This window comes from Ascaphus truei, chromosome 11 (genome assembly GCF_040206685.1).
Source record: "Ascaphus truei isolate aAscTru1 chromosome 11, aAscTru1.hap1, whole genome shotgun sequence".
Classification (NCBI taxonomy): Eukaryota; Metazoa; Chordata; class Amphibia; order Anura; family Ascaphidae; genus Ascaphus; species Ascaphus truei.
The window spans coordinates 60,087,187-60,155,068 of NC_134493.1; the positions used below are offsets into that span (position 1 = coordinate 60,087,187).

Below are 67,882 nucleotides of genomic sequence, written 5' to 3' on the forward strand. Positions count from 1 at the left end.
TAATTGCCCAAACATAGCAAACACCTTGTCATCTGTGGCTGATGTGGGCACGTTATTGTATAAACAGAGTAAGTACAAGGAGACCATGCAGCATCCCAGCAGGTAGAGGAAGTCTGCCACCGCCAAGTTCAGAATGTAGACAGTCGACTGGTTCCTTCTCATGCGAAAGAAGAGAAGCCGAAAGATGATTCCGTTTCCAACCAGACCAACGAGGGAGATGAGGACAGAGAGGAGGCAGATGGTAATCTGTATAGTTATCATCTTCGAGTCCTTCCCTGTAACATTGTGACGTGGTCCAGGCTCCGTGGTGTTCATAGACACGTTGAGGGCCATTATGAGAAGCACTGATACGTTGCAGCAATGTTCTTCCTTTGTAAGGAAAGAAAGGTTTTAGGCTCCTCGTTACTGATCTTAAGGTATAATCATGCCTTATAGTTACGAATAATGCTTTAATTAGGAAATATGCCATTGGAGCTAAGCATTGTACCTATAAACCAACCCATAAGTAGACATATTTATTCAAGATAAAACATACACATCATTGTAATGTCTCATTCAGGAAAGGTCACATGTCGACAATAGCACAGAGATTGCAGTTTTACACAAGTAAATGTTTATTTTAAGTAGGGGGGAGGGGGGTAAAAGTGTGCCCCTTCTTTTCCCCAAATATTGTACCCAGATGCTGCTGAAAATGTGTATTTACAAACCCCTGCCCCCTGCTGTAGGGATTTAAACCCTCATTTTGAAAGGTTGCTTTTTGGCAACCTAGCTATTTTTGGTAATATATTTAGAACATTTAATTCCATCGACATTTCTCCCTTTTGGGTTTCTCCTTTTTTAAGCCTTCAGTTACATAGTAGTTACATAGTTAAGAGGAGGATGAAAAACAACATATGTCAATTGTGTTCAAACTATGCTAAATTTAGACGACAGATACTTATCCTATGATTGTATTTACAGAATGTTGATCTAGAAGAAAGAAAACAAAATAACCAAGTGACACATAAATAAATTCCTTCCTGGCTCCTAAAAATTGGCAATCGGATTACTCCCTGGATCAGCATCCTTCCCATGTTTACTGATTTGGTATATCCCTGTATACCTTTCCTTTTTTTTAAAATAGGTCCAACATTTTTTTAACATATCTATTGTATCTGCCATCACAGTCTCCATGGGTAATAAATTCCACATTTTAACTGCTCTTACTGTAAAGAACCTTTCCTTTGTTGCTGCCGAAATCTCCTTTCCTCCAACCTTAAGGGATGGCCCCGAATCCTTTGTACTGCCGTTGGGATGAATAGTTCTTTTGAAAGCTCCTTGTATTGTCCCCCAATATATTTGTATATAGTTTTCATATCCCCTTGTGTGGAACCGTATCAAAAGCCTTTGCAAAATCTAAGTAGACCACATCAACTGCATTACCCTGGTCTAAATTCCTACTTACCTCCTGAAAGAAACAAATAAGTTTAGTTTAGCATGATATATCCTTCATAAATCCCTGCTGACAGGTATTCCTGAATATTCTGCCGTATTAAACCTTAAAGTAGCTTCCCCACTTTTGAAGTCAGGCTTACAGGTCTCTGTAGTAAATCAAAGATCTCATGGATAACATCTTTAAAATGAAGAATTATCTTAAAATTAAAAGTATTACAGCTACTTACCAAAAGCAAAAGCAGCCAACCGAGCAGGCAGATACAAAGATAACCAAGTTTGCTGAATGCTCCCTAAACACGATGATGCCAGAATCAGACTCAGCAATACCCGACATCCAGTAATAAAATGATAAACAAAGATATGTCAGTGACAGATTCTAACAAACAGACTCCGAATGATCACACGTGTAATTTGGTATGCGAGGGCGGACTTATTGTGACACACTATTATTGTCATTGTCTATGGGAAACATTCTATTGTGTAAAATATGGGAGTGGACCTGCCACTTCTTCCCTTGGCCACTATTAATGCAATACAGTACACAGCTGGAAATGAAAATAAGCACTGCGGGTGCTTACATACTGTACCGAACATTATGCAAGTTAAAAAATAATTTTTCTATAAAGGATAGGGTCAAAGCTTGCTGTTTTCCTGCAAACTTTGAACCACTGCAATTTCTGCTGAGTCTGTGAGAAAGATTGAGGAAATGTTTTTCAAGAAGTCTACCTCTTATGTTTCCTGGATAGACAATGCATACCTGGGTATCACGTTTTTTGACACCCTGTCAGTTCCTCTAATTGTCTTACAAAACAAGGAAGAAGGTCTACAACAAAGATGTGCTTATTTGAGGAATATCTTCGTGTCAGAATTATCCTTCTTTCACCTGACCTATATCTACTGTATAAGGTAATCATGAACTGTGACACAACTCCAAGATCCCCATATAAATAGTAACACTGTGACATAATGTTATATTCTCACAAAACCTACAAATGATGGTGACTCACCAACCCTATAAGCGTTACAAGTGAAGAGAGGCCTATAAACCATAAACCTGTTCAGCAAACCATGTTTACAGGGAATCCAAGCTGTTTTGCCCCGATCAAACCTCCATCGGTGTTTCGGTGCTACTTCCCTCCCCGAAGGGATTTCTCACCGCAGAGCACTACACAGCCATGCTAAGTCCCTTACCTTAAAAAAACCCCAATATTAACTCATAATACTAACACTGCCCCTTACCCTAAAACCTCTTACCCCAACCCCCTAGCCTAAAAACTTGAACTCCTTTCCCTAAAACCCATTACCCTAAACATCCCACCCCAAGCTCTCACCCTCAACCCTTTTCCCTAATCCCCTACCCTAAAACCCCTATCCTTAACCCCCTACCCCAACCGCTAAATTGACCCTTTAATTAACGTACCTTGGAGAAGCAGCGGGTGGCTGACCGTCCTACGACGGAGCATCTGTGGCCGAACGCCGGTGAAGACTTGGTCACATACCATACCTTGCTAACAAATCGTTAACACCTCCAGATCCTGGACTGCCTTTGAAACTGGTCCTTTGCAGCTTAGAGGGCGGAGTATCTCCCTCTGTTTCCATGCAAATGGATTTTTATCCATACTGAATGAATTCCTCTGACCATTACTTTAATAAAAATCTACACCTTGGGGACTTTTATTCAGCATTTTTTTACATACAGTACCTTTATCAAAATTGCGCTATAACCTTTTTTAATGATTTTACCAGACCAGCGCTCACAGCAAATCTCAGCGTGCTAGGCCCTTCCTAGCATGAGTTAGCTAAAATCCATTCGCTGTGCTGCGGGCTGCTGGGTTTTAAAACCATTTTTTCTTTGCGCGGTTACAGGGCAACACTGCTACAGTAATACTGTACATTTCATAGTTAGACACAACATGATTCTCGCCACCTGGTGGGAGACACACATACTGCACCGACACACTTTATTCGAGCAAATACCCGGTATGTACCTGGCAGATACCTGGAATGCGCCGCTCCTCACCTCTGACAAGCCCCGTTGCGTTTGCCTTCCCAGCCTGGGTTCATGCCTGGCTGACGGGCGGCTGATCTGTTAAATGATAATGATTAGGATTTAATAGGCTGCAATGCTTCGCGTGTCTACCAGATGGCATAAATTCATGAATTGTAAGGCAGTACTGTACCTGTTTATTGAATGCACAGTGTTTTTGCCATTACTGGGCTGCAGAGCTGACAATCTACATTTTCCCAATATGGCTCAGGGGCCCCCAGCCAGGCCAAATACCTTTATTAATGGCCTGGGAGCCCCTTCACTGTCACCGTTACCAGTGCTCCTGGTTCAGGGAATACCTGTCAACAAAATCCAAGGTCACTAAATGGGAAGATGACTCAGGGCACTGCGGATTTAAATCAGTTATTTATTAAATCAGAATAACTGTATGTCTCCATTGGAAAACCTTGTGTGAAAACATGTTTGACAAGTTGACAAACTTGATGGCATTCGGTTTGTGCACAATTACAATTTAAATGGAACGGTGACAGTGACATCGCACCCTTGTACCCTCCACTCTCGCCCATTTAATTTGCTAACCACCCAATAAATACGGACTCTTTAGTGGGGTACAAATTGCCAAAGCTTTTTATTTAACAAACCATCACTCCTGGACCTGGTCAGCGAGTATCCCCACCCAGTGACCTGATTCTGCTGACCGCTGCTACTTGAGCCAGTGAGTAGTCCTGGCTTGTAACACCCTAGGTCCCTCTCAGGTAGAGTTGCCACATTAAAATTTTTATAATAGAGCACCTTAGCGGGTGTGAGCCTACTGCCAGCAAAGCCTATTGTACCTCAGACAGCGAGGGGTGAACCCGCCTGGTAAAGGCAACGTGATTAATGAGCACAGCTGAAATAAGACACAAAGGCCCTTAGAAAGCCAAGAGAGCCAGGGTGCAAGGCATACTGCTTGCTGCTATGCTGGCAGAGTGCAGGGTGCAGGGCATACTGCTTGCTGCTGTGCTGGCAGAGTGCAGGTTGCAGGGCATACTGCTTGCTGCTGTGCTGTCAGGGTGCAGGGCATACTGCTTGCTGCTGTGCTGGCAGAGTGTAGGGCATACTCCTTACTGCTGTGCTGGCAGAGTGCAGGGCATACTGCTTGCTGCTGTGCTGGCAGAGTGTAGGGCATACTCCTTGCTGCTGTGCTGGCAGAGTGCAGGGCATACTGCTTGCTGCAGTGCTGGCAGGGTGCAGGGTGCAGGGTATACTGCTTGCTGCAGTGCTGGCAGGGTGCAGGGTGCAGGGCATACTGCTTGCTGCTGTGCTGTCAGGGTGCAGGGCATACTGCTTGCTGCTGTACTGGCAGAGTGCAGGGCATACTGCTTGCTGCTGTGCTGGCAGAGTGCGGGGTGCAGGGCATACTGCTTGCTGCTGTACTGGCAGGGTGCAGGACATACTGCTTGCTGCTGTACTGGCAGAGTGCAGGGCATACTGCTTGCTGCTGTGCTGGCAGAGTGCAGGGTGCAGGGCATATTGCTTGCTGCAGTGCTGGCAGGGTGCAGGGTGCAGGGTATACTGCTTGCTGCTGTGCTGTCAGGGTGCAGGGCATACTGCTTGCTGCTATGCTGGCAGGGTGCAGGGCATACTGCTTGCTGCTGTACTGGCAGAGTGCAGGGCATACTGCTTGCTGCTGTACTGGCAGGGTGCAGGACATACTGCTTGCTGCTGTGCTGGCAGAGTGCAGGGCATACTGTTTGCTGCTGTGCTGGCAGAGTGCAGGGCATACTGCTTGCTGCTGTACTGGCAGGGTGCAGGGCATACTGCTTGCTGCTGTGCTGGCAGAGTGCAGGGCATACTGCTTGCTGCTGTACTGGCAGGGTGCAGGGCATACTGCTTGCTGCTGTACAGGCAGGGTGCAGGACATACTGCTTGCTGCTGTGCTGGCAGAGTGCAGGGCATACTGTTTGCTGCTGTGCTGGCAGAGTGCAGGGCATACTGCTTGCTGCTGTACTGGCAGGGTGCAGGGCATACTGCTTGCTGCTGTACTGGCAGAGTGCAGGGTGCAGGACATACTGCTTGCTGCTGTACTGGCAGAGTGCAGGGCATACTGCTTGCTGCTGTACTGGCAGGGTGCAGGGCATACTGCTTGCTGCTGTGCTGGCAGAGTGCAGGGTGCAGGACATACTGCTTGCTGCTGTACTGGCAGAGTGCAGGGCATACTGCTTGCTGCTGTACTGGCAGGGTGCAGGGCATACTGCTTGCTGCTGTGCTGGCAGAGTGCAGGGCATACTGCTTGCTGCTATGCTGGCAGGGTGCAGGGCATACTGCTTGCTGCTATGCTGGCAGGGTGCAGGGCATACTGCTTGCTGCTATGCTGGCAGGGTGCAGGGCATACTGCTTGCTGCTGTGCTGGCAGAGTGCAGGGCATACTGCTTGCTGCTGTACTGGCAGAGTGCAGGGCATACTGCTTGCTGCTGTACTGGCAGGGTGCAGGGCATACTGCTTGCTGCTGTACTGGCAGAGTGCAGGGCATACTGCTTACTGCTGTGCTGGCAGAGTGCAGGGTGCAGGGCATACTGCTTGCTGCTGTGCTGGCAGAGTGCAGGGCATACTGCTTCCTGCTGTACTGGCAGAGTTCAGGGCATACTGCTTGCTGCTGTACTGGCAGGGTGCAGGGCATACTGCTTGCTGCTGTGCTGGCAGAGCGCAGGGCATACTGCTTGCTGCTGTACTTTCAGGGTGCAAGACATACTGCTTGCTGCTGTACTTTCAGGGTGCAGGACATACTGCTTGCTGCTGTGCTGGCAGAGTGCAGGGCATACTGCTTGCTGCTGTACTGGCAGAGTGCAGGGCAAACTGCTTGCTGCTGTGCTGGCAGAGTGCAGGGCATACTGCTTGCTGCTGTACTGGCAGGGTGCAGGGCATACTGCTTGCTGCTTTACTGGCAGGGGGCAGGGCATACTGCTTGCTGCTATGCTGGCAGAGTGCAGGGCATACTGCTTGCTGCTGTACTTTCAGGGTGCAGGACATACTGCTTGCTGCTGTGCTGGCAGAGTGCAGGGCAAACTGCTTGCTGCTGTACTGGCAGAGTGCAGGGCATACTGCTTGCTGCTGTACTGGCAGAGTGCAGGGCAAACTGCTTGCTGCTGTGCTGGCAGAGTGCAGGGCATGCTGCTTGCTGCTGTACTTTCAGGGTGCAGGACATACTGCTTGCTGCTGTGCTGGCAGAGTGCAGGGCATACTGCTTGCTGCTGTACTGGGCACTGCGGATTTAAATCAGTTATTTATTAAATCAGAATAACTGTATGTCTCCATTGGAAAACCTTGTGTGAAAACATGTTTGACAAGTTGACAAACTTGATGGCATTCGGTTTGTGCACAATTACAATTTAAATGGAACGGTGACAGTGACATCGCACCCTTGTACCCTCCACTCTCGCCCATTTAATTTGCTAACCACCCAATAAATACGGACTCTTTAGTGGGGTACAAATTGCCAAAGCTTTTTATTTAACAAACCATCACTCCTGGACCTGGTCAGCGAGTATCCCCACCCAGTGACCTGATTCTGCTGACCGCTGCTACTTGAGCCAGTGAGTAGTCCTGGCTTGTAACACCCTAGGTCCCTCTCAGGTAGAGTTGCCACATTAAAATTTTTATAATAGAGCACCTTAGCGGGTGTGAGCCTACTGCCAGCAAAGCCTATTGTACCTCAGACAGCGAGGGGTGAACCCGCCTGGTAAAGGCAACGTGATTAATGAGCACAGCTGAAATAAGACACAAAGGCCCTTAGAAAGCCAAGAGAGCCAGGGTGCAAGGCATACTGCTTGCTGCTATGCTGGCAGAGTGCAGGGTGCAGGGCATACTGCTTGCTGCTGTGCTGGCAGAGTGCAGGTTGCAGGGCATACTGCTTGCTGCTGTGCTGTCAGGGTGCAGGGCATACTGCTTGCTGCTGTGCTGGCAGAGTGTAGGGCATACTCCTTACTGCTGTGCTGGCAGAGTGCAGGGCATACTGCTTGCTGCTGTGCTGGCAGAGTGTAGGGCATACTCCTTGCTGCTGTGCTGGCAGAGTGCAGGGCATACTGCTTGCTGCAGTGCTGGCAGGGTGCAGGGTGCAGGGTATACTGCTTGCTGCAGTGCTGGCAGGGTGCAGGGTGCAGGGCATACTGCTTGCTGCTGTGCTGTCAGGGTGCAGGGCATACTGCTTGCTGCTGTACTGGCAGAGTGCAGGGCATACTGCTTGCTGCTGTGCTGGCAGAGTGCAGGGTGCAGGGCATACTGCTTGCTGCTGTACTGGCAGGGTGCAGGACATACTGCTTGCTGCTGTACTGGCAGAGTGCAGGGCATACTGCTTGCTGGCAGGGTGCAGGGCATACTGCTTGCTGCTATGCTGGCAGGGTGCAGGGCATACTGCTTGCTGCTATGCTGGCAGGGTGCAGTGCATACTGCTTGCTGCTGTGCTGGCAGAGTGCAGGGCATACTGCTTGCTGCTGTACTGGCAGGGCGCAGGGCATACTGCTTGCTGCTGTACTGGCAGAGTGCAGGGCATACTGCTTGCTGCTGTACTGGCAGGGTGCAGGGCATACTGCTTGCTGCTGTACTGGCAGAGTGCAGGGCATACTGCTTACTGCTGTGCTGGCAGAGTGCAGGGTGCAGGGCATACTGCTTGCTGCTGTGCTGGCAGAGTGCAGGGCATACTGCTTCCTGCTGTACTGGCAGAGTTCAGGGCATACTGCTTGCTTCTGTACTGGCAGGGTGCAGGGCATACTGCTTGCTGCTGTGCTGGCAGAGCGCAGGGCATACTGCTTGCTGCTGTACTTTCAGGGTGCAAGACATACTGCTTGCTGCTGTACTTTCAGGGTGCAGGACATACTGCTTGCTGCTGTGCTGGCAGAGTGCAGGGCATACTGCTTGCTGCTGTACTGGCAGAGTGCAGGGCAAACTGCTTGCTGCTGTGCTGGCAGAGTGCAGGGCATACTGCTTGCTGCTGTACTTTCAGGGTGCAGGACATACTGCTTGCTGCTGTGCTGGCAGAGTGCAGGGCATACTGCTTGCTGCTGTACTGGCAGAGTGCAGGGCAAACTGCTTGCTGCTGTGCTGGCAGAGTGCAGGGCAAACTGCTTGCTGCTGTACTTTCAGGGTGCAGGACATACTGCTTGCTGCTGTGCTGGCAGAGTGCAGGGCATACTGCTTGCTGCTGTGCTGGCAGGGCGCAGGACATACTGCTTGCTGCTGTACTGGCAGAGTGCAGGGCATACTGCTTGCTGCTGTGCTGGCAGAGTGCAGGGCATACTGCTTGCTGCTGTACTGGCAGGGTGCAGGGCATACTGCTTGCTGCTGTGCTGGCAGAGTGCAGGGCATACTGCTTGCTGCTGTGCTGGCAGGGTGCAGGGCATACTGCTTGCTGCTGTGCTGACAGGGTGCAGGGCATACTGCTTGCTGCTGTACTGGCAGGGTGCAGGGCATACTGCTTGCTGCTGTGCTGGCAGAGTGCAGGGTGCAGGGCATACTGCTTGCTGCTGTACTGGCAGAGTGTAGGGCATACTGCTTGCTGCTGTACTGGCAGGGTGCAGGGCATACTGCTTGCTGCTGTACTGGCAGAGTGCAGGGTGCAGGACATACTGCTTGCTGCTGTACTGGCAGAGTGCAGGACATACTGCTTGCTGCTGTACTGGCAGAGTGCAGGGCATACTGCTTGCTGCTGTACTGGCAGAGTGCAGGGCATACTGCTTGCTGCTGTACTGGCAGGGTGCAGGGCATACTGCTTGCTGCTGTGCTGGCAGGGTGCAGGGCATACTGCTTGCTGCTGTACTGGCAGGGTGCAGGGCATACTGCTTGCTGCTGTACTGGCAGAGCGCAGGGCATACTGCTTGCTGCTGTACTGGCAGAGTGCAGGGCATATTGCTGTACTGGCAGAGTGCAGGGCATACTGCTTGCTGCTGTGCTGTCAGAGTGCAGGACATACTGCTTGCTGCTGTACTGGCAGAGCGCAGGGCATACTGCTTGCTGCTGTACTGGCAGGGTGCAGGGCATACTGCTTGCTGCTGTGTTGGCAGGGTGCAGGGTGCAGGGCATACTGATTGCTGCTCTGCTGGCAGGGTGCAGGGCATACTGCTTGCTGCTGTGTTGGCAGGGTGCAGGGTGCAGGGCATACTGCTTGCTGCTGTGCTGGCAGAGTGCAGTGCATACTGCTTGCTGCTGTACTGGCAGAGTGCAGGGCATACTGCTTGCTGCTGTGCTGGCAGAGTGCAGGGCATACTGCTTGCTGCTGTACTGGCAGGGTGCAGGGCATACTGCTTGCTGCTGTACTGGCAGGGTGCAGGGCATACTGCTTGCTGCTGTGTTGGCAGGGTGCAGGGCATACTGCTTGCTGCTGTGCTGGCAGAGTGCAGGACATACTGCTTGCTGCTGTACTGGCAAAGTGCAGGGCATACTGCTTGCTGCTGTACTGGCAGAGTGCAGGGCATAATGCTTGCTGCTGTACTGGCAGGGTGCAGGGCATACTGCTTGCTGCTGTGCTGGCAGAGTGCAGGGTATACTGCTTGCTGCTGTGCTGGCAGAGTGCAGGGCATACTGCTTGCTGCTGTACTGGCAGGGTGCAGGGCATACTGCTTGCTGCTGTACTGGCAGGGTGCAGGGCATACTGCTTGCTGCTGTGTTGGCAGGGTGCAGGGCATACTGCTTGCTGCTGTGCTGGCAGAGTGCAGGACATACTGCTTGCTGCTGTACTGGCAGAGTGCAGGGCATACTGCTTGCTGCTGTACTGGCAGAGTGCAGGGCATACTGCTTGCTGCTGTGCTGGCAGGGTGCAGGACATACTGCTTGCTGCTGTACTGGCAGAGTGCAGGGCATACTGCTTGCTGCTGTGCTGGCAGAGTGCAGGGCATACTGCTTGCTGCTGTGCTGTCAGGGTGCAGGGCATAATGCTTGCTGCTGTGCTGGCAGGGTGCAGGACATACTGCTTGCTGCTGTGCTGGCAGAGTGCAGGACATACTGCTTGCTGCTATGCTGGCAGGGTGCAGGACATACTGCTTGCTGCTGTGCTGGCAGAGTGCAGGACATACTGCTTGCTGCTATGCTGGCAGAGTGCAGGACATACTGCTTGCTGCTATGCTGGCAGAGTGCAAGGTGCAGGGCATACTGCTTGCTGCTGTACTGGCAGGGTGCAGAGCATACTGCTTGCTGCTATGCTGGCAGGGTGCAGGACATACTGCTTGCTGCTGTGCTGGCAGAGTGCAGGACATACTGCTTGCTGCTATGCTGGCAGAGTGCAGGACATACTGCTTGCTGCTGTGCTGGCAGAGTGCAGGACATACTGCTTGCTGCTATGCTGGCAGAGTGCAGGGTGCAGGGCATACTGCTTGCTGCTGTACTGGCAGGGTGCAGGGCATACTGCTTGCTGCTGTGCTGGCAGAGTGCAGGGCATACTGCTTGCTGCTGTACTGGCAGGGTGCAGGGCATACTGCTTGCTGCTGTGCTGGCAGGGTGCAGGGCATACTGCTTGCTGCTGTGCTGGCAGGGTGCAGGGAATACTGCTTGCTGCTGTGCTGGGAGAGTGCAGGGTGCAGGACATACTGCTTGCTGCTGTACTGGCAGAGTGCAGGGCATACTGCTTGCTGCTGTGCTGGCAGGGTGCAGGGCATACTGCTTGCTGCTGTGCTGGCAGGGTGCAGGGAATACTGCTTGCTGCTGTGCTGGGAGAGTGCAGGGTGCAGGACATACTGCTTGCTGCTGTACTGGCAGAGTGCAGGGCATGCTGCTTGCTGCTGTGCTGGCAGAGTGCAGGGTGCAGGACATACTGCTTGCTGCTGTGCTGTCAGGGTGCAGGGCATACTGCTTGCTGCTGTGCTGTAGGTTAACACAGATACCCAGCAAGCTCAAACTCCCCCACCCACCACAAAGTGAATATATATTTATGTCAACCAGAGAGCTACTGAGCGTGGCAATTGTATATAACAAGAGACAGGGGGTGCCCAATGCTGCATCAAAATTGACAAAACATATAAAGTAAAATACTTCAATAATAATAATTGGTTATTTAGTTAACCCTTTGGCCAAAGGCGTCATAAGCCTGCATACCAACGTCAAGGTATAACCAAAATAATGCAGGTCCTACACTACACTGTGCTGTACTGGCAGGGCGCAGGACATACTGCTTGCTGCTGTGGTGGCAGAGTGCAGGGCATACTGCTTGCTGCTGTGCTGGCAGGGTCACGACCAGACAAGGGAAACCCATGTTGTCTACAGGTAAATAGTCTCATGTTCTGGGCTGTATTTTGGAAGCAGTGTGCTGCTGGCGCCCTGTTTAGCTGCATAAAAGCCTTCGCTTGTTTCACCAACTCCCAGTCTCCTGGACTTACCTCTGATTGCATCGCCTACAGGGGCACTGAACTCCAAAAGGAAAATACATTTAAAGCATACACTTTCTCTCCCCCTCTTCTCTTCTCCCCCCCCCCCCCCCATCATTCTCTCCCATTTCATCTCTCCCCCCTCCAACTCCCCAAGCTAAGCGTCCCCTCCCCTGCAGCGTGGAGCGGAGCCAGTCCGGGCAGCAGACACCGGGAGATGTCATTGACGATTGACTCCGGACGCCTTCCCCTGTCGTCTTCTGCCAGCGCCGCCATCATCCGCCTCCGAAAATACGGGACATTAAAGCATCCCGACAACGGGACGGGGAGCAATCCCGTGTATGGGACGCCTGGTAACCCTACTCTTAGGAGGACTCTTGATATTTACTGTGGGATGTCAAAAGAACCCTAAACCAGACAAAATATTACTTTGTGATTTAAGGGCATGGTACTTTTTAAGTAATTCCTGTTAAAGTGTAAACCTACCTTTTTTACTGGCATTTCGATCTGGTTCCCGTTTTTTTACTCTCCGTGGCCTGTTTGTCCGGGCTCTTCGTCCGCTTCACTTACTTGGAGACGCACGCCGATGGACTCTGGATTGCCAATCCGCAGACTGGCGCAGCGAGTACCAATCTCATTGACAAATGACTTTTATTCATCTATATGCTTCTGAATGCAACTTTATATTTGAGTCTGTAAAGGAGGGGGCTAGGCAGGCGATTGTACCGAGGAGGGAGTGATTTGGTGTGTCTGTTATTCAGATGGGACTTACCAAACGTACCCACCGCTCCTATACCTCCGTCCCCCTCACTTGTTAGCAGTGCGGTAACCCTTTTGGTTCATTACTCAACCAGTCGGCTGAACATGACTTCACTTCGGGGCACTGCCTAACAGACTATAAAATCCCCAACACTGACACTCCCTCTGCACCCGGACTGTGAACAGCCGCGTGCTCTTTAGGCCGCGTCCATGTTTAGTGCTTGCGCGCTGAGGCGCACTTCCGCTCGGCACCACCCCTGCAGGCGCAATGAGAGCGGCTTTAGTAGGGGCTCGCCTACGCTTCCGCAAGCGTGCGTAAGCGTAGGTTTTAGGGAAATGTTAAATCTTCGCGCTTTCTGGAGCGCATTGCCGGTCACGTGAGCGGTTCGCCCAATGAGGGCGAACCAGCTCCGTGACGTCACTGGCCCGCCGACACGCCCTCAGCCTCAGCGCGCCTCCGCACGCCAGGATTAACCATGGCCGAGGCCTTAGTATCATACATATGGACACTCGTTATGTTACCTCTTTGAGGATGTTTTGTTCGGGCTGTGAAGCACTAGCCTGAGACGCCAGTCTAATATATATCTAAGTGGGAGAACGCTCGCCTGTAACAGTGGGGACTTACACACAATCCGGTGACCAGAAAATGAACGTGCATAAATTAAAGGGTCAAAAACCTTATATAAACTGAGTGAAGAAAATCAAAGGACTCGCATAATGAGATGAAATCCAAAATCGGTTTCCAGGTGTCCTCAGTACTGTGTGCAAGTCCAGGTGTCCCCAGTACTGTGTGCAAGTCCAGGTGTCCTCAGTACTGTGTGCAAGTCCAGGTGTCCTCAGTACTGTGTGCAAGTCCAGGTGTCCCCAGTACTGTGTGCAAGTCCAGGTGTCCTCAGTACTGTGTGCAAGTCCAGGTGTCCTCAGTACTGTGTGCAAGTCCAGGTGTCCCCAGTACTGTGTGCAAGTCCAGGTGTCCTCAGCACTGTGTGCAAGTCCAGGTGTCCTCAGCACTGTGTGCAAGTCCAGGTGTCCCCAGTACTGTGTGCAAGTCCAGGTGTCCTCAGTACTGTGTGCAAGTCCAGGTGTCCCCAGTACTGTGTGCAAGTCCAGGTGTCCTCAGCACTGTGTGCAAGTCCAGGTGTCCTCAGCACTGTGTGCAAGTCCAGGTGTCCTCAGCACTGTGTGCAAGTCCAGGTGTCCCCAGTACTGTGTGCAAGTCCAGGTGTCCCCAGCACTGTGTGCAAGTCCAGGTGTCCCCAGCACTGTGTGCAAGTCCAGGTGTCCTCAGCACTGTGTGCAAGTCCAGGTGTCCCCAGTACTGTGTGCAAGTCCAGGTGTCCTCAGTACTGTGTGCAAGTCCAGGTGTCCCCAGTACTGTGTGCAAGTCCAGGTGTCCTCAGCACTGTGTGCAAGTCCAGGTGTCCTCAGCACTGTGTGCAAGTCCAGGTGTCCCCAGTACTGTGTGCAAGTCCAGGTGTCCTCAGTACTGTGTGCAAGTCCAGGTGTCCCCAGTACTGTGTGCAAGTCCAGGTGTCCTCAGCACTGTGTGCAAGTCCAGGTGTCCTCAGCACTGTGTGCAAGTCCAGGTGTCCTCAGCACTGTGTGCAAGTCCAGGTGTCCCCAGTACTGTGTGCAAGTCCAGGTGTCCCCAGCACTGTGTGCAAGTCCAGGTGTCCCCAGCACTGTGTGCAAGTCCAGGTGTCCTCAGTACTGTGTGCAAGTCCAGGTGTCCTCAGTACTGTGTGCAAGTCCAGGTGTCCTCAGTACTGTGTGCAAGTCCAGGTGTCCTCAGCACTGTGTGCAAGTCCATGTGTCCTCAGTACTGTGTGCAAGTCCAGGTGTCCCCAGTACTGTGTGCAAGTCCAGGTGTCCTCAGTACTGTGTGCAAGTCCAGGTGTCCTCAGCACTGTGTGCAAGTCCAGGTGTCCTCAGCACTGTGTGCAAGTCCAGGTGTCCTCAGTACTGTGCAAGTCCAGGTGTACCCAGTACTGTGTGCAAGTTCAGGTGTCCTCAGTACTGTGTGCAAGTCCAGGTATCCTCAGTACTGTGTGAAAGTCCATGTGTCCTCAGCACTGTGTGCAAGTCCAGGTGTCCTCAGTACTGTGTGCAAGTCCAGGTGTCCTCATTACTTTGTGCAAGTCCAGGTGTCCCCAGTACTGTGTGCAAGTCCAGGTGTCCTCAGCACTGTGTGCAAGTCCAGGTGTCCCCAGTACTGTGTGCAAGTCCAGGTGTCCCCAGCACTGTGTGCAAGTCCAGGTGTCCCCAGCACTGTGTGCAAGTCCAGGTGTCCTCAGCACTGTGTGCAAGTCCAGGTGTCCCCAGTACTGTGTGCAAGTCCAGGTGTCCCCAGCACTGTGTGCAAGTCCAGGTGTCCCCAGCACTGTGTGCAAGTCCAGGTGTCCTCAGTACTGTGTGCAAGTCCAGGTGTCCTCAGTACTGTGTGCAAGTCCAGGTGTCCTCAGCACTGTGTGCAAGTCCAGGTGTCCTCAGCACTGTGTGCAAGTCCATGTGTCCTCAGTACTGTGTGCAAGTCCAGGTGTCCCCAGTACTGTGTGCAAGTCCAGGTGTCCTCAGTACTGTGTGCAAGTCCAGGTGTCCTCAGCACTGTGTGCAAGTCCAGGTGTCCTCAGCACTGTGTGCAAGTCCAGGTGTCCTCAGTACTGTGCAAGTCCAGGTGTCCCCAGTACTGTGTGCAAGTCCAGGTGTCCTCAGTACTGTGTGCAAGTCCAGGTATCCTCAGTACTGTGTGAAAGTCCATGTGTCCTCAGCACTGTGTGCAAGTCCAGGTGTCCTCAGTACTGTGTGCAAGTCCAGGTGTCCTCAGTACTGTGTGCAAGTCCAGGTGTCCCCAGTACTGTGTGCAAGTCCAGGTGTCCTCAGCACTGTGTGCAAGTCCAGGTGTCCCCAGTACTGTGTGCAAGTCCAGGTGTCCCCAGCACTGTGTGCAAGTCCAGGTGTCCCCAGCACTGTGTGCAAGTCCAGGTGTCCTCAGTACTGTGTGCAAGTCCAGGTGTCCTCAGCACTGTGTGCAAGTCCAGGTGTCCTCAGCACTGTGTGCAAGTCCAGGTGTCCTCAGTACTGTGCAAGTCCAGGTGTCCCCAGTACTGTGTGCAAGTCCAGGTGTCCTCAGTACTGTGTGCAAGTCCAGGTATCCTCAGTACTGTGTGAAAGTCCATGTGTCCTCAGCACTGTGTGCAAGTCCAGGTGTCCTCAGTACTGTGTGCAAGTCCAGGTGTCCTCAGTACTGTGTGCAAGTCCAGGTGTCCCCAGTACTGTGTGCAAGTCCAGGTGTCCCCAGCACTGTGTGCAAGTCCAGGTGTCCCCAGCACTGTGTGCAAGTCCAGGTGTCCTCAGTACTGTGTGCAAGTCCAGGTGTCCTCAGTACTGTGTGCAAGTCCAGGTGTCCTCAGCACTGTGTGCAAGTCCAGGTGTCCTCAGTACTGTGTGCAAGTCCAGGTGTCCTCAGCACTGTGTGCAAGTCCAGGTGTCCTCAGTACTGTGCAAGTCCAGGTGTCCCCAGTACTGTGTGCAAGTCCAGGTGACCCAAGTACTGTGTGCAAGTCCAGGTGTCCTCAGTACTGTGCAAGTCCAGGTGTCTCCAGTACTGTGTGCAAGTCCAGGTGTCCTCAGTACTGTGTGCAAGTCCAGGTGTCCTCAGTACTGTGTGCAAGTCCAGGTGTCCCCAGTACTGTGTGCAAGTCCCGGTGTCCTCAGCACTGTGTGCAAGTCCAGGTGTCCTCAGTACTGTGTGCAAGTCCAGGTGTCCTCAGTACTGTGTGCAAGTCCAGGTGTCCTCAGCACTGTGTGCAAGTCCAGGTGTCCTCAGTACTGTGTGCAAGTCCAGGTGTCCTCAGTACTGTGTGCAAGTCCAGGTGTCCTCAGTACTGTGTGCAAGTCCAGGTGTCCTCAGCACTGTGTGCAAGTCCAGGTGTCCTCAGCACTGTGTGCAAGTCCAGGTGTCCTCAGTACTGTGTGCAAGTCCAGGTGTCCCCAGTACTGTGTGCAAGTCCCGGTGTCCTCAGCACTGTGTGCAAGTCCAGGTGTCCTCAGCACTGTGTGCAAGTCCCGGTGTCCTCAGTACTGTGTGCAAGTCCAGGTGTCCTCAGCACTGTGTGCAAGTCCAGGTGTCCTCAGTACTGTGTGCAAGTCCAGGTGTCCTCAGTACTGTGTGCAAGTCCAGGTGTCCTCAGTACTGTGTGCAAGTCCAGGTGTCCTCAGTACTGTGTGCAAGTCCAGGTGTCCTCAGCACTGTGTGCAAGTCCAGGTGTCCCCAGTACTGTGTGCAAGTCCAGGTGTCCCCAGCACTGTGTGCAAGTCCAGGTGTCCTCAGTACTGTGCGCAAGTCCAGGTGTCCCCAGTACTGTGTGCAAGTCCCGGTGTCCTCAGTACTGTGTGCAAGTCCAGGTGTCCTCAGTACTGTGTGCAAGTCCAGGTGTCCTCAGTACTGTGTGCAAGTCCAGGTGTCCTCAGTACTGTGTGCAAGTCCAGGTGTCCTCAGCACTGTGTGCAAGTCCAGGTGTCCCCAGTACTGTGTGCAAGTCCAGGTGTCCCCAGTACTGTGTGCAAGTCCAGGTGTCCCCAGTACTGTGTGCAAGTCCAGGTGTCCTCAGTACTGTGTGCAAGTCCAGGTTTCCCCAGTACTGTGTGCAAGTCCAGGTGTCCTCAGCACTGTGTGCAAGTCCAGGTGTCCTCAGCACTGTGTGCAAGTCCAGGTGTCCTCAGCACTGTGTGCAAGTCCAGGTGTCCTCAGCACTGTGTGCAAGTCCAGGTGTCCTCAGCACTGTGTGCAAGTCCAGGTGTCCTCAGCACTGTGTGCAAGTCCAGGTGTCCCCAGTACTGTGTGCAAGTCCAGGTGTCCTCAGTACTGTGTGCAAGTCCAGGTGTCCTCAGTACTGTGTGCAAGTCCAGGTGTCCTCAGTACTGTGTGCAAGTCCAGGTGTACTCAGTACTGTGTGCAAGTCCAGGTGTCCTCAGTACTGTGTGCAAGTCCCGGTGTACTCAGTACTGTGTGCAAGTCCAGGTGTACTCAGTACTGTGTGCAAGTCCAGGTGTACTCAGTACTGTGTGCAAGTCCCGGTGTCCTCAGCACTGTGTGCAAGTCCAGGTGTCCCCAGTACTGTGTGCAAGTCCAGGTGTCCTCAGCACTGTGTGCAAGTCCAGGTGTCCTCAGTACTGTGTGCAAGTCCATGTGTCCTCAGCACTTTGTGCAAGTCCAGGTGTCCTCAGCACTGTGTGCAAGTCCAGGTGTCCTCAGCACTGTGTGCAAGTCCAGGTGTCCTCAGCACTGTGTGCAAGTCCAGGTGTCCTCAGCACTGTGTGCAAGTCCAGGTGTCCTCAGCACTGTGTGCAAGTCCAGGTGTCCTCAGTACTGTGTGCAAGTCCATGTGTCCTCAGTACTGTGTGCAAGTCCAGGTGTCCCCAGTACTGTGTGCAAGTCCAGGTGTCCCCAGTACTGTGTGCAAGTCCAGGTGTCCCCAGTACTGTGTGCAAGTCCAGGTGTCCTCAGTACTGTGTGCAAGTCCAGGTGTACTCAGTACTGTGTGCAAGTCCAGGTGTCCTCAGTACTGTGTGCAAGTCCAGGTGTCCCCAGTACTGTGTGCAAGTCCAGGTGTCCCCAGTACTGTGTGCAAGTCCAGGTGTCCCCAGTACTGTGTGCAAGTCCAGGTGTCCCCAGTACTGTGTGCAAGTCCAGGTGTCCTCAGTACTGTGTGCAAGTCCAGGTGTACTCAGTACTGTGTGCAAGTCCAGGTGTACTCAGTACTGTGTGCAAGTCCAGGTGTCCCCAGTACTGTGTGCAAGTCCAGGTGTCCCCAGTACTGTGTGCAAGTCCAGGTGTCCCCAGTACTGTGTGCAAGTCCAGGTGTACTCAGTACTGTGTGCAAGTCCAGGTGTCCTCAGCACTGTGTGCAAGTCCAGGTGTACTCAGTACTGTGTGCAAGTCCAGGTGTCCTCAGTACTGTGTGCAAGTCCAGGTGTCCTTAGTACTGTGTGCAAGTCCAGGTGTCCTTAGTACTGTGTGCAAGTCCAGGTGTCCTCAGTACTGTGTGCAAGTCCAGGTATACTCAGTACTGTGTGCAAGTCCAGGTGTCCTCAGTACTGTGTGCAAGTCCAGGTGTCCCCAGTACTGTGTGCAAGTCCAGGTGTCCTCAGCAAGAGAACAGCATAACCCAGGGTGGGTAAACATGAAAGATTTATTGGAATTAAGCGTGACGGGGCTGGAGCCGCACACCGGGGTTTCGTGCCAACAGGGTGCTGTATCCAGGCTCCCCTAGGCCCACTGCACCTCACCTGGGAGCGCTTCCTAGGGACCCCTCCCAAATCTCAACATTAACCCCCTTGGCAAAACTTCCCAGTAAACACGCCCCCTGGCTGTGACACACGGAATCACACCCCACACACCTTTACCATAACCTCTTGTATCTTTATACTATATTAGTGAAAGCACTGTATGTTTGCCTGCCTGCCTGCATGCATGCATGCCTGCCTGGATGTCCGGTGTCCCTAGGGGAAATCTCATTGGTCCCTTGGCCCGCCCGCCCCCGCACACCTCTCATTGGCCTGAGGCGGAGTGACGGGCCAAAGGACACACAGGGACACACACACACACACACAGGGAACACAGGGACACCCACACAGGGAACACAGGGACACACACACACAGGGGGACACACACACACACAGACACACACAGACACACACACACACACACACACACACACACACACACACACACACACACACACACACACACACACACACACACACACACACACACACACACACACACACACACACACACACACAGTGACTGACAGACACACACACACACACACACACACACAGGGACACACACACACAGTGACAGACACACACACACACACACACACACACACTGTTACATACATTAGCGGGGCTCACAGTGTTAGCAGCACCCGCGCGCACCTCCTCCTCTCCCCGTGTCTCCCGCGCTTTCACCCCGACCCCCCCCTCCCCCGGCGCCGCTACAGTCAGCGGGACACACACACTATTATTACCCCTTCAGCGCCCCCCCCCCACCCACCCAGTATCAGCGGCCGTGCGAGACCCCCCCTCTATATCTCCCACCTCTCCCCCCCCCACACATATACATGCCCCCCCCCTCCCCGGCGCTACAACTCACCCCTCCCCGGCGGGGGAACAGCCAGTGGCCAGGCAGGCTGCCTCGCGGCGCCGAGTGCCCAAGATGGCGGCGCCCGGGACACAGCGGGGGAGCGGCCACAACACGCTGCCTCCCGCCTCAGATCCACGTGGGACCTGCCGGATGGGTGAGTGAGCGGCCTTCACCTCCCTTCCACCCCTTCACCTCCCCTCTACCCCCCCTTCACCTCCCCTCCACCCCCCCCCCTCCCCTCCAGTGTCAGTGTCTCCCCGATCCCCCCCCCCCGGCGCCGCAACAGTCAGCGGGGGAGCGAGCGAGCGCACGGGACACAGCGGGAGAGCGGCCACAACACACTGCCTCCCGCCTCACATCCACGTGGGACCTGCCGGACGGGTGAGTGAGCGGCCTTCACCTCCCCTCACCCCCCATCAGCTCCCCTCACCCCCTTTCACCTCCCCTCACTCCACTTCTCCCTTCCACCCCCCTTCACCTCCCCATTTACCTCCCCCCCTCCACCTCCCCTCCACCCCCCATTCACCTCCCCTCCACCCCCCCCTTCACCTCCCCTCCACCCCCCCCTCTTCACCTCCCTTCCACCCCCCTTCACCTCCCTTCCACCCCCCCCTTCACCTCCCTTCCACTCCCCCCCCTTCACCTCCCCTCCACCCCCCCTCCACCTCCCCTCCACCCCCCCACCTTCACCTCCCCTCCACCCCCCCCTTCACCTCCCATCAACCCCCCCTTCCCACCCCCTCCACCCCCCCTTCCCACCGCCTCCCCCCCCTTCCCACCGCCTCCCCCCCCTTCCCACCGCCTCCCCCCTTCCCACCGCCTCCCCCCCTTCCCACCGCCTCCCCCCCTTCCCACCGCCTCCCCCCCCTTCCCTCCACCTTCCCACCGCCTCCCCCCTTCCCACCGCCTCCCACCGCCTCCCCCCTTCCCCCCCTTCCCACCGCCTCCCCCCCCCTTCCCACCGCCTCCCAGCCCCCCTTCCCACCGCCTCCCAGCCCCCCTTCCCACCGCCTCCCAGCCCCCCTTCCCACCGCCTCCCCCCACCCCTTCCCACCGCCTCCCCCCCCTTCCCACCGCCTCCCACCCCCCCTTCCCACCGCCTCCCACCCCCCCTTCCCACCGCCTCCCACCCCCCCTTCCCACCGCCTCCCACCGCCCCCCCCCCCTTCCCACCGCCTCCCTCCCCCTTCCCACCACCTCCTTCCGCCCCCCCCCTTCCCACCGCCTCCCCCCCCCTTCCCACCGCCTCCCACCGCCTCCCTCCCCCTTCCCACCGCCTCCCTCCCCCTTCCCACCGCCTCCCTCCCCCCCTTCCCACCGCCTCCCACCCCCCGCCATCCCACCGCCTACCACCCCCCGCCATCCCCCCGCCTTCCCACCTCCTCCCACCCCCCGCCTTCCCACCGCCTCCCACCCCCCGCCTTCCCACCGCCTCCCCTCCGCCTCCCCCCACCCCTTCCCACCGCCTCCCCCCCCTTCCCACCGCCTCCCACCCCCCCTTCCCACCGCCTCCCACCCCACCGCCTCCCACCGCCCCCCCCTTCCCACCGCCTCCCTCCGCCCCCCCCCCTTCCCACCGCCTCCCTCCGCCCCCCCCCCCTTCCCACCGCCTCCCTCCCCCTTCCCACCGCCTCCCTCCCCCCTTCCCACCGCCTCCCCCCCCTTCCCACCGCCTCCCACCCCCCGCCATCCCACCGCCTACCACCCCCCGCCATCCCCCCGCCTCCCACCCCCCGCCTTCCCACCTCCTCCCACCCCCCGCCTTCCCACCGCCTCCCACCCCCCGCCTTCCCTCCGCCTCCCCCTTCCCACCTCCTCCCCCTTCCCACCACCTCACCCCTCCCCCCCTTCCCACCACCTCCCCCCCCTTTCCACCACCTCCCCCCCTTCCCACCACCTCCCCCCCCTTCCCACCACCCCCCCCCCCTTCCCACCACCTCCCCCCCTTCCCACCATCTCCACCTCCCCCCTCCCCCCCTTCCTCCCTCCTCCCCCTTCCCACCACCTTCCCCCTTCCCACCACCTTCCCCCTCCTCCCCCTTCCCACCACATCCCCCCTTCTCTCCCTTTCCACCACTTTCCCCCTCCTCCTCCTTCCCACCACCTCCCCCCTTCCCACCACCTCCCCCCTTCTCCCCCTTCCCACCACCTCCCCCCTTCTCCCCCTTTCCACCACCTCCCCCCTTCTCCCCCTTTCCACCACCTCCCCCCTTCTCCCCCTTTCCACCACCTCCCCCCTCCTCCCCCTTCCCACCACTTCTCCCCTTCCCCCCCCGCTCCCCTTCCCCCCCTTCCCCCCCTCCGCTCCCCTTCACCCCCCCTCCACTCCCCTTTCCCCCCCCCTCCGCTCCTCTTCCCCTCCCCTCCACCTCTTTTTCCCCTTTCCCCTCCCACCCCCTCCCACACTTCCACCTCCTCCTCTAACCCTTCCCCCCCATCTCTAACCCTTCCCCCCCTCCTCTAACCCTTCCCCCCCTTCCTCTAACCCTTCCCCCCCTCCTCTAACCCTTCCCCCCCCTCTAACCCTTCCCCCCCCTCCTCTAACCCTTCCCCCCCCTCCTCTAACCCTTTCCCCCCCCCCCTCTAACCCTTTCCCCCCCCCCTCCTCTAACCCTTCCCCCCTCCTCCACCCCTTGCCCCCCTTCTCCACCCCTTGCCCCCCTCCTCCACCCCCTCCTCCCCTTCCCGCCGCCCTTCGCCTTCATGCCCGCCTTACCGCCTCCCCACCCCCGCCTCTGCCTTTCACCCGCCCTTACTCCGGCCGCCTCTGCCTTTCACCCACCGCCTCACAGCCGCTGCACGCACTCAACAGACACCCGCCACACTCGACACATACCTGCCGCCACACACACCTGCTGCCTCCCGCCCCTACGCACCGACATCACTGACCCACCGCCTCACACCCTAGCAGGACCCCCACTCACAGACAGCACTCACAACCCACGCGCCAGCCGCCGCCTCACACCCTTGCAGGACCCCCACTCACAGACAGTACTCACAACCCACGCACCACCCGCCGCCTCACACCCTAGCAGGACCCCCACTCACAGACAGCACTCACAACCCACGCGCCAGCCGCCGCCTCACACCCTTGCAGGACCCCCACTCACAGACAGCACTCACAACCCACGCACCACCCGCCGCCTCACACCCTAGCAGGACCCCCACTCGCACACAGCACTCACAACCCACGCGCCACCCGCCGCCTCACACCCTAGCAGGACACACGACTCAGATTTTTACATCACTTATGCCACCAAAATATACATTGTACTGTGGTGTGGTTACAATAAACCATTTTTATACAACATCGTATTACATTTTCTTCCATCTTTCTTTTCAATATTATTATCCAACCTTTACAACAAACAGTCACCTATTGTTCCACTATTTATAAATAATACTACCTATTACGCATTTATATCCCGGGCAACGCCGGGTCTCTCAGCTAGTTATTTATATAGTATCTCAATATACAATCAACCTTACCCCCATAAACCTGCAACCCCAAAAGGGGCGAGCTAGAGAACTAACCTAACCCCCACTTTGGAACCGTTCTCTGCAGGGAGCACAGTTTCCCTGCAGTGTCTCACTGGGCTGTGTGTGTGTGTGTGTGTCCACAGCACAGGGACGTGTCTGTGTGTCTGTGTGTCTGTGTGTGTGTGTCACCACAGCACAGGGACGTGTCTGTGTGTGTGTGTGTGTGTGTCTGTCCCCTCAGCACAGGGAGGTGTCCATGTGTGTGTGTGTGTGTGTGTCCTCAGCACAGGGAGGTGTGTGTGTGTGTGTGTGTGTGTGTGTGTGTGTGTGTGTGTGTGTGTGTGTGTGTGTGTGTGTGTGTGTGTGTGTGTGTGTGTGTGTGTGTGTTTTTGTGTGTGTTTGTGTGTGTGTGTGTGTGTGTGTGTCTGTCTGTCCTCTCAGCACAGCAGCACAGGGAGGAAGAGAGAGAGGAGGAGGAGGCAGAGAGGAGGGTTTCACTTTCACATTCTCTCCTTTCACCAACAGCTTCTGGCAGAGCCAAGTCTGGGGGGCAGAGGGTGGGTTAGTGTATGAGAGGGGGGGCAGGTGTGTGAGAGGGGGCAGAGGGTGGGTTAGTGTGTGAGAGGGGGGGCAGGTGTGTGAGAGGGGGCAGAGGGTGGGTTAGTGTGTGAGAGGGGGGCAGAGGGTGGGTTAGTGTGTGAGAGGGGGCAGGGGGTGGGTTAGTGTGTGAAAGGGGGGGCAGAGGATGGGTTAGTGTGTGAGAGGGGGGCAGAGGGTGGGTTAGTGTGTGAGAGGGGGGCAGGTGTGTGAGAGGGGGCAGAGGGTGGGTTAGTGTGTGAGATGGGGGCAAAGGGTGGGTTAGTGTGTGAGAGGGGGGCAGGGGGTGGGTTAGTGTGTGAGAGGGGGCAGGGGTGGGTTAGTGTGTGAAAGGGGGGGCAGAGGATGGGTTAGTGTGTGAGAGGGGGCAGAGGGTGAGTTAGTGTGTGAGAGGGGGGTAGCACTCCGAGAGCTGTAAGGACTTTGTGTGAGGGGCAGTAAGGACTTTGTGTGAGGGGCAGTAAGGACTGTGTGAGGGGCAGTAAGGACTGTGTGAGGGGCAGTAAGGACTCTGTGTGAGGGGCAGTAAGGACTGTGAGGGGCAGTAAGGACTCTGTGTGAGGGGCAGTAAGGACTCTGTGTGAGGGGCAGTAAGGAATTTGTGTGAGGGGCAGTAAGGACTCTGTGTGAGGGGCAGTAGAAGTGACCCGGGGAGAAATACATAGAGAGGGTCGGACACAGAGAGGAGGAGGAGTGCGCAGGGTTAGAGATTAGGAGAGACGGGAAGAGAAGGGAGAGAGATGGTGAGATTCAGAGATAGACGTAAGTAGATGTTTGTGTGACGTCCCCTCTCACTTCTCTCCGCAGGTAACGGGGAACTCGCAGCCTGCACACTGACACAGGAGGCTGGTAACGTATACACATTATACTCATTACTGCTTAATAGGTGGTGTTTGGGGACTCCTCTGCATTTTGGAAGCTCAGACAGCCAAAGCCAAACTGAGACCTGTTGGGAACTCTCTTTCCTATCTCGCTCAATTCTCCCTGTCCTAGCACCCGAGAGAAGAGACAAACAAGTCAAATGATTGCCAAAGCTGTGGGATGGATCACATTTACACTCGGTCTGGGTTTCTCCAGCCTCAGTGTCACTGGAGACAAGGCAATAACACCTCTACACCGGGATCATTTCACTGAGCAAAGCGCGTAATGAAATAAATTGCAATTTATTCCCTTAAAATAGTTAGACCCACAAAATACAGGAAAAAGCACACTTACTTGGGACTGGGGCAACCTAGGTGCAGGGAATCCTTACTTAAGGATTTCCCCCTGATAACAGCTGCAAAACCAGGACAGAAAATATCCAGGCAGCTTTCTGCTGAAGCCCCTTCCTGGCTGCAGACTAAAAACCCTTAGAATCGTGAGAATCTAAAAACTTGAGTTAATCTTGGAGAACCTTAGAATAACCAACTGCCAAATCTGAGGCGTGCAAGGGGTTATAATACCTCTCACTTTCATTCCCCAAATTACTATTGCCCAATCAAGAAGCCTGAGAAATTTCCCTAGCAACCAATCTGAGATAACTAAATAGTGTTTCTTAAACACCCGAGTGTCCCCAGGGGCAGATGAAATAATCCTCTCTGCCTCTGCTCCCCCCTATCCCTCCCCCCCCTCGGTGATTGACCCCTGCCTGTCTGGGGTAGGCCCCTTGGACCCGCCCATGCATCCTTTGATCTGAGGATGTGGGGTCTTCACTTTGCCCTCCCACCCAAATGCTCCTCACACTTCTGGCCCAGCTGGGCCTTTCAAGCCCCGACCTCTGAGCAGACAGAGTGGCACCAACTTGGTAGCCATCTGGTCTCTGGGGTCAGTGACTTGGAAACCCCTCAGCTCATATGCAGTGCATCAAACACATATACCTTTATTAACGGTACACTGTAATAACGTATGCTTTTACACGTTACTTGGCTAAAATAACTAAGCTTTTTCTGGTGCGAGGAATAGAATGAGAGTCTTTACTTTATACTCACATGCCTTATCACTAACACTCTGTAAAAACCTGGCCTGTTATTTTACCAAAACCTCTCGGCTTTGTAACTTAGCTGGAGTATCCCCTGTGCAACCTTGAGATTCCAGCAGTTACAGGAACACTTTTCACCCCTGTGCCTCATTGTTACTGTGCACGAAGCATACATGTACAGTACTTGCACACGTTATAATAAGCTTAGTACGGATTCTAAGAATCCCCTCACAACCTTAGATGATTGGAGCACCTCAGAACCCCTATACCGGTTCTGGGTGACTGGGGCATTTACTGAGTGTCCCCATTATTCGAGGGACCCCTGGACTGTTTCAGGGACATCTCACATCCCTATGCCCCGTTTTACCTTTCTGGTCTGTGCTGAAGCAGGGAAACCCTGTGGTGAGACGCACAAGCGTTTTCAAGGGTAGATATTACAGGGACCATGTGTCTACATGCATCCAGGCACCCGACCTGATTCCTGGGTACATTTTTAGGGGGTGGGGGAGGGCGTCGCACACAGTTTGCCACGGTTGGGATGCATCTTCCTGGTGGGCTCTGGTTGCTGCAGTGCAGCTGATAGGAGGAGGTAGGGTAGAGAAGGGTAGGAGGAGATAAGGGACTGGTAGTGTAGTATGTTTAAAGTAACTGGTAATACATAACAAACACATATAATCCCTCCCGAGGGCGCACTCACATTGTGATGCTGCCAATCAGGGCACGGTAAGGTTTCTTTGCTTAGTCCTTGCAGTTTTGTTTCCTCTGCTTCTGCTTCTGGTGAGCTCTCATCACCTGTGTCCGCCGTGTCCGCCCCGGAAGCGGCCGCTGGGGTTGGCACTTGGCTATCTGCCAAGGCAATGAAGGGGTTAATGCACAATAGCTGCTTTATTGGGGGCAGAGGGGGTGAGTGAAGGGGGTACTTGTTCCAGCGTGCGTTATTAGGCCTACCGAGAAGGTTGCGGGAGGAGTGAACCCCTTCATTACCATAGCGATAGTAACAGCTATGATAATGAAGGGGTTATCCCCCCTGCAACCCAGCCAGTAGGCCTAATAACCCATCCTGGGCCAAGTACCCCCTTCACTCACCCCCTCTGCCCCCAATAAACATTGCAATACCTACTACAACCAATACACAACCCACCCCCTGTACCCCCACATAAAAGCATTTTTTATTATTTTTATGCACAGGATTGATACCAGGGGCCCAAGGGGGTCCCCGCGGGTGTCTGGTGGTCCTCAGGTGGTCCTTGCGGGTGTCCGTGGGCCTCCAGGTGGTCCCCGCGGGTACCCCACAGGATTCTCGGGTGGTTCCTGCGGGTGACCATCCATGGGGACCACCTGGAGGCCCACAGAAACCACCCGAGGACCCCCAGACACCTGCAGGGACCTACCGGGGACCACCGTGGGGCCCCCGGCCACCCGCAGGGACCACTTGGAGGCCCATGGACACCCACGGCGACCACCCAAGGACCGCACCGGCTTCTGGTATCAATCCTGTGCCTAAAAAATGCTTTTATGTGGGGTTACAGGGGGTGGGTGGGTTGTGTATTGGTAGTTAGTACATATTGTAATGTTTATTGGGGGCAGAGGGGATGAGTGAAGGGCCAAATACCCCCTTCACTCACCCCCTGAGCCCCCAATAAACCTGCTGTTGTTCCTTAACCCCTTCATTGCCTTAGCAGTTAATCGCTAAGGTAATGAAGCTGCCTGTAAATGCATTTTTCCTGCATCTGATTCATGCCGGGGTCTCCGGTGCTGATATTAATGTGTATCAGCTCCGGAGACCCCCGGCATCAATCCGAGGCAGGAAAATGCATTTCTTTTCTAAATCCTCTCCCGGCAGCTTCTCACCACCCTTTTCCTGGCGGGAGGATTTTGAGAGGAAATCGCCATTCTCTGAGCCGCGATTAGCCCCGATAACCTATTCGGGGCTACTAGTATTGCACGAATGTGAAAACCTGCCGATAAGTGGCTTCTCGACGCTCGTTTGGTGATATTTTTTTTCCCCCGCCAAAAAAAGATCCAGAAAAGTATTTTATCGGCGATTTAGCGGGGATTACTGAATAGCTGGAGGCGTTTTCTGGCGAATAGGCCTCGATAAGTGACTTATCAGTGCCTATAGGCCCCATAATGTCTGTTGCCTGACTCGTCTTGTTTAATTTAATAACCCAAACTCTGGTTTCATTTACTTTCTGTACTTTTATGAAACTCTTCCTTGTACTTACGGCTCTTCGTCCACTTGAGTCTTGGAGACATTTGTGAAGAATCTTCTGGTGACTGGCGATGGGGTTCTCACTTGGATCTGTTTTTTTCAGGGGATGATGGATATTTTAAACTTTATTGTGACCGGTTTTCAGAACATCTGCACCTGGCTTCTGCACTGGCCATTGTCCCGGCTGAGAATCCAAGTCACCAGGAGAAGTGTTGTTGGAATCTTCTCTCGTGACGGTCGGGATTGCTCTGACTGGCTTGTTAACGTGCTTCAGTCCAAAGACTTCCCGCAGGTGGAGGTGAGTCCCGTCTACATATCAAACAATGGAGACCAGCAGTTCAGAAAAGAAGTCTCCAAGTGCACATCTGCCATCCTGTACCACTCAAAGAGGAGAGGGAGGATAAACATCACCAACGTTACAGACTCTCTATATGACCAAGAGCTGGAACACCTGTCATCAAAACTAGGTGAGTGAATCCCAGAAAAATAACAAACTGCCAGAAGTGGAGGCTGAGTATCCCAAACCGTGTCACCTGCCGTAGGAGGGACAGACTTGATGATCCATATATTCTTGGTGTCAATAATAATAGCTTTATTTCATATAGCGGTTTATTCCCAACGGGACACAAAGCACTTCACAATTACAGTATTTTGTACAAAATAAACCGACTCAAGCAGAAGTGACACATGTAATAACTGGGTGCAGCCGCCATGATTCTCTGTCCCGTCTCCAGGAATGTTACCCTGTAATAACTGGGTGCAGCTGCTGGCGTGGGACTGTGAGAAACTCCACCCTACGCGTTTCATGAATTGCTTCGCTTCATCAGGGATATGTGGTATCACATAGCAATTCATGAAACGCGTGGAGTGGAGTTTCTCACAGTCCCACGCCAGCACAAGTTACCCTGCACAGGAGGGCACAATATTCTCTTGGAGAATGTCCTAACAGACTGCAGTAGAACTGGAACCGGGGCTTCCTATCACCCGATCCGACGTGAGCACAACATGTCAGTCAGCAGGACGCCGGTAGCACCAGCAGGTCAAGAAAAGCAGCCTCCCCCGGCAGAGATTTGCTATTCAGCGCTACTCTCCAGCCCTTTTATCCCCTGCACCCAATTTTCCAACTCTCTGTCCATGAAATGTCTGTGAATTGACTGTATAACTCTGTTCATTTAATGTAACCATGTATTGTTATATCTCTGTGCTCGGGACATACTTAAAAATGAGAGGTAACTCGCAGTGTATTACTTCCTGGTAAAACATTTTTATAAATAAAATATAAATAAATGATATAATTGAGGGTGTGTGTTTTGTAGGGAAGGAGAACGTCATTGTGGTGGCTGATGACCTGGACAGCAGCACTTCTGAGGATCGTATCAGGATTCTTGAGAACCAGCCCAACATTAAGGAACAAGCCTGTGAACTTGTCCTCTTCAGCACCGAGGAGAAAAATATGCCAGGGAGCAGATCAATGAAGGACAAGCAGCGAAGGATGACACAGCTCATTACCCGGAGTGTTTGGCCTTACCGTGTGATTGACGAAGGTACATGACCGTGCTAAATCCAATCATTAAACGCATGTCCCTTCATTGCAACAGCCAGATCACTACAGTGTGCAGGGCAAATCTGGAACCCAACAACCACCTTATCCTAAAGGTTTCAGGCTTGGAATATCTGTCCCAGAAATAACAATCTCCTTGTCTCTCTCTGTGTCCCAATCCTTCTCCTAACCCATGGGTCTTTTAAGACGTTGTGTCCTGTACACACCAGGTCCTGTATCCTATCACTTGATTCCTCTTGCCCTGTATCAATACACCAACCACATCCCATGGAGACTGTGATGGCAGATACAATAGATACTGTATCTTCGTGTGTGTTACAAAATAAGTATACATGGGAAGGACTCTGATCCAGGGAGTGATCTGTTTGCCAATTCTTGTAGTCAGGAAGGAATTTAATTTCCCCTTATGAGATATCATTGGATGATATTTCCCTGGAATTTTTTCTTTGCCTTCCTCTGGATCAATAAGTAAGTATAGATAAAGGATAAAGTATCTATCGTCTAAATCTAGCATAGGTTGAACTTTTTGGACATACAATATGTAATTTTTCAACCTCATCTACTATGTATAGTAACTATGTAATATGTTATTATCTACACTATGTTGTTACTACTACGTAATATATAGTCCTAGAAGTAACTGCTCTCCTTCTCTGAATGTCTTCACAGCTGCACAGGGAGGTCAGACTGGGTTATTGGTAAGTACCAGGCGTGGTGGTGTAAGCGTTACATTGTGTGCGGGAATCATGTCATTAATACCAGTGGGAATTAGCATTTCTGGGGAAGGAGGCGATGGGGAGAATGTAACAGGGTAACTCAAAGAACAAGAGAAATAAATAACGCAACTAGAAACTCATTGTTAAATAAAAAGCTTCGTTTCTTACAATATTTACTTTTACAAATGATATTTTTCAGCATATAATAAATGTATCTCAGTGCTGGTTACTGTCAGAAAAATGCTGTGTCTGTGTTACTCCTGTGCTGTCTCTGTGTTACTCCCGTGCTGTGTCTGTGTTACTCCCGTGCTGTGTCTGTGTTACTCCCGTGCTGTGTCTGTGTTACTCCTGTGCTGCCTCTGTGTTACTCCCGTGCTGTGTCTGTGTTACTCCCGTGCTGTGTCAGTGTTACTCCCGTGCTGTGTCTGTGTTACTCCCGTGCTGTGTCTGTGTTACTCCTGTGCTGTGTCTGTGTTACTCCCGTGCTGTGTCTGTGTTACTCCTGTGCTGCCTCTGTGTTACTCCCGTGCTGTGTCTGTGTTACTCCCGTGCTGTGTCTGTGTTACTCCCGTGCTGTGTCTGTGTTACTCCTGTGCTGTGTCTGTGTTATTCCCGTTCTGTGTCTGTGTTACTCCTGTGCTGTGTCTGTGTTACTCCCGTGCTGTGTCTGTGTTACTCCTGTACTGTCTGTGTTACTCCCGTGCTGTCTCTGTGTTACTCCCGTGTTGTCTCTGTGTTACTCCTGTGCTGTGTCTGTGTTATTCCCGTTCTGTGTCTGTGTTACTACTGTGCTGTGTCTGTGTTACTCCCGTGCTGTGTCTGTGTTACTCCTGTACTGTCTGTGTTACTCCCGTGCTTTCCCTGTGTTACTCCCGTGCTGTGTCTGTGTTACTCCCGTGCTGTCTCTGTGTTACTCCCGGGGTGTCTCTGTGTTACTCCCGGGGTGTGTCTGTGTTACTCCCGTGCTGTGTCTGTGTTACTCCCGTGCTGTGTCTGTGTTACTCCCGTGCTGTCTCTGTGTTACTTCTGTGTTGTCTCTGTGTTACTCCCGTGCTGTCTGTGTTACTCCCATGCTGCCTCTGTGTTACTCCCGTGCTTTCTCTGTGTTACTCCCGTGCTGCCTCTGTGTTACTCCCGTGCTGTGTCTGTGTTACTCCCGTGCTGTGTCTGTGTTACTCCCGTGCTGTCTCTGTGTTAATTCTGTGCTGTCTCTGTGTTACTCCCGTGCTGTCTGTGTTATTCCCGTGCTGCCTCTGTGTTACTCCCGTGCTGTGTCTGTGTTACTCCCGTGCTGTCTCTGTGTTACTCCCGTGCTGTCTCTGTGTTACTCCCGTGCTGTCTCTGTGTTACTCCCGTGCTTTCTCTGTGTTACTCCCGTGCTGTCTCGGTGTTACTCCCGTGCTGTACCTGTATTACTCCCGTGCTGTGTCTGTGTTACTCCCGTGCTGTGTCTGTGTTACTCCCGTGCTGTCTCGGTGTTACTCCCGTGCTGTCCCTGTGTTACTCCCGTGCTGTGTCTGTGTTACTCCCGTGCTGTCTCTGTGTTACTCCCGTGCTGTGTCTGTGTTACTCCCGTGCTGTGTCTGTGTTACTCCCGTGCTGCCTCTGTGTTACTCCCGTGCTGTCTCTGTGTTACTCCCGTGCTGTCTCTTTGTTACTCCCGTGCTGTCTGTGTTATTCCCGTTCTGTCTCTGTGTTACTCCTGTACTGTCTGTGTTACTCCCGTGCTGTCTCTGTGTTACTCCCGTGCTGTCTCTGTGTTACTCCTGTGCTGTCTGTGTTACTTTCGTGCTGTGTCTGTGTTATTCCCGTGCTGTGTCTGTGTTACTCCCGTGCTGTCTCTGTGTTACTCCCGTGCTGTGTCTGTGTTACTCCTGTACTGTCTGTGTTACTCCCGTGCTGTGTCTGTGTTACTCCCGTGCTGTGTCTGTGTTACTCCCGTGCTGTCTCTGTGTTACTCCCGTGCTGTCTCTGTGTTACTCCCGTGCTGTCTCTGTGTTACTCCCGTGCTGTGTCTGTGTTACTCCCGTGCTGTCTCTGTGTTACTCCCGTGCTGTCTCTGTGTTACTCCCGTGCTGTCTCTGTGTTACTCCCGTGCTGTCTCTGTGTTACTCCCGTGATGTCTCTTTGTTACTCCCGTGCTGTCTGTGTTATTCCCGTGCTGTCTCTGTGTTACTCCTGTACTGTCTGTGTTACTCCCGTGCTGTCTCTGTGTTACTCCCGTGCTGTGTCTGTGTTACTCCCGTGCTGTCTCTGTGTTACTCCCGTGCTGTGTCTGTGTTACTCCCGTGCTGTGTTTGTGTTACTCCCGTGCTGTGTTTGTGTTACTCCTGTGCTGTCTGTGTTACTTTCGTGCTGTGTCTGTGTTACTCCTGTGCTGTGTCAGTGTTACTCCCGTGCTGTCTCTGTGTTACTCCCGTGCTGTGTCTGTGTTATACCCGTGCTGTCTCTGTGTTACTCCCGTGCTGTGTCTGTGTTACTCCCGTGCTGTGTCTGTGTTACTCCCGTGCTGTCTCTGTGTTACTCCCGTGCTGTGTCTGTGTTACTCCCGTGCTGTGTCTGTGTTACTCCCGTGCTGTGTCTGTGTTACTCCTGTGCTGTCTCTTTGTTACTCCCGTGCTGTCTGTGTTATTCCCGTGCTGTCTCTGTGTTACTCCCGTGCTGTCTGTGTTACTCCCGTGCTGTCTCTGTGTTACTCCCGTGCTGTGTCTGTGTTACTCCCGTGCTGTGTCTGTGTTACTCCTGTACTGTCTGTGTTACTCCCGTGCTGTCTCTGTGTTACTCCCGTGCTGTCTCTGTGTTACTCCCGTGCTGTCTCTGTGTTACTCCCGTGCTGTCCCTGTGTTACTCTCGTGCTGTGTCTGTGTTACTCCCGTGCTGTCTCTGTGTTACTCCCGTGCTGTGTCTGTGTTACTCCCGTGCTGTGTCTGTGTTACTCCCGTGCTGTGTCTGTGTTACTCCCATGCTGTCTCTGTGTTACTTCTGTGCTGTCTCTGTGTTACTCCCGTGCTGTCTGTGTTACTCCCATGCTGCCTCTGTGTTACTCCCGTGCTTTCTCTGTGTTACTCCCGTGCTGCCTCTGTGTTACTCCCGTGCTGCCTCTGTGTTACTCCCGTGCTGTCTCTGTGTTACTCCCGTGCTGTCTCTGTGTTACTCCCGTGCTGTCTCTGTGTTACTCCCGTGCTGTGTCTGTGTTACTCCCGTGCTGTGTCTGTGTTACTCCTGTGCTGTGTCTGTGTTACTCCCGTGCTGTCTCTGTGTTACTTCTGTGCTGTCTCTGTGTTAGTCCCGTGCTGTCTGTGTTATTCCCGTGCTGCCTCTGTGTTACTCCCGTGCTGTCTGTGTTATTCCCGTGCTGTGTCTGTGTTACTCCCGTGCTGTCTCTGTGTTACTCCCGTGCTGTCTCTGTGTTACTCCCGTGCTGTGTCTGTGTTACTCCCGTGCTGTCTCTGTGTTACTCCCGTGCTGTCTCTGTGTTACTCCCGTGCTGTCCCTGTGTTACTCCCGTGCTTTGTCTGTGTTACTCCCGTGCTGTCTCTGTGTTACTCCCGTGCTGTGTCTGTGTTACTCCCGTGCTGTGTCTGTGTTACTCCCGTGCTGCCTCTGTGTTACTCCCGTGCTGTCTCTGTGTTACTCCCGTGCTGTCTCTGTGTTACTCCCGTGCTGTCTCTTTGTTACTCCCGTGCTGTCTGTGTTATTCCCGTTCTGTCTCTGTGTTACTCCTGTACTGTCTGTGTTACTCCCGTGCTGTCTCTGTGTTACTCCCGTGCTTTGTCTGTGTTACTCCCGTGCTGTCTCTGTGTTACTCCCGTGCTGTGTCTGTGTTACTCCTGTGCTGTCTGTGATAGCAATACAGACCGGCGCCTTAATGTCCAAAAATGAAATGAGTCCAAAGATGTGTTGCAGTGTCCAAATAAACGCTGATCCGGTAGAAGGACTGCAAACTCCACAACAGCACACGTGGTATCATGCAAGGGAGATAAAGAGAAAGATCATAGCGTGACACTGCAAACTATAAAACATATAACTCATACAAACAGGACATACATGACAAACAACACTAACAGAAAGGCTGACAATATAACAGAGATTTATTAAGACAATACTAAAAACAAGAGAAGCTTTGGAGCGGATCTAGGATCCAGTGTGGTAAAACTGGAATCCTACTTACAGCAATCCAGAAGGGTTCAAGCGGTGTGTATATGCTGTTCTTTCATCAGCTTATCCTCGGCGCGTGGTGCTGCTGTAATGGCCGCCGGCGCTTCCTCCGGTTGATCTCGGGCTCAGCGTCCCTGCAGGCCAAACCTCGCGAGATTTCTCGTCAACCGTGACGTCACTCGCTAGGTGGAGCTACTCGCTGCCGCTTTCTCCTGTATCGCACGTCTACACCGTTCGCTCGAGCTGTGACTGGGTGCTGTGACCTGCTATTTAGATGCTCTCTTCCAAATGATCTCTATAAACACCCAACGCGTTTCGTGCGCATGCGCACTTCTTCAGGGCATAATTAGCACAGTCCATGGTTGCCTTTTGTAATGGCAGGTACGGCCCAATTGGTGGAAATAAAATGTCTTTACACTTTCGTTTTTGGCAATAGTGAGTGGCTGATTAACCTGTCAATCATGGTTGTGCTAAGCTATGGCAGCCTTACATATATAACCAACATACATAACATTTAACAAAAATCTTACAAACATGAAACTAATCAAGAATGTTATCCTGACATATAAAGTATAAAATTAGTATAAATGACTCCAAGTAGCTAATTATCCTACATCTTTGCTACAAAGCTTGCACCGGAAACTACATGTATTTAAAATCTAAGATGCAGTGGAAGGTGTCTTATATGAATATAAAAATTTTGTTTAAAATTATTAAAACACTTATTACTTGAATTGGTTGGTGACTCTCTCAAATTCCAAGGTTAATAAAAACTTTAAATAAATACTTATAAATTAAAAACCTGGATATTATGGATATATATAAAACTGTTATTTAAGAAAGACACCTAAATCGAAGTCTATGTTTAGTCCATTTGGAGACAGGGTTTTCAGCTCATAGATCCAGTAGGCTTCACGCCTACTGATCTGTTGTAGCTGATCTCCCCCTCTCCAATGCACTTGTGTGCTTTCTATTGCCTGACATCTCAGCCTGGCAGGGCTTTTATTGTGATGCACGCTGAAATGGTGCGAAACACTGTGTGTGGCTAATCCTCGTCTAATATTATAGATGTGCTCGTAGATTCTTCGTTGATAGCACCTGCCAGTCCTGCCCACATATTGTAGGCCACACGGGCACTGCAATAAATAAATCACGAATGTGGAGTGGCAGTTCATAAATGTTTTTATATTGTAAATTTTATCCGTTACATTAGATTTAAATGTTTTCATGCTGTTGCTGAAAGTACAGGCTGTACAGCTCGCACATGTAAAAAAGCCCTTATTTTTACTAACTCTCATTGTTTTAGTGTTGTCAAGAGGGCAACTAGGGGCTAGACGTGTCTTTAAATTTGCTGCTTTGGTGAAAATAATTTTGGGTTTCTCTGGGAGGCATTTGGATAGTACATCGTCACACAGGAGTAGCGGAGTTCCAAATTTGGAACAACTGTCCATTTGGGGCACACCTTGTGCTCTGGCGCCGTTTCATAGATGATATCATTTTTGTATGGTCAGGTAGCCAGGAACAATTAGATCTATTTTTTGAATTTCTCAACTCTAATGATAGGGATTTAAAGTTTACTTTTAATTACAATAGGGAGCGTATAGAATTTTTGGATCTGAGCATATACATCTTAGATAACCAAATAAAAACCAAAACATATTTCAAGCCAGTACAGGCCAATAATTATCTCAGGGCAGACAGCCAACACAATCCAAGTTGGGTCCGGAATATTCCTAGGGGTCAGCTCACCCGCCTGAAGTGCAACTGCTCCGATCCTGGGGTGTATGCGCTCCAGGCGTTTGAGCTAAAGGACAAATTTAGAGATAGAGGATATCCGGATAAACTTCTTGAGGAAGCGTCTGCACAGGTAGATAAAATTGAACGTAATACACTGTTAGAGTACAAAAACAAGAAACCATTGGAATTTACCAATGGAGTGGCCTTCGTCACTCAGTATAATGAGATGGCGCCAAAAATTAGATCCATTTTTAATAAACATTGGCCGCTACTCCTGTGTGACGATGTACTATCCAAATGCCTCCCAGAGAAACCCAAAATTATTTTCACCAAAGCAGCAAATTTAAAGACACGTCTAGCCCCTAGTTGCCCTCTTGACAACACTAAAACAATGAGAGTTAGTAAAAATAAGGGCTTTTTTACATGTGCGAGCTGTACAGCCTGTAATTTCAGCAACAGCATGAAAACATTTAAATCTAATGTAACGGATAAAATTTACAATATAAAAACATTCATGAACTGCCACTCCACATTCGTGATTTATTTATTGCAGTGCCCGTGTGGCCTACAATATGTGGGCAGGACTGGCAGGTGCTATCAACGAAGAATCTACGAGCACATCTATAATATTAGACGAGGATTAGCCACACACAGTGTTTCGCACCATTTCAGCGTGCATCACAATAAAAGCCCTGCCAGGCTGAGATGTCAGGCAATAGAAAGCACACAAGTGCATTGGAGAGGGGGAGATCAGCTACAACAGATCAGTAGGCGTGAAGCCTACTGGATCTATGAGCTGAAAACCCTGTCTCCAAATGGACTAAACATAGACTTCGATTTAGGTGTCTTTCTTAAATAACAGTTTTATATATATCCATAATATCCAGGTTTTTAATTTATAAGTATTTATTTAAAGTTTTTATTAACCTTGGAATTTGAGAGAGTCACCAACCAATTCAAGTAATAAGTGTTTTAATAATTTTAAACAAAATTTTTATATTCATATAAGACACCTTCCACTGCATCTTAGATTTTAAATACATGTAGTTTCCGGTGCAAGCTTTGTAGCAAAGATGTAAGATAATTAGCTACTTGGAGTCATTTATACTAATTTTATACTTTATATGTCAGGATAACATTCTTGATTAGTTTCATGTTTGTAAGATTTTTGTTAAATGTTATGTATGTTGGTTATATATGTAAGGCTGCCATAGCTTAGCACAACCATGATTGACAGGTTAATCAGCCACTCACTATTGCCAAAAACGAAAGTGTAAAGACATTTTATTTCCACCAATTGGGCCGTACCTGCCATTACAAAAGGCAACCATGGACTGTGCTAATTATGCCCTGAAGAAGTGCGCATGCGCACGAAACGCGTTGGGTGTTTATAGAGATCATTTGGAAGAGAGCATCTAAGGAGCAGGTCACAGCACCCAGTCACAGCTCGAGCGAACGGTGTAGACGTGCGATACAGGAGTAAGCGGCAGCGAGTAGCTCCACCTAGCGAGTGACGTCACGGTTGACGAGAAATCTCGCGAGGTTTGGCCTGCAGGGACGCTGAGCCCGAGATCAACCGGAGGAAGCGCCGGCGGCCATTACAGCAGCACCACGCGCCGAGGATAAGCTGATGAAAGAACAGCATATACACACCGCTTGAACCCTTCTGGATTGCTGTAAGTAGGATTCCAGTTTTACCACACTGGATCCTAGACCCGCTCCAAAGCTTCTCTTGTTTTTAGTATTGTCTTAATAAATCTCTGTTATATTGTCAGCCTTTCTGTTAGTGTTGTTTGTCATGTATGTCCTGTTTGTATGAGTTATATGTTTTATAGTTTGCAGTGTCACGCTATGATCTTTCTCTTTATCTCCCTTGCATGATACCACGTGTGCTGTTGTGGAGTTTGCAGTCCTTCTACCGGATCAGCGTTTATTTGGACACTGCAACACATCTTTGGACTCATTTCATTTTTGGACATTAAGGCGCCGGTCTGTATTGCTATCTCTGTGTTTTTCTAACTGTGTTTGGGTTAGGTTTTCCTGGCAGCCGTCCTATAGATAGATACTATTCACACTGTGTATAAATTGTATATATTTCTATATTGTTTAGCGCTAATTACACCACTCTTTTTTCCTGTGCTGTCTGTGTTACTTTCGTGCTGTGTCTGTGTTATTCCCGTGCTGTGTCTGTGTTACTCCCAAGCTGTCTCTGTGTTACTCCCGTGCTGTGTCTGTGTTACTCCTGTACTGTCTGTGTTACTCCCGTGCTGTGTCTGTGTTACTCCCGTGCTGTGTCTGTGTTACTCCCGTGCTGTGTCTGTGTTACTTCCGTGCTGTCTCTGTGTTACTCCCGTGCTGTCTCTGTGTTACTCCCGTGCTGTCTCTGTGTTACTCCCGTGCTGTCTCTGTGTTACTCCCGTGCTGTCTCTGTGTTACTCCCGTGCTGTCTCTTTGTTACTCCCGTGCTGTCTGTGTTATTCCCGTGCTGTCTCTGTGTTACTCCCGTGCTGTGTCTGTGTTACTCTCGTGCTGTGTCTGTGTTACTCCCGTGCTGTCTCTTTGTTACTCCCGTGCTGTCTGTGTTATTCCCGTGCTGTCTTTGTGTTACTCCCGTACTGTCTGTGTTACTCCCGTGCTGTCTCTGTGTTACTCCCGTGCTGTCTGTGTTACTCCCGTGCTGTCTCTGTGTTACTCCCTTGCTGTGTCTGTGTTACTCCCGTGCTGTGTCTGTGTTACTCCCGTGCTGTGTCTGTGTTACTCCCGTGCTATCTCTGTGTTACTCCCGTGCTGTCTCTGTGTTACTCCCGTGCTTTCTCTGTTTTACTCCCGTGCTGTCTCTGTGTTACTCCCGTGCTGTCTCTGTGTTACTCCCGTGCTGCGTCTGTGTTACTCCCGTGCTGCCTCTGTGTTACTCCCGTGCTTTCTCTGTGTTACTCCCGTGCTGTCTCTGTGTTACTCCCGTGCTTTCTCTGTGTTACTCCCGTGCTTTCTCTGTGTTACTCCCGTGCTGTGTCTGTGTTACTCCCGTGCTGTGTCTGTGTTACTCCCGTGCTGTGTCTGTGTTACTCCCGTGCTGTCTCTGTGTTACTCCGGTGCTGTGTCTGTGTTACTCCCGTGCTGTCTCTGTGTTACTCCCGTGCTGTGTCTGTGTTACTCCCGTGCTGTCTCTGTGTTACTCCCGTGCTGTGTCTGTGTTACTCCTGTGCTGTTTGAGTTACTCCCGTGCTGTGTCTGTGTTACTCCCGTGCTGTGTCTGTGTTACTCGCCCGGCTCTCTGTCTCTCTGTCTCTCTGTCTCTCTGTCTCTCTCTCTCGCATGCCACTCTTAGTTGGGATAACTGTGTGTTTGTCTTGTTTAGAAACAGCCTGTGTTATGGATACTTCATACTTTCAAGAATCTCCTTCGCCGCGGTTACTGCATATATATTTATGTCTCAGGTAAGAAATATGAAGTTCAACTGTGTGACTCGCTGTTTGTGTGACTCCCTGTGTGAGCTGTTCTGTGTGTGTGACTCCCTGTGTGCGCTGTGCTGTGTGACTCCTTGTGTGTGCTGTGCTGTGTGTGACACACTGTCTGCGCTGTGCTATGTGTGTGTGTGACTCCCTGTGTGCGCTGTGCTGTGTGTTTGACACACTGTCTGCGCTGTGCTATGTGTGTGTGTAACTCCCTGTGTGCGCTGTGCTGTGGGTGACTCCCTGTGTGCGCTGTGCTGTGTGTGTGACCCCCTGTGTGCGCTGTGCTATGTGTGTGACTCCCTGTGTGCGCTGTGCTGTGTGTGTGTGACTCCCAGTGTGCGCTGTGCTGTGTGTGTGTAACTCCCTGTGTGCGCTGTACTGTGGGTGACTCCCTGTGTGTGCTGTGCTGTGTGTGACACACTGTCTGCGCTGTGCTATGTGTGTGTGTAACTCCCTGTGTGCGCTGTGCTGTGTGTGACACCCTGTGTGCGCTGTGCTGTGTGTAACTCCCTGTATGCGCTGTGCTGTGTGTAACTCCATGTGTGCGCTGTGCTGTGTGTGACACCCTGTGTGCGCTGTGCTGTGTGTAACTCCCTGTGTGCGCTGTGCTGTGTGTAACTCCCTGTGTGCGCTGTGCTGTGTGTAACTCCATGTGTGCGCTGTGCTGTGTGTAACTCCCTGTGTGCGCTGTGCTGTGTGTAACTCCCTGTGTGCGCTGTGCTGTGTGTAACTCCATGTGTGCGCTGTGCTGTGTGTAACTCCCTGTGTGCGCTGTGCTGTGTGTAACTCCCTGTGTGCGCTGTGCTGTGTGTAACTCCCTGTGTGCGCTGTGCTGTGTGTAACTCCCTGTCTGCGCTGTGCTGTGTGTAACTCCATGTGTGCGCTGTGCTGTGTGTAACTCCATGTGTGCGCTGTGCTGTGTGTAACTCCCTGTGTGCGCTGTGCTGTGTGTAACTCCCTGTGTGCGCTGTGCTGTGTGTAACTCCATGTGTGCGCTGTGCTGTGTGTAACTCCCTGTGTGCGCTGTGCTGTGTGTAACTCCCTGTGTGCGCTGTGCTGTGTGTAACTCCCTGTGTGCGCTGTGCTGTGTGTAACTCCCTGTGTGCGCTGTGCTGTGTGTAACTCCCTGTGTGCGCTGTGCTGTGTGTAACTCCCTGTCTGCGCTGTGCTGTGTGTAACTCCCTGTGTGCGCTGTGCTGTGTGTAACTCCCTGTGTGCGCTGTGCTGTGTGTAACTCCCTGTGTGCGCTGTGTTATCACAGTAGAAAAAAATGGTGGAGCACTGCTGGAAAGAATAAAGGGCTGGAGGCTAATTGCAAAATTAAAAATGCTTTATTTTAGTGCATAAGTAGACAGAGCTACTTTGAACAACCTTGAGGCACCCATAGTTTTTCACCTGACCACGTGATCGGGGGTTTTTTTTTGGCGCGTATCCACTTCCTCATTCACGCATCCATAAAGGGGTGATTCTTTCACACTGTGGTTACTCTTTGACAAAGCGCTTTGATAGCGCGAAACGCGTTAGAGAACCTGTTTTTTTCTGTAGCTCTGTCTACTTATGCACTAAAATAAAGCATTTTTAATTTTGATATTAGCCTCCAGCCCTTTATTCTTTCCAGCAGTGCTCCACCATTTTTTTCTACTGTGATTCACTACAACCGGAAGGACGCACGCTATATTGTTCCAGGACATGCATCAACCGTGAGTTAAATCTCTTTTCTGCTCAAGCCTAGGGATATAGGTGTCTTGCTCCATTAGTGGGTGTGGGGTGGTCTCTCTTCATTGAGTGCTCATTACACACACTCACTGTGGGGTTTCTCAACCTTTATTTGTTATCCCACACTATGGCTATAAGATGAGCATTTAAGCCTACACTGCACAAATACTCTTATTGAAGATACATTTTTTCCTGGACAATATGCTATATGGCAATCTGACTCTGGATATTAGAAGCACCTATTGGGGATTCATTTCCCATTTTCACTGTGCGCTGTGTTATGTGTGTGTGTGTGACTCTCTGTGTGCGCTGTGCTGTGTGTGTGTGACACACTGTCTGCGCTGTGCTATGTGTGTGTGTAACTCCCTGTGTGCGCTGTGCTATGTGTGTGTGTGACTCCCTGTGTGCGCTGTGCTGTGTGTGTGACTCCTTGTGTGCGCTGTGCTGTGTGTGTGTGTGACCCCCTGTGTGCGCTGTGCTGTGTGTGTGTGATTCCCTGTGTGCGCTGTGCTATGTGTGTGACTCCCTGTGTGTGCTGTGCTATGTGTGTGACTCCCTGTGTGCGCTGTGCTGTGTGTGTGACTCCCTGTGTGCGCTGTGCTGTGTGTGTGACTCCCTGTGTGCGCTGTGCTGTGTGTGTGTGACTCCCTGTATGCGCTGTGCTGTGTGTGACTCCCTGTATGCACTGTGCTGTGTGTGTGTGACTCCCTGTATGCGCTGTGCTGTATGTGTGTGCGCGACTCCCTGTGTGCGCTGTGCTATGTGTGTGACTCCCTGTGTTTGCTGTGCTGTGTGTGTGTGACTCCCTGTGTGCGCTGTGCTGTGTGTCTGACTCCCTGTATGCACTGTGCTGTGCTGTGTGTGACTCCCTGTGTGCGCTGTGCTGTGTGTGACTCCCTGTGTGCGCTGTGCTGTGTGTGTGTGACTCCCTGTGTGCGCTGTGCTGTGTGTGTGTGACTCCCTGTGTGCGCTGTGCTGTGTGTGTGACTCCCTGTGTGCGCTGTGCTATGTGTGTGACTCCCTGTGTGTGCCGTGCTCTGTGTGTGTGACTCCCTGTATGCGCTGTGCTGTGTGTGACTTCCTGTGTGCGCTGTGCTGTGTGTGTGTGACTCCCTGTATGCACTGTGCTGTGAGTGTGTGACTCCCTGTGTGCGTTGTGCTGTGTGTGTGACTCCCTGTATGCACTGTGCTGTGTGTGTGTGACTCCCTGTATGCGCTGTGCTGTGTGTGTGTGACTCCCTGTGTGCACTTTGCTGTGTGTGTGTGACTCCCTGTATGCGCTGTGCGTGACACCCTGTGTGCACTGTGCTGTGTGTGTGACTCCCTGTGTGTGCTGTGTGTGTGACTCCCTGTATGCACTGTGCTGTGTGTGTGTGACTCCCTGTATGCGCTGTGCTGTATGTGTGTGACTCCCTGTGTGCGCTGTATGTATGTAACTCCCTGTGTGCGCTGTGCTGTGTGTGTGACTCCCTGTGTGTGCTGTGTGTGTGACTCCCTGTATGCACTGTGCTGTGTGTGTGTGACTCCCTGTATGCGCTGTGCTGTGTGTGTGTGACTCCCTGTGTGCGCTGTGCTGTGTGTGTGACTCCCTGTATGCACTGTGCTGTTTGTGTGTGACTCCCTGTGTGCGCTGTGCTGTGTGTGTGACTCCCTGTGTGCGCTGTGCTGTGTGTGTGACTCCCTGTGTGCGCTGTGCTGTATGTGTGACTCCCTGTGTGCGCTGTGCTGTGTGTGTGACTCCCTGTGTGCGCTGTGCTGTGTGTGTGTGACTCCCTGTGTGCGCTGTGTTGTGTGTGTGTAACTCCCTGTATGCGCTGTGCTATGTGTGTGACTCCCTGTGTGCGCTGCGCTGTGTGTGTGTGTGACTCCCTGTGTGCGCTGTGTTGTGTGTGTGTGTAACTCTCTGTATGCGCTGTGCTATGTGTGTGACTCCCGGTATGCGCTGTGCTGTGTGTGCTGTGCTGTGTGCATGACTCCCTGTGTGCGCTGTGCTGTGTGTGTGTGTGACTCCCTGTGTGCGCTGTGCTGTGTGTGTGTGCGCGACTCCCTGTGTGCGCTGTGCTATGTGTGTGACTCCCTGTGTGTGCTGTGCTGTGCTGTGTGTGACTCCCTGTGTGCGCTGTGTGTGACTCCCTGTGTGCGCTGTGTGTGACTCCCTGTGTGCGCTGTGCTGTGTGTGTGTGACTCCCTGTGTGCGCTGTGCTGTGTGTGTGTGACTCCCTGTGTGTGCTGTGCTGTGTGTGTGACTCCCTGTATGCGCTGTGCTGTATGTGTGTGACTCCCTGTTTGCGCTGTGCTATGTGTGTGACTCCCTGTGTGTGCTGTGCTATGTGTGTGACTCCCTGTGTGTGCTGTGCTGTGTGTGTGTGACTCCCTGTATGCGCTGTGCTGTGTGTGACTTCCTGTGTGTGCTGTGCTGTGTGTGTGTAACTCCCTGTATGCGCTGTGCTGTGAGTGTGTGACTCCCTCTGTGCGTTGTGCTGTGTGTGTGACTCCCTGTATGCACTGTACTGTGTGTGTGTGACTCCCTGTATGCGCTGTGCTGTGTGTGTGTGACTCCCTGTGTGCGCTTTGCTGTGTGTGTGTGTGACTCCCTGTATGCACTGTGCGTGACACCCTGTGTGCGCTGTGCTGTGTGTGTGACTCCCTGTGTGTGCTGTGCTGTGTGTGTGTGACTCCCTGTATGTGCTGTGCTGTGTGTGTGTGACTCTCTGTGTGCGCTGTGCTGTGTGTGTGACTCCCTGTGTGCGCTGTGCTGTATGTGTGTGACCCCCTGTGTTCGCTGTGCTGTGTGTGTGTGTGACTCCCTGTGTGTGCTGTGTGTGTGTGACTCCCTGTGTGCGCTGTGTTGTGTGTGTGTAACTCCCTGTATGCGCTGTGCTATGTGTGTGACTCCCTGTGTGCGCTGCGCTGTGTGTGACTCCCTGTGTGTGCTGTGTTGTGTGTGTGTAACTCCCTGTATGCGCTGTGCTATGTGTGTGACTCCCGGTATGCGTGTGCTGTGTGTGCTGTGCTGTTTGGTGACTCCCTGTGTGCGCTGTGCTATGTGTGTGTGTGACTCCATGTGTGTGCTGTGCTATGTGTGTGTGTGACTCCATGTGTGTGCTGTGCTATGTGTGTGACTCCCTGTGTGCGCTGTGCTGTGTGCATGACTCCCTGTGTGCGCTGTGCTGTGTGTGTGTGTGTGACTCCCTGTGTGCGCTGTGCTGTGTGTGTGACTCCCTGTATGCGTTGTGCTGTATGTGTGTGACACCCTGTGTGTGCTGTGCTATGTGTGTGACTCCCTGTATGTGCGACTCCCTATGTGCGCTGTGCTGTGTGTGACTCCCTGTGTGCGCTGTGCTGTGTGTGACTCCCTGTGTGCGCTGTGCTGTGTGTGTGACTCCCTGTGTGCGCTGTGCTGTGTGTGTGACTCCCTGTATATGCTGTGCTGTATGTGTGTGACTCCCTGGGTGTGCTGTGCTATGTGTGTGACTCCCTGTGTGTGCGACTCCCTGTGTGCACGACTCCCTGTGTGCGCTGTGCTGTATGTGTGACTCCCTGTGTGCGCTGTGCTGTGTGTGTGACTCCCTGTGTGCGCTGTGCTGTATGTGTGACTCCCTGTGTGTGCTGTGCTGTATGTGTGTGACTCCCTGGGTGCGCTGTGCTATGTGTGTGACTCCCTGTGTGCGCTGCGCTGTGTGTGTGTGACTCCCTGTGTGCACTGTGTTGTGTGTGTGTAACTCCCTGTATGCGCTGTGCTATGTGTGTGACTCCCGGTATGCGCTGTGCTGTGTGTGCTGTGCTGTTTGGTGACTCCCTGTGTGCGCTGTGCTATGTGTGTGTGTGACTCCATGTGTGTGCTGTGCTATGTGTGTGTGTGACTCCATGTGTGTGCTGTGCTATGTGTGTGACTCCCTGTGTGCGCTGTGCTGTGTGCATGACTCCCTGTGTGCGCTGTGCTGTGTGTGTGTGTGTGTGACTCCCTGTGTGCGCTGTGCTGTGTGTGTGACTCCCTGTATGCGTTGTGCTGTATGTGTGTGACACCCTGTGTGTGCTGTGCTATGTGTGTGACTCCCTGTATGTGCGCTGTGCTGTGTGTGACTCCCTGTGTGCGCTGTGCTGTGTGTGACTCCCTGTGTGCGCTGTGCTGTGTGTGTGACTCCCTGTGTGCGCTGTGCTGTGTGTGTGACTCCCTGTATGTGCTGTGCTGTATGTGTGTGACTCCCTGGGTGTGCTGTGCTATGTGTGTGACTCCCTGTGTGTGCGACTCCCTGTGTGCACGGCTCCCTGTGTGCGCTGTGCTGTATGTGTGACTCCCTGTGTGCGCTGTGCTGTGTGTGTGACTCCCTGTGTGCGCTGTGCTGTATGTGTGACTCCCTGTGTGTGCTGTGCTGTATGTGTGTGACTCCCTGGGTGCGCTGTGCTATGTGTGTGACTCCCTGTGTGTGCGACTCCCTGTGTGCGCTGTGCTGTATGTGTGACTCCCTGGGTGCGCTGTGCTATGTGTGTGACTCCCTGTGTGTGCGACTCCCTGTGTGCGCTGTGCTATATGTGTGTGACTCCCTGGGTGCGCTGTGCTATGTGTGTGACTCCCTGTGTGTGCGACTCACTGTGTGTGCTGTGCTGTGTGTGCGACTCCCTGTGTGCACGACTCCCTGTGTGCGCTGTGCTGTGTGTGTGACTCCCTGTGTGCGCTGTGCTGTATGTGTGACTCCCTGTGTGCGCTGTGCTGTGTGTGTGACTCCCTGTGTGCGCTGTGCTGTATGTGTGACTCCCTGTGTGTGCTGTGCTGTATGTGTGTGACTCCCTGGGTGCGCTGTGCTGTGTGTGTGACTCCCTGTATGCGCTGTGCTGTGTGTGTGTGACTCCCTGGGTGTGCTGTGCTGTGTGTGCGACTCCCTGTGTGCACGACTCCCTGTGTGCTGTGCTGTGTGTGTGACTCCCTGTGTGCGCTGTGCTGTGTGTGTGACTCCCTGTATGCGCTGTGCTGTATGTTTGTGACTCCCTGGGTGTGCTGTGTGTGTGACTCCCTGGGTGTGCTGTGCTATGTGTGTGACTCCCTGTGTGTGCGACTCACTGTGTGTGCTGTGCTGTGTGTGCGACTCCCTGTGTGCACAACTCCCTGTGTGCGCTGTGCTGTGTGTGTGACTCCCTGTGTGCGCTGTGCTGTGTGTGTGACTCCCTGTGTGCGCTGTGCTGTGTGTGTGTGACTCCGTGGGTGTGCTGTGCTATGTGTGCGACTCACTGTGTGTGCTGTGCTGTGTGTGCGACTCCCTGTGTGCACGACTCCCTGTGTGCGCTGTGCTGTGTGTGTGACTCCCTGTGTGCGCTGTGCTATGTGTGTGACTCCCTGTATGCGCTGTGCTGTATGTGTGTGACTCCCTGGGTGTGCTGTGCTATGTGTGCGACTCACTATGTGTGCTGTGCTGTGTGTGCGACTCCCTGTGTGCGCGACTCCCTGTGTGCGCTGTGCTGTGTGTGACTAATGAATATACTTGCTGGTACACCAAATGAACATTTTCTTCACTAAATGGGTGCAAATGAATGTCCCACCTTCCAATATATATAAAATAGTGCACAGCCCGGTTCTTTTCTCAATTTAATCAGAGACAAAATAGAAAACATCTTCCACAGCATCGTTTCAGTCAGAGAGTGGAGACTCTGCAGCTCTGGTGTTAGTTTGGTGTTACTGCAGCTCTGGTGTTACTGCAGCTCTGGTGTTACTGCGGCTCTGGTGTTACTGCAGCTCTGGTGTTACTGTAGTTTGGTGTTACTGCAGCTCTGGTGTTACTGTAGCTCTGGTGTTAGTTTGGTGTTACTGCAGCTCTGGTGTTACTGCAGCTCTGGTGTTAGTTTGGTGTTACTGCAGCTCTGGTGTTACTGCAGCTCTGGTGTTACTGCGGCTCTGGTGTTACTGCAGCTCTGGTGTTACTGTAGTTTGGTGTTACTGCAGCTCTGGTGTTACTGTAGCTCTGGTGTTAGTTTGGTGTTACTGCAGCTCTGGTGTTACTGTAGCTCTGGTGTTAGTTTGGTGTTACTGTAGCTCTGGTGTTAGTTTGGTGTTACTGCAGCTCTGGTGTTACTGCAGCTCTGGTGTTACTGTAGTTTGGTGTTACTGCAGCTCTGGTGTTACTGTAGTTTGGTGTTACTGCAGCTCTGGTGTTACTGTAGCTCTGGTGTTACTGTAGTTTGGTGTTACTGCAGCTCTGGTGTTACTGTAGCTCTGGTGTTAGTTTGGTGTTACTGCAGCTCTGGTGTTACTGTAGTTTGGTGTTACTGCAGCTCTGGTGTTACTGTAGCTCTGGTGTTACTGCAGCTCTGGTGTTACTGCAGCTCTGGTGTTACTGCAGCTCTGGTGTTACTGTATCTCTTGTGTTACTGTAGCTCTGGTGTTAGTTTGGTGTTACTGTAGCTCTGGTGTTAGTTTGGTGTTACTGTAGCTCTGGTGTTAGTTTGGTGTTACTGCAGCTCTGGTGTTACTGCAGCTCTGGTGTTACTGTAGCTCTGGTGTTACTGCAGCTCTGGTGTTACTGTAGCTCTGGTGTTAGTTTGGTGTTACTGCAGCTCTGGTGTTACTGTAGCTCTGGTGTTAGTTTGGTGTTACTGCAGCTCTGGTGTTACTGCAGCTCTGGTGTTACTGTAGTTTGGTGTTACTGCAGCTCTGGTGTTACTGTAGTTTGGTGTTACTGCAGCTCTGGTGTTACTGTAGCTCTGGTGTTACTGCAGCTCTGGTGTTACTGCAGCTCTGGTGTTACTGTATCTCTTGTGTTACAGTAGCTCTGGTGTTAGTTTGGTGTTACTGTAGCTCTGTTGTTAGTTTGGTGTTACTGTAGCTCTGTTGTTAGTTTGGTGTTACTGTAGCTCTGGTGTTAGTTTGGTGATGTTCTAATGCAATCTTTCTACATTTCTCTCAAACAGTCTAAACAAAGTAATCACTTGTTTTTCTCGCAGTCAGCTCAAAATGTTCTTAGTTAATCATTAGAAAACTGTTTTTTACTATAGACTTTGATTTAGAAAACCCTTTTTTTCTGTCACTAAATAACTGTAGTTAATCCTATGTTTTTATCTTTTTAAGACCTCACTATTGTATTCTCTTACTAACTAACCTTTATCTGTAGATGCAATCAGAGCGAGACTGTAACAAGAAGGTAGAAGATACGGAATGAGACCAGACGCCACAGGTATTAGACATTTCTTAGAGGAGTTTAGTGTAATCATTTTTTCTTAGAAAATTATTTTCAGATAGTCCGAATCTCTCCGGGAGGTTGCTGGACCTTCTGAGAAGAAGCCTCTTGTAAGGTTCCTCCTGGTTAAACCTGTTCAATCTTCTGTCTTTTCAGGTAGACTTCTACAACCAGCGCATTGCACATTAGTAAAATACTTAGCAGGCGCTCCCTGTGATATGTGGCTTATAGTTGTTGGACGCCTATGGACATAAAAAACTGTGCCAAACAATAAAAATTAATAAAAATTGTATACTGGCCCTTGTTGGTTTTGTTGCAGCTTGACCTTGAAGAAGACAAATCCCAAGATCTTCTTATGGTGGCAATGTGAGTATGGTGGTGGTCAGCGCAAACTCGTGGAACTCAAGAGATGATAAAAATAAGATAATTCACAGTATTAGTGCATAAAAACGGTGTTGTTGCAAGGAAGGGAAAGGTGATGGGGGAGGGGTGAGGAAAGGGAAAGGAAGGGATTGTGGTAAATGACACTAAATTAAACAGTTAATTAAACATAAAATGTAAGTTTCAACGACTCACACGGGCTTGTGTGAGACTTCAACCTCAGCGAAGGATGTGGTGGGTGAATGGAAACTCCTAAAGCGGAGAAATAATGGTAAAAACTCACACGGCCATATGTGAGTTCGTTCCCTCAGTGGGTGTTGTCAGCAGTCTCAGGTGGTGTAGATGCGTCTTAGTATTCTGTCCCAATAGGTTTGGTGTATGAGTGGCTCCTCTCCCAGATGCCCATAAGCCAAAAGGATGGGCAAAGTCTGGATTAGTCGCTGATAAAGTTTATTGTAACAGTATTCAAAGATAAAAACAGTAAACACACTCACACATAAGCCTCGCGGCTGATGCTGGGCAATTTTACTTATGTGTGAGTGTGTTTACTGTTTTTATCTTTGAATACTGTTACTAAGCACACAATCCCCCTGATGAGCTCAGGAACCTGTCTGGGATCAGTAAAACTGGATCACAAATCTGTGAGAGCAAGCCACGTATTACCTACATGCTGATTGATCTTCACCCTTCCTGCATCATTGACAGAGGGAAGGGCAAAGGTCATCGTTATTTCCGTCCCGTCTTGCACAGCCGGTGTATCAAGGAACTTTTCTGTTTACCCCATGGGCGTGGGATTTGGGGAGGTAGGGAGGAGTTACCTGAGATTTATCAATGTTTAACTGCTCTGGGTCTGAGGAGACGTGAACTTCCCTTCATGTCAACTCCGGGGTTCCCTGCCTCCCAAGATAACTCTGAAGGTGCAGCTGTCCCATCCCCGGCTGGGGAACCAACATGGACAGTCCGATCTCCCGCGGCCCACGTGTTAATAGGAAGAACTGCCTACTGGCTCACGTGCCGTGGGAGATTTAAGAACCAGGAAGTAACCAGCAGCACCTACCTCATGCACCAGGAGGTCCCCGGAGATGGAATTAACGCGGTTACGCACTGGGGACCCCTACTCCATTTCTACTTTATCTGAGGCCCGGATGGTATAGCGGCGCTATTATCCGCCATATTTACAGTGGGGCTGAAAAAAAACAAGGGAGTATAACACTGTCCTGCGCTCAGGCGAGCCGCTGGATAAATACAACACCTATGGTGTACATGGCTGTTGGGGGAACACAAACAGGAGCATAGAGGGGACCACTATGAAAGTCGGGGCTCAGGGGCAGTAAGCTTACCCCTGTCAGCTCATCCATCTTGGGTCTTGTTGCTCCGTAGCTTCGGTTCCCGCAGCGTGCATCCGGCAGGGAAAGCTTGCGAGGAGAGAGAGAAAAAAGCCCGCGAACTGGAGCTCAATTAAAACTGCATCAGCTGTGTATCTCACATAGAAACATGTATGTGCCAGCAAACATATAGTTAACTAGCGCTAGCCTCCCATATATACATATATAATCCAGGGTATTACACATATCTAATGAAACATAGAGATATCTAAACAGTAACATATGATGCATAAAAATGTATGTAAATAATAAAATGCTGTAACACTTTTACTGGGCAAGTGTGTTGCAATATGAACATGGAACCTAATCTTTGACTAGATGTAGCAAAATGAATAAATGGTAACATATTGCACAAGAATAAATAGATCCAAAATCCATATAGCAAAGGAAAGAAAGAAAGGGGAAAAGGAGGGAAGAGAATAGAGAAAGAAAGAAAGGGGAAAAGGAGGGAAGAGAATAGAGAAAGAAAGAAAGGGGAAAAGGAGGGAAGAGAATAGAGAAAGAAAGAAAGGGGAAAAGGAGGGAAGAGAATAGAGAAAGAAAGAAAGGGGAAAAGGAGGGAAGAGAATAGAGAGAAAGAAAGGGGAAAAGGAGGGAAGAGAATAGAGAGAAAGAAAGGGGAAAAGGAGGGAAGAGAATAGAGAGAAAGATAGAAAGAAAGGGGAAAAGAAAAACATGAGAAAAGGAAGAAAAAGAAATCAGGAGAAACTGATAATCATGACCCTATGAAAATAATTGTAGGTGCACCAAATAAAGTCCCAAAATAAACAATAATAAATTGGAACTGTCAACCTACATCATACATAATACATATAATCGCAAGGTTCATATAGTCATAAGAAACATCTTAGATCCCAATCAACATTCAGTCCATTGGGTTGCAGCGTATTTAAAGTAAATATCCAATGTGCTTCTCGTTGATGGAGAATTTAACCACGGACAGGCAAAGCAACTTCTTCTAATGCAACACATTGGCGTGACACTGCTGAACCCAAGGGACATGGATTGAAATGTTCAGACACCGGATGGAACATATCTTTATTTTGAATCAATCTAAGGTGCTCTAAAATCCTGATCTTGAGCCTCCGACTTGTTAAACCGACATATTGTTTAGTACATGGGCATATCAATAGATATATCATAAAATCGGATTGACATGAGATATAGGATTGGATCTTAATTCTACGTGTCCCATCTAAATTAGAAAAGTGTGTAGCTTTCACCATGTTGGGACAGATGTTACACCGTCCACATCTATATGAACCCATTAGTTTGGGGGAAAAACGACCTCACAGAATTGATGGGTTTGAGCATACTGGGAGACAATGTGTTACCCAATGTAGGGCCTTACGAAACACAACTCGTGGACCTGCACTCACAATCTTACACATGAGGGGGTCTAAAGTCAGAGTACCCCAATGTTTATTAAGGATGGATTTAATAGCTAGGGCCTGGTCACTATATCCCGTAATAAAAAAGGGGACATCTGAATCATCAGCTGGTTTATGTTGTCTAGGGTTTTTTTTGGATTCATGGCAATCAGAGATTCTCGGTCAGTGTTTAAGGCCACTTCAAAAGCCCTATTAAGATCATCATGCGAATAGCCCCTGGCCAGAAAACGATCTTTCATATCTTCTGCCCTCTGAACAAAGTCCTCCATGGAAAAAAACAAGGCTAATAGCTTGTAAATAAGGAAACGATGGTGTAGGTGTTATACTATATATTCTGTACTAAGCAACTTCTAGGTTCAATTTCAGTTCTAAGTCTATGCTTACGTGTCCTTAAATATTACAATTATTCATCTTAGATTAGATTACAATGATACGTTCCCTTATACTCGCCCTTCTTTCTGATACTCTGATGGCCCATCATCATTAAGGTAACACTTAGATACTCTTGGCAATAGATATACCCCATGTATCTGAGATTGAAGTGGGGCCTATAACCAGCAGTGGCATTTGGCAAGAGATACTCTGCAGAAACATTGGCATATCTTGCGGGGCTGATGCAGACATCCAGGATGTGTTACCACCGTATCCGTATCCCTCCACAACATGGCTCCCGGCCAAATCACGCACTCCTTTAAATGTCCGAGGTACAAACTGGAGCGGCACCAAAACCTTGGACATCCAGAAGTTTGTGCCAAACAACACGGGTCCTATACACGGCAGTGTGCCAGTGTCACAAGGTATGTCGGTAAGACAGGACGAACATGTATACAACGCATTGTGTAACACACAAACGTGCGTCTTTGCCACTGTGTAACATGCCCACAACATGCTACTTATTCTTATTGATCTACGCGCATTACTTCTCTTTTTTGTATGAACTACCAATATAATCATTACACACGTCACTGAGATTTTTGTGCTGTTTTCTTTTTCGTTTACACTACTGTAGCTTTACAGGATGTTAATCACTGCCACAACGGGGCCACTGACACAACGGGGCCACTGACACAATGGGGCCACTGCCACACTGACACAACGGGGATACTGACAGAATGGGGCCACTGCCACACTGACACAACAGGGAGACTGACACACTGACACAACAGGGAGACTGACTCAAAAGCCACAACAGGGCCACTGACACCCTGCCACAATGGGGAGACTGACACACTGACACAACGGGGCGATTGACACACTGCCACAATGGGGCCACTGCCACACTGCCACAATGGGGAGACTGACACACTGACACAACGGGGCGACTGCCACACTGCCACAATGGGGCGACTGACACACTGACACAACAGGGAGACTGACAAACTGACACAACGGGGCGATTGACACTGCCACAACGGGGCGACTGACACACTGCCACAACGGGGCGACTGACACACTGACACAACGGGGAGACTGACACACTGACACAACGGGGCGATTGACACATGGCCACAATGGTGCCATTGACACACTGCCACAATGGGGCAACTGTCACACTGACACAACGGGGCGATTTACACACTGACACAACGGGGCGATTGACACTGCCACAATGGGGCGACTGACACACTGCCACAACGGGGCGACTGACACACTGACACAATGGGGAGACTGACACACTGACACAACGGGGCGATTGACACACTGCCACAATGGGGAGACTGACACACTGACACAACGGGGCCACTGACACAATGGGGCCAGTGACACACTGACACAACGGGGAGACTGACACAATGGGGCCACTGCCACACTGACACAACAGGGAGACTGACACAGTAACACAACGGGGAGACTGACACACTGACACAACAGGGAGACTGACTCAAAAGCCACAATGTGGCCACTGACACCCTGCCACAATGAGGAGACTGACACACTGACACAACGGGGCGACTGACACACTGACACAACAGGGCGACTAACACATTGCCACAACGGTGCCACTGACACATTGCCACAACGGGGCGACTGACACACTGACACAACGGGACGATTGACACACTGACACAATGGGGCAATTGACACACTGCCACAATGGGGCGACTGACACACTGCCACAACGGGGCGACTGACACACTGACACAACGGGGAGACTGACACACTGACACAACGGGGCGATTGACACACTGCCACAACGGCGCAACTGACACACTGCCACAACGGGGCGACTGACACACTGACACAATGGGGAGACTGACACACTGACACACTGTCACAACAGGGAGACTGACACACTGACACAACAGGGCGACTGACACACTGACACAACCGGGAGACTGACACACTGACACAACGGGGCGACTGACACACTGACACAACGGGGCGATTGACACACTGACTAAACGGGGCGATTGACACACTGCCACAACGGGGCGACTAACACACTGACACAATGGGGCGACTGACACACTGACACAACGGGGCGACTGACACACTGACACAACGGGGCGATTGACACACTGCCACAACGGGGCGACTGACACATTGCCACAACGGGGCGACTAACACACTGATACAACGGGGCGATTGACACACGGACACAACGGGGAGACTGACACACTGACACACTGATACAACAGGGAGACTGACACACTGACACAACAGGGAGAATGACACACTGACACAACAGGGAGACTGACACACTGACACAACAGGGAGACTGACACACGGACACACTGACACAACGGGGAGACTGACACACTGACACAACGGGGAGACTGACACACGGACACACTGACACAACGGGAAGACTGACACACTGACACACTGACACAACGGGGAGACTGACACACAGACACACTGCACTTCATTGGGATGCATCGATGGGTTTGGAAAGGTGACTGGGACACCACTACTGAAAAACGACTCCCCCAAACCCTGTCCCAGCATATGTCTGTCTTATTTTATGTGATAATAGTTCCCCACGTTTGGGGATTCTTTTTAATTTCTCTGATACCATTACCACCCAAGCTCTCTGTGCAGGGAGATCTAGCTCTCTGTGCAGGGAGATCGCCTGTAAGAGCTGTGCAGGGAGATGCAGCTCTCTCTGTGCAGGGAGATCGCCTGTAAGAGCTGTGCGGAGAGATCGCCTGTGAGAGCTGTGCAGGGAGATGCAGTGTCTCTCTGTGCAGGGAGATCGCCTGTAAGAGCTGTGCAGGGAGATCGCCTGTGAGAGCTGTGCAGGGAGATGCAGCTCTCTCTGCGCAGGGAGATCGCCTGTAAGAGCTGTGCAGGGAGATGCAGCTCTCTCTGTGCAGGGAGATCGCCTGTGAGAGCTGTGCAGGGAGATGCAGCTCTCTGTGCAGTGAGATCGCCTGTGAGAGCTGTGCAGGGAGATGCAGCTCTCTGTGTGCAGGGAGATTTTATAGGCGATCTCCCTGCACATAGAGACACTGCATCTCCCTGCACAGCTTAACAGGCGATCTCCCTGCACAGAGCGACCTGCATCTCCCTGCACAGCTCTTACAGGCGATCTCCCTGCACAGAGAGCTGCATCTCCCTGCACAGCTCTTACAGGTGATCTCCCTGCACAGAGAGAGCTGCATCTCCCTGCACAGCTCTCACAGGCGATCTCCCTGCACAGAGAGAGCCGCCGCTCCCTGCACAGCTCTCACAGGCGATCTCCCTGCACACAGAGAGCTGCATCTCCCTGCACAGCTCTTACAGGCGATCTCCCTGCACAGAGAGAGCTGCATCTCACTGCACAGCTCTTACAGGCGATCTCCCTGCACAGAGAGTGCCGCCTCTCTCTGCACAGCTCTTACAGGAGATCTCCCTGCACAGAGAGAGCTGCATCTACCTGCACAGCTCTTACAGGCGATCTCCCTGCACAGAGAGAGCTGCATCTCCCTGCACAGAGAGAGCTGCATCTCCCTGCACAGAGAGAGCTGCATCTCCCTGCACAGCTCTTGCAGGCGATCTCCCTGCACAGAGAGAGCTGTATCTCCCTGCACAGCTCTCGCAGGCGATCTCCCTGCACAGAGAGAGCTGCAGCTCCCTGTACAGCTCTTACAGGAGATCTCCCTGCACAGAGAGCTGCATCTCCCTGCACAGAGAGAGCAGCATCTCCCTGCACAGCTATCACAGGCGATCTCCCTGCACAGAGAGAGCTGCCTCTCCTTGCACAGCTCTCACAGGCGATCTCCTTGCACAGAGAGAGCCGCCTCTCCCTGCACAGCTCTTACAGGCGATCTCCCTGCACAGAGAAGCTGCCTCTCCCTGCACAGCTCTTACAGGCGATCTCCCTGCACAGAGATCTGAATCTCCCTGCACAGAGAAGCTGCCTCTCCCTGCACACAGACCCCATGAGGAGTCATTGTTACCCGGATTATACAGTTCTGGGCTTGGGCTCTGTGGGGTAAGTTCCATGTTTAGATCATTAGATACCCTCGCACCCGCGCGACGCTGCACGTTGGGTACATATCGCCGATCGTCAGTTTATTTACTCCATTATTTTAACATGTATCTCCCCCTCTTTCCCTCCATATCTTCCTTTCCACTCTCTCCATCACCCTCTCTCCCTCCCTCCCTCCCTCCCTCCCTCCCTCTATCTCACCCTTTATCCCTCCCTCCCTCCCTCTATCTCACCCTTTCTCTATTTCCCTCCCCTTTCCCTCTCTCTCTTAACCACCCTCTCTCCCTCCCTCCCCTCTCTTTCCCTCCCTCTATCTCCCTCCCTCTCTCTTCCTCCCCTTTTCCTCTCTTCCTCTCCACCCTGCCTCTCTCTCTGCCTTCCTCACCCCCTGCCCCTTTCTCTCTCCCCCTCTTTCCCTCTCTCACCCCCTCTTCCTCCCTCTCACCGTTTCTCTATCTCTACCCTCTCTCCCCCTCCCTCTTCCTCCCTCTCACCCATCTCCACCCTCTCCTCTGTCTCTCTATCCCCTCTCTCATCCTCCCCCCCCACTTCTCTCTGTTTGACTTCTCCCTCCCCCACACGCACTTTTTCTCTCTTTCACTTTCTGTATTACTCAGGCAGATTGTGCCCATACTGTATATATATCTCTCCCCGGCCCCGGACACGGAGTCTGGCTGCAGGTAACTGTCCCACCTTCTCGGGTCCTGAGGGGGATAATAATGATTGTGGTTTAATCTGCTGCTCTGCAATGATTAGTGAGGGGGGGAGGGGAGAATGGGGGGGTGGGAGAGCAGGGGGGGAGCACAGGGGGGGGGAGCAGAGTGATAGAAGGGGAAACAGTTAGAGGAGGAGTGCAGGCGGTGTTATGTCCTCCTTCCTGTCTCTTTTCATGCACACTTTCTCTCCCTCTCTCCTCGCTCACTTTCTCTTATCTCTCTCTGTCTCACCCTGTCTCTCTCCCTCTTTTCACTCTCTCTCCCCCCCTCTCTCCTCGTTCCCTTTCCCTCTCACTTTCTCTTATCTCACCCTGTTTCTCACTAACTCTCTTTTTTTTCATCTCTCTCGCCTTGCTCACTTTCTCTCTTTCCCTTTCTCTTCTCATCTCTCTCTGTCTCAGCCTGTCTCTTTCTCCCTCCTCTCTTTCACACTCTCTTTCCTCTCCTCTCTCCCCTGTCTCTCTCCCCTCCCCTTTCACTCCCATTTGTCCCTTCATCTCTCTCTCTCTCTCTCTCTCTCTCTCTCTCTCTCTCTCTCTCTCTCTCTCTCTCTCTCTCTCTCTCTCTCTCTCTCTCTCTCTCTCTCTCTCTCTCTCTCTTTCCCTCCTCTCCCTAACTTTCTCCTCTCCTCAATTCTCTTTTTCCATTCCTCCCTCCCCCATCCCTCTCTCTTTCGATCACTCACTCTTTCCCACCTCTCTCACTTTCTCTCTTCCGCCACCTCTTCTTATCTCTCTCTCCCTTTTTCCCTTCCTTCACCCTCTGTCTCCTTCCCCTCCTATTCTCTCTTTCCATTCCTCCCTCCCTCACCCCTCTTTGAACCACTCACTCTTTCTCTCCTCTTTCACTTTCTCTCTTTCCCTCCTCTTCTTATCTCGTTCTCTTTCCCTCCTCTTCTTATCTCTCTCCCTCCTCTTCTTATCTCGTTCTCTTTCCCTCCTCTTCTTATCTCTCTCCCTCCTCTTCTTATCTCTTCCTCTCCCCTCTCTCCTCATCTCACACTTGCTCACTCCCTTCTCTCTCTCCCTCTCATTCTCAGTCTCCATACATATCCCTTCACTCCCCCCACCCCGCCCCCCCAACCCTCTTCTCTACAAGTGACTTAAATTTGTCCTAAAGTTGTATGTATTTTTTATGATTCCAGAGTATGTCTGCTGGAAGATACGTGGTTATGTCTCACATGCAAAATTACCTTCCCGTGGTAAGATATGAAGTAACAATAAACCTAAAACTAAAGCTATAGGAGAGAAGAGACAGAGACGGTCTGATCACAGCTCCCAATCCAAGAGAGGGTTAACACTGAGGCCCCTGTTAGATATCCCGTGGAGCTGCTTCTAGGTGCTGGAGAAGTGATTAGATCTTTCAAATGAATGTGACTTCAGGACCAGTCATAACCTGGCCCGGCCAAGTGTTGAGTGGTGTTGGCGGGTCTATCGGCTGAGTGCCGGTAGGCCTAATCTGCCGAGCAGGGAAGGGGATGGTTAGCCCACTGTGATCCTGGAAGTTGAGAGGTTGACGAGGCCGGCAGTACCCTCCTCCCCCACCTCTCATCCCTCCTCCCCCACCTCTCATCCCCCCTCTCCCCTCTCCCCATGTTGAAGGCCCGCCAAAAATGCTCTCCAGTGCGGGGAAGCAACTTGCCAGCTTTGAGAGACGAAAGTGAAATGAAGGAAAGAGGGGAGACAGTCTAAGAGTGCAGGGAGAGAGATGGAGGGGAGACAGTCTAAGAGTGCAGGGAGAGAGATGGAGGGGAGACAGTCTAAGAGTGCAGGGAGAGAGATGGAGGGGAGACAGTCTAAGAGTGCAGGGAGAGAGATGGAGGGGAGACAGTCTAAGAGTGCAGGGAGAGAGATGGAGGGGAGACAGTCTAAGAGTGCAGGGAGAGAGATGGAGGGGAGACAGTCTAAGAGCGCAGGGAGAGAGATGGAGGGGAGACAGTCTAAGAGTGCAGGGAGAGAGATGGAGGGGAGACAGTCTAATAGTGCAGGGAGAGAGATGGTGGGGAGACAGTCTAAGAGTGCAGGGAGAGAGATGGAGGGGAGACAGTCTAAGAGTGCAGGGAGAGAGATGGAGGGGAGACAGTCTAAGAGTGCAGGAGAGAGATTGAGGGGAGACAGTCTAAGAGTGCAGGGAGAGAGATGGAGGGGAGGCAGTCTTAAGAGTGCAAGGAGAGAGATGGAGGGGAGACAGTCTAAGAGTGCAGGGAGAGAGATTGAGGGGAGACAGTCTAAGAGTGCAGGGAGAGAGATGGAGGGGAGACAGTCTAAGAGTGCAGGGAGAGAGATGGAGGGGAGACAGTCTAAGAGTGCAGGGAGAGAGATGGAGGGGAGACAGTCTAAGAGTGCAGGGAGAGAGATGGAGGGGAGACAGTCTTAAGAGTGCAGGGAGAGAGATGGAGGGGAGACAGTCTAAGAGTGCAGGGAGAGAGATTGAGGGGAGATAGTCTAAGAGTGCAGGGAGAGAGATGGAGGGGAGACAGTCTAAGAGTGCAGGGAGAGAGATGGAGGGGAGACAGTCTAATAGTGCAGGGAGAGAGATGGAGGGGAGACAGTCTAAGAGTGCAGGGAGAGAGATGGAGGGGAGACAGTCTAAGAGTGCAGGGAGAGAGATGGAGGGGAGACAGTCTAAGAGTGCAGGGAGAGAGATGGAGGGGAGACAGTCTAAGAGTGCAGGAGAGAGATTGAGGGGAGACAGTCTAAGAGTGCAGGGAGAGAGATGGAGGGGAGGCAGTCTTAAGAGTGCAGGGAGAGAGATGGAGGGGAGACAGTCTAAGAGTGCAGGGAGAGAGATTGAGGGGAGACAGTCTAAGAGTGCAGGGAGAGAGATGGAGGGGAGACAGTCTAAGAGTGCAGGGAGAGAGATGGAGGGGAGACAGTCTAAGAGTGCAGGGAGAGAGATGGAGGGGAGACAGTCTAAGAGTGCAGGGAGAGAGATGGAGGGGAGACAGTCTTAAGAGTGCAGGGAGAGAGATGGAGGGGAGACAGTCTAAGAGCGCAGGGAGAGAGATGGAGGGGAGACAGTCTAAGAGTGCAGGGAGAGAGATTGAGGGGAGACAGTCTAAGAGTGCAGGGAGAGAGATGGAGGGGAGACAGTCTAATAGTGCAGGGAGAGAGATGGAGGGGAGACAGTCTAAGAGTGCAGGGAGAGAGATGGAGGGGAGACAGTCTAAGAGTGCAGGGAGAGAGATGGAGGGGAGACAGTCTAAGAGTGCAGGGAGAGAGATGGATGATAGAATACATATATATGTCCCCTGGGGGCCACAGAAAGTTTCCCATAGATTGCACTCAGATCAGTGTATAGTATTCTTAGATAGGGACTCAGTACTCTTCTAGATTCAATACTAGATACAAGTAACAAAAGGCGACGTAACTTCTAGAGGTACTCACAAGAAAATAATAAAATGTTATTAATACATCAATCAACAAGGCAAACCAGTATATACAGTGGTTTAAAATCCTCGGGGGTGGGTGTAGGATCGAGGTGAAAGAAGCCAATCCAAGGTAAGTGAATCGCTATCCTCACTGACTGACCATACTGTATGTTTGCACTATAACCAGGGTAACAGCAAATGTACTGGGGTGTAACGGGGACATGTCCCAATGCCATGAAGTCACAAAAATGTCTGTAAGTGGATAAAACACAGACCTATATTCACCCCTACAGCAGTCGGGTATATGTATATGTATGTATGTATGCATGCATGTATGTATGTATGTATGTATGTATGTATGTATATGTCCAGGGAAGAAGTGCCTCTTTATATAGTGGAGCATAGAAAGCACAATATCTGGAAACGTATAATCCTGACGCAGCATCAAACATGATCGTATATGAAGGGGGGTCGGTAGTAAGTCGATCTCAGATATAAAGATCTCAGATTGTGAGGTACTGTCGGACTAGTGTCCGAATAGCATAACTGGCTCTCAAACATCAATAGTATCCGTCAGGCCGGCTATTAAACACGCCCACAGCCTGTCAGCAGGACAGCGCTATGATCGGCATATACAGAAACCCGCTGAGTCATCCCTAGGACAGTATGAGGACGGAATATACGTATATTAACTCCTACATGCGGAGAGAAAGGGCAGGGGAAGATCCCACAGGAGGACAGTCAGATGGGGAGCTGATGGAAATGCATAACCGCCACACCACCCGTTCAGCCGATCCGTCGCCACAGCACGCTGACGTCACCGTCGTGACAGCTGCAACCCAACGTACATTTCACGTGATAGCATCACGCTTCTTCAGGGGGCGAGGAAAGAGACAGTGTAATCAGAGTGCAGGGAGAGAGATTTATTTATTTTTATTTATAAAATATTTTACCAGGAAGTAATACATTGAGAGTTACCTCTCGTTTTCAAGTATGTCCTGGGCACAGAGTAAAACAAATAATACATGGTTACAAGTACAGTTACATAAATGAGCAGGGTATACATTATATACAAGACATTGCGTGCACAGTTAAAGAAAATATATATTATGGGCGTATGAAACAGTTACAGACCAGGTTAAAGTGTGAGACAGCCTTAGATTTGAAAGAACTTAAACTGGTGGTGGATGTGCGAATCTCTGGTAGGTTGTTCCAGTTTTGGGGTGCACGGTAGGAGAAGGAGGAACGTCCGGATACTTTGTTGAGCCTTGGGACCATGAACAGTCTTTTGGAGTCTGATCTCAGATGATAGGTGCTGCATGTGGTAGGGGTGAGGAGCTTGTTCAGGTAGCTGGGTAGCTTGCCCATGAAGAATTTAAAGGCAAGACAGGAAAGGTGAACTTGCGCCTAGACTCGAGTGTTGACCAATCTAGTTCTTTGAGCATTTCGCAGTGATGTGTGTTGTAGTTGCATTGGAGAACAAAACGACAAATTGAATTGTAGAGGGTGTCAAGTTTGCTAAGGTGGGTTTGAGTTGCCGAGCCATATACTATGTCTCCATAGTCAATAATTGGCATTAGCATCTGCTGTGCGATACGCTTTCTGACCAGGAGACTTAGGGAGGATTTGTTCCTGTAAAGTACCCCTAGTTTGGCGTAGGTCTTGGTTGTCAGGGTATCAATGTGCATCCCGAATGTTAAGTGGGAGTCAAACCATAAGCCCAGGTATTTAAAACTAGTGACAGGTGTTAGGGTGGTGTTAGCGTTAGTTCTAATCAGAAGCTCAGTCACTGGAAGCTTTACAAATTTAGTCTTGGTCCCAAATACCATTGTTACAGTCTTGTCAGTGTTTAAAAACAGTTTGTTTTGGGAAATCCAGTTTTCGAGTCTCAAAAAGTCAGACTGAAGTATGTGTTGAAGGTCAGAGAGGCTATGGCTGTGTGCATATAGGATTGTGTCATTTGCATACCTGTGTATTGAGGCTTCCTTACAAGCTGTGGGAAGATCATTAATGAACACTGAGAAGAGTAGAGGGCCCAGAACAGAGCCTTGTGGGACACCACAGGTGATATCCAGGGGGTTGGAGTTAGAGCCTGAGATGGACACATGTTGGGATCTTCCTGATAGGTAGGACTGAAACCAGTTTAAAGCATGCTTCCCTATTCCAGAGCTCTGGAGTTTGTTAAGCAGGATAGCATGATCAACAGTATCAAAAGCCTTTGCAAAATCTAGGAATACTGCACCAGTGAGTTGTCCCCGTTCCATTCCACACTGGATTTCATTGCAAACTTTTAGCAGATGAATGAATGAGAGAAGACAGTCTAATCAGAGTGCAGGGAGATGAATGAAGGAGGCGAGGCAGTGTAAAGAGAGTGCATGGCTCAGTATAGTGATGAAGGTGAGATGAGGTGAAGAGGAGACGCCACTGTGAAGGAAGAAGAGATTGGGAATTGGCTGGATTATATTTCCATGTCATTCTCTGCTTTTAGTAAATACATGGCTAGCAGTGTCTGTTCTCTGTTTCTTTAGCTGCTTCTGGGTATCGGCAGTCTCGTTGCCCTGGCAGTGTCCTGGTACAGCGGGTTCTGGGTGCGCTTATTCGTGCTGACATCAGTTATATATGGAATATATTGGGTAAGTTACATGTTCATTGTCTCTGTATAATGTAAAGTTCTCCGTAGCAATCTCTTCACAGAAATGAATGCAGAACAGGCTCCAAATCCTTCACCCTCTGCAGGAGAAACGGGATCTCTTAAGCTCTTCACAGCTCTCTAAAATCAAACACAATTATCTTTGCTATTGACATCACTTTTAATTATGAATGATAGGCCGGGGTGACCTTAATAACCCCCGCACCCCTCACCCTCCTGTTCTTACCGGTGAAGTTACAGCCATCACGTCCTGATTTTTCCGGGAGATTTAAATATCCGCCCAGTAGAAAGCCGCAACAGATGACTCCTATGGCTTCCTATTGGCTGCTGAGACCTGCGAAATCTGAAAGTCCATTTTGTTTCCCCTTGAGTAAGAAACACTAGTAACTTTGCTGGTAAGTTTCTCGGAGACCTGGGGGTCTTGGAAGCAAACAAAGAGCACAATTCAGCTCTGGAGGAATCCAGGACTGCTGCTTCCCCCGTAGTCCTATAAAACATGCATTGCCACGCGCCCCCGCTGCTGTATGTCTCCTATGTCACTACTTCAATTGGAAGCTCTTTGGGCAAGAACCCCTATCCCCCAATGTTTACTTTTATGGGTCACGCATTTATCCTTATTTCTCTTTTCTTTGTCCACATTTATCTAGATATGGAAACGTGAGGCGCATGTGTCTTGCGGGAAAGAGATTTCAGAAGAAATTGTGAGCCGTGTGAATGTATATTAATGTATATATGTAATAAATCTAGGACCCCCTCATCTCTCTGGGGTCCCTTCCTCAGGAACACGAAGAGGTCTTTAAACTCATTGCGGTCTATTTATTAAACCCCAGTGGAACGACCAGCACAATCCAAGCAGACGTGGGGCTTATTTGGCCTCAGGTTTCTGGTATCCCGGGCCAGGTCACATCGTTGCTCCTAGAACTAGACATGACCCAGAGGTGCCGAAGGTCCGGTGGCAATCTCGTGCTGCTAGACCTCCGACACTCTAAGTCAGAGGTGGCCAACTCCAGTCCTGAAGGGCATCTACAGGCCACGTATTAGGGATATCCCTGCATCATCACAGGTGGCTCAATCAGTGGCTCAGTCAAAGACAGAGCCACCTGTACTGAAGCAGGGATATCCTTGAAACCTGACCTGTTGATGGCCATGGAGGACTGGAGTTGGCCACTACTGTAAGTCTTCATGAAAACTCCTGATTGTCTTGTTTTTGTGCTTCTGTCTGTGAAAGGGGTTCACGGTAATTTGGTCTGACCATTATTCCATGGAGGTCTAATTGTAACAGTTTAAATTACTCTGAGACCTGAAACCTTGATAGTCAACATAGAGGCAGGTCTTTTATTCTCATCTAATATAAGAGGAAGGGGTGTATATCAATCTTTCCATTTCCTGTTCTTGATACACATTTTCTTTCTGCTGACAGTGCCAAGTCAGAGTCACTGGTCCAAAAACCATTGGTATCTTCTCCAGGGACCCAGAGGGCTCCTATTCTTGGCTCATGAGCTATCTGAGAACACAGACCTCCTGGGGTGATGTGAAGGTGGGACCGGTATACATATCGAGCAATGGATTCCAGCAGTTCAGACAGGATGTCTCCAAGTACAAGTTGGCCATCGTGTATCATACAAAGACGAGAGGGAGGATTAATGTCTCGGACGTTACAGATGCTTTGTATGATGAGGAGCTGAAATATCTGTCCTCAAAATTAGGTGAGGGCAGCAAACTTATACATTGTATCCCTATGTAACCCTTCTATTTTACCTTAGACGGACACCCGCTGCTAAGGTGGGGGCCCAAGTCCTTCTCCCTTATACTATTACTCAATACGTGGTCGTAGGTCAGACAAATGGAAAATGACCACAGTGATGTAAATAACACACAAAGATTTATAGCGTAGTCCTCTTTTTGCACCCAATCGGCAATCGCCGAAAGGGAGGATCATTCCTACATACATCATATACAGATATATCTAAACTTCCTACAAGATGCTACGCAGGTGTGTACACCTGTGTCTCTCCCAGTGATCACCCGACCCTGTGTATAAGGGCCTGTGTGTAGGTACCGGCACACCGTTGAAGCTCTTAGTGTTTGAATGTAGCAGGCCTGTGCTTCACAAAGGCTTCAGTAGCTTTTCTTGTCCTGTGATGAGGGTCCCCTCAGTTGCTACTCAGGCCTCCCCTATTTTAGGTAGATAACTGCCCAGCGCTGACTCCACTTCTTGAGTCGGTCTACGATCTGGTCAACCAGCAACGATGAGTTGCACTCCTCACAGACTGGCTCCTGACCACTTCCAATTGCCTCAGGTGACCGGGGCTCGGCGCAGTGAAGTAGCGCAGAACCTCTTACCTTCTCCTTCGTGATGTCTTCCTGGACTACCGATCATCATAGCACCGTGACGTCAGATGATGTCATGTTGCTATGACATCAGGACGTCATGTGACATTACGCAGTGTCGTGTTGTCATGGCAACACAACTCCATTCAACGTCGCTTCACCATGGTGAGGGACACTGCAGGAAGACATTGCAAAGGAGAAGGTAAGAGAGTAACAGAGGCCACTCACTCTCCCCCGGCAATCATTTTAATTGTTGTGAGGAAAAGCGCAAGGGCATCTGTAAGCATCCGGCCCTGCCAAGGTCCGCCAGGGTAACACTAGCTCTTCTCCTGCGTGCTCTGCCAGGTACTCTTATAGACTATTCCTCTCTAGTCCCGCCTTTCCAATGTCATTGGTTGAGGCCCCTGTCCATCACAAGTCACGGCCTGAGCACACCTTGGAGAGATGCCAGGCAGGGGGCAGTGTATGTGTGTAAACTGCGTGTACCTACAAGAGGGTTACACCTACAAAAGAGATCCATGGACATTGTACATCCCATTACAGAGCAGCTGAGAGATAAGAGAGCTAAAGTCCATTGACCCAGCCCCACCGATGATGTTATAAAGCAGTAATTACTGTACACATGATATGCAGATAACAAGGTCCTTCTGTACAGCACTGTAGGGTAACTTGGTGCAGTTCCTGATTCTCTCTGTGTCATGTATAGGGCAGGAGAACGTCATTGTGGTGATTGATGACCTGGAGGACAGCAGCCCTGAGGAGAAGCGACGGATCCTGCAGAATCAGCCCAGTATTGGGAGACTGGCCCGGGAGATGTTCCTCTTCCACACACAGGAGAAGGATTCTCACCTCAGGGGAGAGTATAGTTCCCAAGATGGCAGATCCATACAGATAAAGCTGGGCAGGATGGTACAGCTCCTATTTGGAGGTATCTGACTTTCCCATTATAGAGGTAACCATTACTGTGCTGTCCCAGAACTGACCCGGGTTTTATCCCTGCCCCTCCCAAAGCTATGAATTCCTGAGCACATCTCCTAAGCTTCTGGTGACCGGATATAACATGCAGATGTAGCAAGCCTTCGGCCTTGGCCATAGTGCAGGCAACCGGGTGAGCGACACAAACAAATTAATTACTTTAGTCCGGTCTGGCCATACTGCGGGCGACGGCGCGGCAGGATTTTGAAGAGACAAATGTATTTGATTTCTCACGTGTCGGCCGCGTCACGTGGGCCGTTGTAACCAATGAGGGCAAACCTCAATCCGGATGCGCGTGTGACGTCACGGCCAAGCCTCTCTGTCGCGCGTGTCAACGAAGGCCGTACGTCGCTTAGGCGACAGGCGCGCAGCCTATTTGAAGTCTGTCACGCTCGCGGTCGCCAGCACTATGGCCACGGCGTAAGTGTATTCTGGGCCTCTGCCACATGCACTCACTGCACCATAGGATTACCCCCCAACAGGTCAGGTTTTCATGATATACCAGCTTCAGCATAGGTGGCTCAATCAGTTCCTGCTTTAGAACAAGTGGCTCAATCAGTCCCTGCTTCAGCACAGGTGTCTCAATCAGTCCCTGCTTCAGCACAGGTGTCTCAATCAGTCCCTGCTTCAGCACAGGTGTCTCAATCAGTCCCTGCTTCAGCACAGGTGTCTCAATCAGTCCCTGCTTCAGCACAGGAGACTCATTCTTTGACTGAGCCTCTGACTGAGCTACCTGTGCTGAAGCTGGGATATCCTGAAAACCTGACCTGTTGGGGGTGGGGGGGGTGGGGCTTGAGGACTGGTATTGAGCCCCCTGCTCAATACCGGGAAATCATTAAACCCATGCAGAGTAATACCTGGACACGCAGCCCGTATACAGGAATGGCTGATATAACCCGTGGCCCCCGCGTGTCACTGCATGCAGCCCGTATACAGGAATGGCTGATATAACCCGTGGCCCCCGCGTGTCACTGCACGCAGCCCGTATACAGGAATGACTGATATAACCCGTGGCCCCCGCGTGTCACTGCATGCAGACCGTATACAGGAATGGCTGATATAACCCGTGGCCCCCGCGTGTCACTGCATGCAGCCCGTATACAGGAATGGCTGATATAACCCGTGGCCCCCGCGTGTCACTGCATGCAGCCCGTATACAGGAATGGCTGATATAACCCGTGGCCCCCGCGTGTCACTGCATGCAGCCCGTATACAGGAATGGCTGATATAACCCGTGGCCCCCGCGTGTCACTGCATGCAGCCCGTATACAGGAATGGCTGATATAACCCGTGGCCCCCGCGTGTCACTGCATGCAGCCCGTATACAGGAATGGCTGATATAACCTGTGGCCCCCGCGTGTTACTGCACGCAGCCCGTATACAGGAATGGCTGATATAACCCGTGGCCCCCGCGTGTCACTGCACGCAGCCCGTATACAGGAATGGCTGATATAACCCGTGGCCCCCGCGTGTCACTGCACGCAGCCCGTATACAGGAATGGCTGATATAACCCGTGGCCCCCGCGTGTCACTGCATGCAGCCCGTATACAGGAATGGCTGATATAACCCGTGGCCCCGCGTGTCACTGCATGCAGCCCGTATACAGGAATGGCTGATATAACCCGTGCCCCCCGCGTGTCACTGCACGCAGCCCGTATACAGGAATGGCTGATATAACCCGTGGCCCCCGCGTGTCACTGCATGCAGCCCGTATACAGGAATGGCTGATATAACCCGTGGCCCCGCGTGTCACTGCATGCAGCCCGTATACAGGAATGGCTGATATAACCTGTGGCCCCCGCGAGTCACTGCATGCAGCCCGTATACAGGAATGG

General features: G+C 51.5%; 3 protein-coding genes and 1 long non-coding RNA gene across 7 annotated transcripts in view; 3 read left to right on the plus strand and 1 right to left on the minus strand.

Annotated features, from left to right (window-relative positions):
- LOC142463014 (mas-related G-protein coupled receptor member H-like) overlaps positions 1–2,188 on the minus strand; it is a 4,066-nt gene extending 1,878 nt beyond the window's left edge. For both annotated transcript variants that reach the window (XR_012787335.1, XM_075565208.1), the window contains exons 1-2: positions 1,662–2,188; positions 1–369 (exon numbers count right to left, since the gene is read on the minus strand). The exon at positions 1–369 is cut by the window's left edge. Coding sequence is in view for 1 of the 2 variants with exons in the window: in XM_075565208.1 (XP_075421323.1) it covers positions 1–333 (333 nt within the window). In the remaining variant the exon portion in view is untranslated. The remainder of the gene's footprint in view (positions 370–1,661) is intronic.
- A 4,752-nt stretch (positions 2,189–6,940) lies between these two features.
- Positions 6,941–12,269, plus strand: LOC142463015 (uncharacterized). Its single transcript, XR_012787336.1, has 2 exons — positions 6,941–7,014; positions 11,927–12,269. It is a non-coding gene; the product is annotated as an uncharacterized LOC142463015 (long non-coding RNA).
- An 11,329-nt stretch (positions 12,270–23,598) lies between these two features.
- On the plus strand, positions 23,599–48,723 carry LOC142463630 (uncharacterized). The gene is made up of 8 exons (XM_075566595.1): positions 23,599–23,715; positions 24,563–24,604; positions 28,028–28,391; positions 29,241–29,468; positions 30,155–30,183; positions 39,455–39,533; positions 48,368–48,430; positions 48,590–48,723. Exons 3-7 carry the CDS (start codon positions 28,031–28,033, stop codon positions 48,388–48,390), a joined length of 720 nt encoding a protein of 239 aa, XP_075422710.1. The 5' UTR covers positions 23,599–23,715; positions 24,563–24,604; positions 28,028–28,030; the 3' UTR covers positions 48,391–48,430; positions 48,590–48,723.
- A 7,609-nt stretch (positions 48,724–56,332) lies between these two features.
- LOC142463631 (uncharacterized) overlaps positions 56,333–67,882 on the plus strand; it is a 23,440-nt gene continuing 11,890 nt past the window's right edge. The window contains exons 1-6 of one of the 3 annotated variants that reach the window (XM_075566597.1): positions 56,335–56,684; positions 57,865–57,921; positions 62,619–62,723; positions 63,388–63,441; positions 64,161–64,446; positions 65,778–66,023. In XM_075566597.1, coding sequence (XP_075422712.1) covers positions 57,868–57,921; positions 62,619–62,723; positions 63,388–63,441; positions 64,161–64,446; positions 65,778–66,007 — 729 coding nt within the window. In that variant the 5' untranslated portion in view covers positions 56,335–56,684; positions 57,865–57,867 and the 3' untranslated portion in view covers positions 66,008–66,023. Of the gene's footprint in view, positions 56,685–57,864; positions 57,922–62,618; positions 62,724–63,387; positions 63,442–64,160; positions 64,447–65,777; positions 66,024–67,882 lie in introns of all 3 variants that reach the window. The other 2 variants (XM_075566596.1, XM_075566598.1) reach the window with 2 other exon arrangements.

Coding starts and splice junctions, on each gene's coding strand:
- LOC142463630 (XM_075566595.1), top strand. CDS start 28,031: ATGATGGATATTTTAAACTTTATTGTGACCGGTTTTCAGAACATCTGC. Junction 29,469..30,154: donor TTACCGTGTGATTGACGAAG/GTACATGACCGT, acceptor ATGTCTTCACAG/CTGCACAGGGAGGTCAGACT. Junction 39,534..48,367: donor CATATATATTTATGTCTCAG/GTAAGAAATATG, acceptor CTTTATCTGTAG/ATGCAATCAGAGCGAGACTG.